Raw genomic sequence first — 72089 nt, forward strand, 5'->3', positions numbered from 1 at the left:
GTTTAAATTCTGTTTAATCCCTTCTAGGGGGATTTCAAAATGATAACAAGTCAGAAGGGAAGATTTGAATGTTAACACATTGTGAGTGTGTAAGGGGGTATTCCAAGTAATCTGAGAATCATTTTTCGGTTGCTATCGACCTCCTCCCTCCAGAGGTGTTTTTATATGCAGCTGTACTAAAGCAGGGGGAGGGGCCCCAAAATTTTTTTCTCATTTCAAAGGAGGGGGTTATCAATTTTTGGTGCAATGGGGGGGCTTCACTTATTTGACAGATGCACAGGAAGGAATTGCCAGCCCACAAATAATAAGTGAATAACAGCCATAATGACTGAATGCCCCCCTAGTCAATCTACGAGATTTTGGCACCCAACCCACCACAAATTGCAACAGATTTTTTCTTCTTCAGTATGCACTTTGGAGAGGTACCAGAACAACATATCAAAAGTTTACTCCAATCTACCTTGGGGAAATATGTCTAATTTGCATAAATCAAATATGGCTACCAGGTGTCCTACAAAATAACATAATTGGCCAAATATCACATGCTAAACAAGCTATTTTAGTGATTTCAAAGTCTGACACTACTTATTGGCATGGAGAATTATTTTGGAGATATACCATTGTATATAGGTAGTAGCGTTAATTTGCATAATTCCAAAATGACGGCTAACATTCCTAAAAAATACATTATTGGTCATATAGCACGTATTAAACAAGCTCTTTCAGTGATTTTAAGTTAAAAGTATATTTTTTGGCACGGACAAACAATTTCGGGGATACAATGGTTTGAGTTGGCACTTTGTTAATTTGCATAAATCCAATATGGCGGCCAACCTACCTACAAAGTATGTTTGAGGTCATACACTACGTATTAAATAAGCTATTCAGTGATTTTAAAGTTTAAATATTTTTCTTGGGCATGAAGGAGCACTTTTGGTGGTTCAATCTTTTAAAGAGGTGCTTGATAAATTTGCATAAATTAAATATGGCTGCCAAATAATGTCCTATTGTTTAATAGGTTTATGCATAATTTTTAGCACTGCGAATCTGTCAAGAAGAAACTGTTAAGTCCTCAGACATTTATTTTTAAAAATGTGAAAAGTACGCTATAAAGTAAGTTATAGTAATAGGTGTTTATGGTACCTAAATGTGTTACAATACTCCATAAATATACTGTATTTTGAAAACAAAAGTTAAAGCGAATTGGCAGACTTACTTTTATTACTTAAAATGGATTTACATAAGTATATGCTGATGCGCTTTTACTATTGAGATGTAAGAAAGTCATGTGATTTTTAATAATTTTTTTAATTTTTCTGTATATGAAACAGTAAATGATTGTTAGTCGTCCGAATATATTCTCTTTCTGAAAGTAACATTGGATTTGTCTGTGTACTGCATATTTGTTATTTGTATGGGCGTTCAATATTGTACTTGGTCAAAACATGTAATCTGTAATGTTTACTGGGTTTTTAATTACAAAGACATTTACAAAATCTTTAGTTTTTTATTTGTACTGAACTCCCTTCTTATGGACGAGTGCATCTTTAGAAGATCCCCTAGATGATAGGCAAAGAAGTCATACACATATAACAGAAAAACTACAATAAACAAAATAGCGCGAATAAAAATTCATATACAAAAATAATTTGATCAAAAATAACAAAGGCCACAATACACACAAATTAAACTTAGCATTGTTGCAAACATTGCCAGACTCATAAAAACCTTATCAATACACGAACTTAAAAAATATGAAAACTGCATGCTTAGCTAAAGCTTAAAATTCATTCAAACACCTAATAAGCCCAACAGAATCGGACTGCAAACATGTACACCTGGAAAAATTGACACTTTGGTATAACATGAGACCTAAACAAATCATGAAACTCCCATTCATATCGAAATCAAAATGGACCTTGCAGGACAACATAAAACATAATGTTTAGAAAACTACTTCAAAGCTAAGTAACTGACACTTGTGCAAATCCCCTTTAAAAACCAAGGATCACATGATGCTTATCAAATAATAAGAAGATAGCAATTAAACATTCGATAAACATAGGGGAACAGCAACTCTTGGTGCTGAGATAATATAAGGAAATGTAAGCAACAAATGAGAGAGCAGCGATACTACACAAAGTTAACAGTAGAAAAGCACAACGAACAACAGAAGTAATAAACAACCTAACAATAAAATGTATGATAAAAAACACATTGATTATCACATAAATATCTTAGTCTATTAAACAGTCAATACAGACACCACTTTCATACCTCCTGCCAAAAATACACAAAACTCGCTCACGAAGCAGTCTTAAGTTTTCACATTTCACATAAATAAGTAAAGGGTAGTTATTATTACATATATGTAAAGGCAATTGCATGAAAATTGCAAACTGTATTCAAATTTGAGTCATTTTATGGATTCAAACATCCTGATGATTCAAATATTCTTTCCCAGCATATTCTTTACCAACTCTGGTCACATGATGAGTCATGTGACCAGTCCCGTGACCTGGAAATACAAACCTTATGTACGAGAAAGTGGGAAATTTCATGCTGATTCAGAAAATATATGGTTTTTTGGTACTACGTAATTTTTACTCTAAGTAGTGTTGATGCAATAACCACACCCCATATTTATCAATATTACATAAGAGGCCTGGTATATAGGAATACATTGGCCTTGGTAGTCAAGGGGTTTAAACGCCCCAAAAAACTTACAAATAATGTCGTATACAGGTGAATTCGATGTTATTCAGAAAAAATATTATCAGGCGGTTTACAATATTAATAGTCGTCATATATATAGAAAAACCACCATTTGAAAACACAAATGTTCAAGGACTTAACAGTTTCCTTTTGATAGGGTTTAGAGCTATAAACTATACCAGAACGTTATTTATATTAAAAGCTATTAAGCAATTGGGCATTAATTTGGCAGCCACATTTGATTTATGTAAATTTTCAAACCATCTTTCAAAACAACGAAATACCAAAAGTGTCTCCTCATGCACAAGAAATATATTTAAACTTTAAAGTCACTGAAATAGCTTATTTAATATGTGGTACATGACCTCAAGTGTACTTTATATAAGTGTTGGCCGCCATTTTGGATTTATGCAAATTATCGAAGTGTCTATGTAAAACATTGTACATTCAAAATGTTTGTCCTTGCCAAAGAAATATACTTTTAACTTTAAAATCACTAAATAGCTTATTTAATACGTGCCATATGATCAAAAATGTATTTTTTTGGAATGTTGGCCGCCATATTGGAATTATGCAAATTAACGAACTACCTATTCACAACATTATATCTCCAAAATGATTCCCCGTGCCAAATAATTAGTATCAGACTTTGAAATCACTGAAATAGCTGTTTAACATGTGATATTTGGCCAATTATGTTATTTTGTAGGACGACTGGCAGCCATATTTGATTTATGCAAATTAGACATATTTCCCCAAGGTAGACTTGTCAACTTTGATATGATGTTCTGGGTACCTCTCCAAAATGCATTCTGAAGAAAAAAATTCTCTTGCAATTTGTGGTGGGTCTAACCCTATTTGACTGGACTATAAAGGTTGTTAAAAGTATGTCAGAATTTGTTCAATCTTTACAATGAATTCTATACAGTTAAACTATCACAAATATACATAAAAAAATTTCCTGGAGAGCATCTTACATACAATTATGCCGACCGTTCACTGTGTCGACTACATCATTTTAAAACAAAATATATTTTACATTTTGTAGAAAACCTGCATTATAATTGTAGATCTGATTACAAATTGGGGTATGATTACATTCTAGGCATCTAATTACAATCTGACCCAACGACAAATTTACATGTACTGACACTGAATAAAGCAGCACGATGACATTGTCCAGTTTTGCATGTCAGAGCAGTAATTTCCATTGCTATGCATTGCAAATGGACATAGGTTATTTTACTCACTTAGTACCTACGTAAGTTTGTGATATCCATCAATATGCCACAGTGCCTGAGGAGATCGTACATTATAAACCTGTCTTGTTGTTTGTCGTATCTCAATGACCACAACACAACACCACAAGCATCAACCCTGCACAAAGCATCTGTTATTAGAGTTTGCTGAATGCGCAGGTTTCTCTCCAAAAGGAACCTTGCAATTCTTCAGTATACTGATATGACCTCAGTGTGCGTTTAATCTCGAGTTCACTAACTCCCAACAGATTTTCAATCTTTGCAGAAGAGAATCCCATCTCAATCACAAACCTAAACTGTTCTTCACTTTTGTAAAAAGCGGTCTTCCAGCCAGAACCGGTCGGTACCACTGGTGCTGGTATGACTCATCAGATATACATTCAATATCTTGCAGTTTACATTGAGCCTCTCATGTGTCATACAAGTTAAGTGATGCATTCATCACACAAACAAATGACATTTTACTGTGACAATGACATTCTTTGCACCTTATTGCTAAGTCGCCAATAATCATACTGTTCAGATTAGAAACAATCTGTGCGTGGAACGAACTCATAATCCATTGCAGACAACATGATTCTAGACAACGGGGAAAACAAGGACGTTCTTGGAACTTTAAAACTTGACTTCCGCAACAGACTTTCAGGTCAATTTTTTATCCCCTAGGTGAATGACAGAAAACACCTAAATATATTAGTGACGTCATGTGACGTCGGTATGACGCGTTGTGACGTCTGTGTTGTATGGCCACGTTGGTCACTTTAATGATGGGATGGTTGCCATGAACCACATTCTGACACAATCAATTTGAAGTAAAATCAGAGTCAATAACATAAAATCAAATTCACATAAGTAAACTAAATGCAGTGGACTCTAAATCTTCATGTGGTCTGTTTCAACCCAAAAGTGCCTTCATTTGAATCTCATGCAGCATGAAGTGGACCAATTTCAAAAATAATTCATCCCAACCAAGGCCCCCCCGAAAAAAAAAACAAAAACAAAACAAAAAAACACAGAATTTCCACTTACACGAATGCGTTCAGCTCAAAAAGCAAGACAAATGCAGAGTCATCAAATGAGTTGAGCTTCAAAGGTAATCTAGGGAGTACCATTCAAATAAGTCGGCGCAAAGCAAATGCATTTCAAGAGAGTTGCATGCAGGTTCGTGAGCTGCATGCAGGTTGGTAAGAGTCGCATGAAGGTCCTTGAGAGTAGCATGGAGGTTCGTCAGAGTTGCATGAAGGTCCTTGAGTTGCATGCAAGTTTATGAGAGTCGCATGCAGGTTTGTGAGAGTTGCATGTAGCTCGGTGAGAGTTGCATGCAGGTTGGCTAAAAATGTTAATAGGTTTCAATGTTGGCATGGATTACGCGCTATAGACGTTATTATGTTCTGAATTAGGCTTACCCGGGGCCAGGCGCGGGTTGCAACTGTAAAATTATTGCAGCTAAACGACCCGGTGGTGTCACTGTCGGGGGAAATGGGTATCCATGCGTGTTCCCTAAATCACGGGAAAGGGGTCGTTTTTATTCCCTATCACGGGTCCGTGAAATCGAGAAAAAGGTGTTACTTTTCAAAAAACCTGGCCTAAAGAAAGGTTTGAAATATCACCGGGAAATACCTATCCAGGGCTCGAAATTAGCGGTAGTCCCGCGTCCACAGACTACCAACTTTTCCCTGGGACTACCAAAGTCCATGAAATGGTAGCCCACACGGACTACCAAAGCCTGGGACATGAAATACTTGGCGTGCGGTGTCCGTCACTTTTGGACGAGCTAAATGCAGTCAACATGCAGTTTCATTTGTTTGAAGCAATTATCCTTTCATTACAATTGTCACTGCTATATTGTTGTTTTCACAAGATGCAGAATTCTATATCAAGAGATTGTGTAATCAATTTGATTTGAAATAGTAATATAACACACTGTGTCAGTTAAGCTTGCCTGGAAATCATGGCTGAGTTTCGCTGTTTTTTATCTATGGTTGTCGATTAGTATCAATGTATTACGTTCTGTACAGAGAAATTCGGGTTGTAACAAGGCAGGCCAGTTCATTAAGATCATGAGAATATTTTTTCTGTTTTTCTTTACTAAAGTTACAATTTCTTTGGATGTATAACCGATTAGAAAGTGATAGAAGTGTTAAAAATGTACAAAAATAAGCATAAATTAAGTTTGTGACACATAACATGGGGTTTCTCGAGTAGAAGCCCTAGTTTTACCGCTTGTTTTGTGTTGCTTGAACCGGGGTTCTTATACTCGGACGAGCACAGTATCCCTAAACCAAAATATTCATGGACTACCAGACATTGTCACTGGGCTACCAACTCAGAAAATGGTAGCCCAAGTGGACTTACGAGGTAAAAAGTTAATTTCGAGCCCCGCTATCAGACACTCAAACTTCACCAAAAGTTTCATTGTGCGTTTCCTATGCTTTCATCTGGTTTAAAACGGTGATTCGAAATCCCGTTCGGGACTCACCCTGCGATACGATCCGTGCTCCCCCTAAATAGGTTGGTTTGTTCCGGCTATTTAATCTGTTGAGTATAACCCCCAGAACTTATAATAAACGGACATCCATACACAGCTATTTGAAAGATCTGTTGAGGAGGTTTGGAAAACAAAAATATAAGCTGCCGGAAAAAAAATCTTATCGGTACTCCAAAGACATGAAAGATGTCGGTCGACGGCAGGGGAATTCGAAGCGGGAGTTGCAAAAAAATGTGCCAGGTGCCAAGAATTTATCACTGAGGTCGATTCATACCGATGGAGATATTGTGGCTGTGTAACAGGAGTACACGATGTCCTCAGCTCAGCAAGTAAGTTCAAACATTGAAAGTCCTGCAATGATGACATGTCGCGGGACGACATGTCATCGAACAGTCGATTCCCGTAGCCGCAGTAATGTAGCTCGAGGTTGTTTTGCCTGGGTATTGAAGCGGACGGCAAAACCAGTACAACCCAAGTACCCGTCTGTACTGCAGCTATCGACTCCGCAGAACCCGGCCCAACTAACAAAGTATGATGATTGAATGGTCAGAATGCCATTTACTCAACTAATGGTCCGATGGGATAGACAATGTACAGTTAAAGTGGTGATAATTTTCATGAGATTTTCGGTCGGCTGTTGCTTTCTGATGATACTTGAAAATAGTAAAGGGATTTGCAAATTTACAGATTTTGGCTTAGCTTCCTGAATTCCTACACTGAAGACGCTTGGTGAGGGCGCTGTAGGCCATACGATATACAAGAGTTTCGAATGTCAGGTGATCCTCAAATGCGCGATGCATTGTGGGTAGGGTCAAGGGTCAAGTGGGCATAAACTGACTTACGTAACCATAGCTGCTCATACAATATAACGTAAACAATAACACGGAAGTCCGCTCGCTCTCGCTTGTCAGGTAAGTTATCGATTGTTTTAGATTCTTTTTTCTTTTTACCATCCTCCCTGGTAGAGTCGGTATGCTTTTCCTTCCTTGTACTCGTTAAAAGTCTCTTCTGTAAAGTTATATCATTTCCAGGATGGTCTGCCATGATAAACATCGTAATGTCACTGAGATACGGTAAATCGGAGGCCATTGTTTCATTCCCTCGGTCTCTCTGATCCAACCATCGTTTAGCTTCATTGGATCGGGTACGACACTATCCGATTCGGGAAGGGACAGAAGAGATTGCACGAATTTGTCGATCTCTGTGGCTATTTCTGAAGCTGTTTTGGCCACGGGAATATTTGCTCGGCTGCCGCAAAACACCCGCGCAACCAGTTCAACTTTCGACCAGAAACTTTCAAGTTCCTTTTCCTAGGGAAATTTTTCAGGGCGTCATCACGCCCATGTGATGGTATCATAAGTCATATCATCATCCATCTTGAGAATAAAGCTGAAGATAAAATGGTTTCGTTCATTCACATTTTGCATTTAAATTAAAAACTGGGCATATAATAGGCTTAGATAGCACCACGTACGTATCACAGCACTGAGTGTGGAGGGACCGTGGTCGTAGGGTATAATCAATCATTGGACTTAATTTCTACATAAGCATACGTAGGAAACAACTTGAAAAACTTATAAAAATACAAATTGACTTCCACGTTCTCTTGTCATTATTCATAAATACGCCTCTATAGATTTTTCGGCTCTGTTTATTTGCCTATGGAGGTATGATTTGCCCATGATGACTGAAGTGAATACATTTTCAATTTTCCCGTCAGTATATGACGATCGCAGCAATTGGTGCCAAGTTTACTGTGGATTTTTGGTGTAATATCTGAAGAATATTTGGAAGCAGCATATATTTTTAAATACAAATGATACATATATATCTTCATTAGATAAAACTATTTGAAAAAAGAATCTAAAACAATCGATAACTTACCTGACAAGCGAGCGAGCGGACTTCCGTGTTATTGTTTACGTTCTATTGTATGAGCAGCTATGGTTACGTAAGTCAGTTTATGCCCACTTGACCCTTGACCCTACCCACAATGCATCGCGCATTTGAGGGTCACCTGACATTCGAAACTCTTGTATACGAAGTGAAAACCACGGCTGTAAATGTGTAAATTGTGCTGTTCACAACACTTCAATAGTAAATACCTGGACTTTACTCAGATTGTATTCATAACACTATAGGTTGTCTATAAATACAACATGGCCAGTGTTCCTCTATTTTATAATTAACTCTATTTAACATCTGTACGAGGCTTTTAAAAACAAACTGAAAGATGATTCTGTCAACTATGAACAGTATGTACTGGCTGTTGAAGGTTTGAATTCTACATCAAATGCAAAATTGGAAAGTGTATCCGTATGTGGAAACTAAGGCCATGATGTATAATTTAAAATAATCACTAATATGTATGAAGATTTGATGTTTGTTTAAATTTGCTATCGTTATTGTATTTATTTCAGACTTGATGATAGCGAACTTTATGAGTTTGACACTCCTGTTCCAAAGTTAATAGTTTCTTTCGGAGTCAGATGTGTTAGTAAATGTGAAAACAATATCATAATTCAGCATTGACCTGACTCTAATGCAACGTCTCCCTCACCTGGGTTTTGTAAGTAAGGGGGTATTTTTTGGTCGTATTTTCTCCCATATTTCTCAAAATAAGGGGTTCTTTTTTGTTGAAAAATCCCAGACTAGGGGTATATTTGAAATTTTGTGGAACGAGCATGGATGTCCATGCTCTCTGAGAGTGTCACCGCTGGGCTAAACGACAGTGTAGACGTCGTGCCATTGCCAAGTTACTCTCCTATTTCCAATCGTTCATCCACAGAACTACTAAAAGCCCTCTCAATTCGACCAGAAAAAATAATTACGGTTTGAAATCGTTGAATTAATCGGAAGTTAACACCGTGGTGCATTCATCTATATCTATATATAAAATAATAAAATGTGACATCACCGATCCAAGTAACGTGGTGTTGAAGAACATATTCTTTTAACAGAAGACTACGGCGACCCATTATCTGTAAGCATAATCTAACTTTAGCAAAATTGCGAACCAAACATCTGAAAAGTAACTTCAACAATTTGGTTTTGTTTTACTATTGTTATAAAATAGTCAAATTTCGGGAAAGTATCTGTACATATTCGGTATCTGTGCAGCACAAATGTGTAAACGACACTAAATCCATCCATCCTAAAGACCATGATCAGTTCGCGATTGCATAAACCACTCCTTCCCTCCCTCTCCCCCTCTATCTCTCTCCAAGTCTAACCATTTGATGTTTTATTTCGCCGACATGTATTTAAAGGTTAACGATCACCACTCAATGTTGATGTTGATTATCGTGACTGAGTGACTCTTTATATTCTCTATGCAACATGTGCATTGACAATACATGTCGAGCTTGATGCAAAACGCGGATCCTGGAGCGGACCAATCACCGATGTGTTAGATGGACCAATCAGTTTACATTACGTAGTCACTTTAGTACCAATCAGAGTGAAGATGTAATCTTTGTATCAATTTCCTCATGTTGTTTTGGCTACAATTTTTCCGCCTAACGGGGCACTGTAGTTAGGGATTCCAGCTCAACTTTGGGGAGTTTTAGTACCAGTTCTGTTTGTCGTTTTTCTCTGCAATAAAACCTCAAGTGTTTTATATGCTTTACTTCTATGCCGGTGTCCGAGACTCGTGACTGCCATCAAAGAACCTGCCCCAACACTCCCCACATTGTTTTTCGTGTCGAGACCAGGATGGCAGACCTTTCCAAGCTAAAGGCAACGAGACGTGGACACCGCGCTCAGATGACACGTCTTCTGAATAAGTCAGAAACCCAGATTACCGCCTACGAACCGAAGAAGACAAACAGGCACGTTTCGACGATTTGCTGATACACGGGACTTACTAAATGCGAAATATGCTACTCTACTTGAGATCGATGCCAAGATTGTGGAGAATACAGACGAAGCTGATCTCGACGCTGTGATGGAAGAGTCGGACACTTACATTCAACAAGCTTACGCCAAAAAGAGCCATGTTTGCCGATACATCGAACGCCACCCAGTACTTTCTACGCTACCGATCGCGAGTGCCGACACCGTTTCTCAAGCTTCTACGGGACCCTCCGCGTCCACATCTACAACAAGTTCAGATCCAAAGACGATTGCACTGCCCAAGCTACAACTTCCTACATTTTCCGGAGACATTCTCACGTGGGTAAGCTTTTACGATGCTTTCCGTTCCGCTGTTCATGACAACAAGTGCTTACAAGACATTCAGAAGTTTCAATACTTGCGAGGGCTTCTCACCGATGAAGCCGCTCATACGATCGAAGGACTTTCTCTGACTGGTGCTAATTATTCTCACGCCCTACAACTATTACGAGATAGATACGGACAAGAACATAAGATCATAGATGCTTACATGCGGGCTCTGTGGCAGATTCAAAAGCCGAATGGTGATTTATCCAGTCTGCATCGATTTTACGACACGCTGGAGAGCTATATCCGGGGACTTAAATCACTCGGAAAGGAGGAATCTTCATATGGAGAATTACTCGTGCCGATAATCATGGACAAATTATCCGTCAATACGCGAAAGCAAATTGCCAGAGACCACGGAGACGTACCATGGACTTTACCCGATCTGCGCAAGGCTCTGCTCAAGGAAATAAACGCAATCCAAGCTGGTTTAACCGTCGATACCGACACTATGGGTGAAAGTACATCTCAACCCGCGCTCACCGTCTACTTTTCACGCCAACTCGAAATCTACACGTCCGTTCAAACCAAGGCCGTGTGCATATTGCAAAGGTACACACCGGTCTGGAGAATGTACTGTTGTCGTCGATCCCAAGAAACGAATGGAAATTGTGAAGCGTGAGAAATTATGCTTCAACTGCCTGTTCAATCATCGCGTGAGCGGGTGCCTGTCGAAATTCCCCTGTAGACATTGCCAAAAAAAACAAAACATCATTCTTTGCTACATAATCACAAAGCAAACCGCGACGACGTCACTTCAACAAGTCGCCTGGAAAACATGCTACCGCCGATACTTCGAACCCCTCCGGCAAAGGGGAAAATACAGAGACTCGAGTTCAATTTGCTAAAGCGGACGAGTTCAAGACTACGGGACCGGTTTTGTTGAAAACTGCGATTATTCCCATTTCCGTGAACAATGGACCTACACATAACGCTACTGTGTTATTCGATGAGGGTGCAAACCGATCGTTTGTGACCGAAGAATTCGCCAAGAAAGTTCATGCGGACATTTCTACTACCGAGAATATAAATCTTGCTTCATTTGGGGACAAGCTCACACGGTCCCGCACCTTACAGAAAGGAACATTCGATTTACACTCACTGTCTACAAGGAAAAAAACGATAAACGTGCTACTCACTCCGGAAATCTCTACTAAGATGACGAGTCACATCAACTCTACGATACTTTCCTTGCCTTACTTACGAGGTCTACGATTGGCTCATCCGGCAACAGGTGCCATGTCATTTGATATTGACGTTCTCATTGGCGCCGACTACTATTGGGATTTTGTTGGTGACGAAATCATCAGAGGCAACCGTCATACTGCGATGTCCTCAGCCTTTGGCTATTTGCTGTCAGGACCAACGCGACGCGGTAAAACAAATGATACAAATGTACTTCATGTTCTTACGGACACTTGCATGGAAGAAGCCGCCATTTTAAATTACTGGGACCTCGAAACGATTGGGGTAAAAGACGAGTCGCAATCAGATGTCAAGACTACAGAGGAAGCCGCCTACAAAGCGTATCGCGAATCGCACCCCCGAATTGAAAATGATCGCTACATCGCACGGTTACCTTGGAAACCTGAACATGCTCCACTACCTACGAATTTCAACGTTGCCAAATCTCGCACCCGTGCCATGATTCGACGTTTACCTTCCGACTTGGTAAACATATACGACCGCATCATCCAAGATCAGAAATCACGTGACTTTATCGAGGAAGTCGTCCAGTGACGACAGTTCTGAAGGTCATTATCTTCCACACCGATCTGTGAAAAAGGACTCCGTCACCACACCTATTCGAGTTGTTTACGACTGCAGTTGTAAACAATCGGTGGATTCTCCCAGCCTCAATGACTGTCTACAAACTGGGCCACCGCTGTTGAATGACCTGACTTCAATATTACTACGATTTCGTGTAAATCCAATCGGACTTTGCAGCGATATTGAGAAAGCCTTTTTGCAAGTACGGCTAGAACCTGATGAGCGCAAGTACACAAAGTTTCTGTGGTTGTCCGATGCCAACGATCCGGAGAGTGAGTTCAAGACTTATCAATTCAAATCTGTGCTCTTCGGAGCAGTGTGCTCACCGTTTATTCTCAACGCAGTGGTAAAGACGCATTTAGAGGAAAATGCTGACGCGACGCCAACCTCATATGACCTTGAGAAGAACATTTACGTTGACAATGTAATTTCCGGTTGTGACACAGAGACAGAAGCTGTAGAATACTACAATGACTCTAATCAGCTGATGGAATCATGTGGTTTCAATTTACGGGCATGGTTTTCTAATAGTCACGAAATCTGTACAATTGCATGCAGTAAAAACTAGTTTGACCCGTCCCCTGAGGTAAACTCAGTTAGGTTTACCCTGGGGTACCGATCATGATAAATTGTCTTATAAACAGATTGACCGGCCATCTCCTAATCGCGTTGCTACGAAACGTGAAGTTGTCAGCACCGCTGCTTCGATATACGATCCTCTCGGTTTGCTGTCACCAGTGCATATCAAAACCAAGCTTTTCATACAAGAACTGTGGAAACACAAATTGCACTGGGATGAACCGCTCGACGATGAGACTACTACCGAGTGGGAAAACATAGCAGCTGATCTACACGCGAGTACGGACACTACCATTTCACGTCGCTACTTTCCCTTCAACACGTGTAAAGATTACGAATTGCATGTGTTTGCAGATGCAAGTCCAAAAGCCTATGGTGTTGCCGTATACTTACGTAATGATGACAAGACTACGGTTGTCATGGCAAAGACGAGAGTAGCTCCTATTTCGAACTTGACTCTACCACGCATGGAGTTACTTGCTGCATTGATAGCTACACGCCTGAGCAAATTTGTCTATAAACGCGCTGGCAGACAAGATCAACATTTTGCAACGAGTGTTGTGAGTGACTCGCAGATAGTACTACACTGGATCAAAAGTACAAAGAAACTTCCAGTTTTCGTAGCCAACTGTGTTCGGGAAAGTAAAGAATTTCCACTTCTTTTCAAGTAATGCCCTAGTGCGGACAATCCCGCCGATCTACTCACACGGGGTATAAATTCTCAAGTACTTTCACAATCCAAACTTTATCGGAATGGACCATCTTGGCTTTGTCAACAAGGACAGTTGCCACATTGCCATTAATTTGAGAGCCCAATTCTACATATTGTGGCCGCCCGTAATGACGACGACCTACTGTCTGCAGAAGAGGGGTTGCCTTCAGCTGTCCCCGTTGCCAAGGCTACAGCGACTTCCACGCGTCCTGAATCATCGCTCAACGCTACCTTTACTGAGCAGCAGAATACACTACGCGCGTTGGAATTGACCAGGCTATCGATACCAGTCGCTTTAATTCGTTGGGAAATTGTTGCGAGTTACCAGTCTACGTTGAACGATTCATTTCGTACTTGAAATGCGACCCTGTTCAAGTTCATGGAACTATTACTGCAGAAGAAATTCAGCACGCTGAATATACTTGGATGAGAGATGTGCAACCGAACAATATGGAAATGAGATACACGCCATACAAATAACAACAAAAAATATGGTCAATTGATTAAGCAGTTTCAACTGTTTCTCCATGAAGATGGCTTTCTGAGAGTTGTTCACGTTTGCACAATGCACTACTGAACTACGCTACAAAATTTCTGCTGTTACTTCCCGCCAAGACCAAACTGACTGAACTGATCATTAGAAGTACACACGTACATACACTGCATGGGGAGTAGTGGTCACGGTGACAGCACTACGGCAACATTCCTGGATACCACAAATTCGCTGCATCGTAGGGAGTATTGTATCAAAGTGTGTTACATTTCGCAAAGTTAATGGGAAGCCGGACTGCATCCCGGTTTTCACCTCCCCACATTGATTTCGATTTTCGAAGTTTACCAGTTTAACTTCGTAACCGGAGACATGTCACGGCTTGAAGGTAATTATCACCATCGAAATTCTGCAAACTTTTGTGCTTCCGAATGGACGTATTTAAATGCATAGATTACTTTGTGCGTAAAATATTGAATGGCAATATGAGTTTCTATCGTTTAGAAAGTCTACGACTTTCAAGCTAGTCGTACAAACAACAATAAACATGGCGGAGCAATGATACCGACGTATTTTTTCCCCTCACGACCGCCGGTGAGAGCGACTTGCAAAAATTTTCCAACCTGGTAAGTATTTGGCTTTGGCCAGTGTGCTGGGTTATGTACATGTAAACTAATAACAACTTGAATAGTTTAGTATTCTCTGTAAATCAATAAGCCTGTCGAACACGAAAGATTCGGGTATCTGAACCTCAACATTAGCTACGCAGCTCGAGAGTTATCCTTCGAAACAGGACGGGAACATTGGTCAATGCCGGATTTCGCATGGTAGCAATGGAAACACGCGTTCATTCTCAGAAAGCATGCGATGTCCTGCATACTGCTGATGCTCCCTTGGTCCGTGGACTTTGCCGTCCGTCTCGCCCCTACCAACGTTTAATTGCCTAACAATCACAGGATTCAGTCACGTATATCTTCAAATTTTGATACATTTATTCTACCAGTCATCAGCCATGGAACACATCAAAAACACATCGGGTTCAAGGACGTTCATGACGAGACACCATCATTGTCGCAGAATTGTTTTGACAAGTTTTAAGGAGAATACTGTTACACAGCAAAAGTCACAGCCAATGTGCCCTTTATCATAATGTAACAATTAAGGATCTCAGATTCAATACACAAAGTCTTACATGTAAAAAGCTGTTGAATTAAAATCTTCAAAAACTTTCCCCATTTTCTGGTATGTGAATTCAGATTTGTTGTACAGCTGTGTAAAATTCTATTTTTTGAATATTTTGAATATTTTTTTGTAAATATAGTTTTCTTGTCGAACAACATGATATATATATGTATGTCGTTTTGCCACATGTATAGTAATGTTGACAGTACTAAAAGCGTGCCTCATCGAGAAGAATTTGTCTCGCATCTTGAATATTTGTTATGCTTAATTTTCGTAACCAAAGCATGTATAACCAATCCCAAAATTCCAACACAGTTTCACTATCATGGAAAAGATTAAAGTTTTATCAGCTTTCTCACAGAATGTATATTCTCAGAATCAACTCTTGACGATGTCATTTTTAGGTAGTATAAAATTATGCAGTATTTAAAACTAAAAAGCTCCGTAATGATACACTCGTACAATTCCCAAAGTGCATGGTGATAAGCTCTGGTGTTTATCTCCCCAGTGGTTTTTTTTCTGGATCTTCCCATTTTATTTGCCCCAACCCTTTTCCCGAATCACCATAAATATCTTAAATATATTTGAAACTCTATTGTCTCACCCTTCTCTTTTTTCTGGATCCTCAAAAATATCTAACCAACCATTTTTTATTTACATCAGCGCTAACCTCCCCCTCGTTTTTTTAATGACATAACGATTTTCTTTAATTTGGATCTACCACTACAATAGTACCCCCCTGTTTTTTAACCCAGCAATTATTGTCTGGATGTTTCCCCCCCCCCCTGTTTTTTCATTATCCCAGATTGTTTCTGGATGTACCCCTTTTTTAGCTCTCATATATGCATATGTATATATGCAAATGGAAGGTATTCTTATAAGGTGGCAAATGGCGTCTGTGTGTATATATGTATGTATGTGTGTATGTCTGTTAGCTGTCCAGATCAAAAACTCCTAAAGCGCAACAGCTGCCGTCATAATATTTGACGTACAGGTGCACCTAGGGTTGGAGATGTGAATTTGTTCAAATAAACATGTCAGTGCCAAAAATATGCAAACGAGGGGAAAAAAAGGAAAAATCCTGCAAATGGCTAAACTCAGTAAGCATTGGTCAGATTGGGTTGAAACTTAGTATGCAGATTTCTTTAGGTATTCTAAATTATATGTGCACAAATTGGAGTGGAATTTGCATGCTTGTATTAAGGGTATTTTTCCGTTTTTTAGTCAAAATATCTTGTTCTCTGAAATCGCTCATCTGATCGCTCTGAAAGTGATATTCATGTTCTTCAGGATGACCTCAGTCAAGTTCATACAAATTGTATTGATATTATCATATTTGTAATTTTGGAGCAATTTTCCCAATTTTTGGTCAATTTTCTTTTAATCAACAAAACTGCTGATCTGATAGCTTTGATATTTGGTATACAGGAGATTTATCTCGTATAATATATTAAAGTTCCATTAGCTGTATCTTCTGGCGATTTTTCCGTTAGTTTGGATTGAAATGATCACTGGCTCATGTTGAATAGCCTGTCAAATAACAGAGAATCGCATATTATTCGGAAACATTACGTGCCCTACAACTAAATAACATGTGATTTTACAACGAAAATTTCAATTTTTGTCGCGGACAGAAATACAAACTCTGTTGACACGCGGATTGCAACGTAGGCATTCTTCTGCACCTGCGCGAGCCATTTACAGCAAATTCAAAATAAATATTCATTACTTATGCCGGTACTTACGTCGTAGTCCATTTCCGAGACATTGCGTAGCCAGATGTCTGGCAATCCACGACGCAATGTTGTTTTGATCCCGCAATAAACGTGAACTTGTACATCTCGCGTGATCGCGGCGTCACCATATCTGCGTTCTCCCGAGCACGCTGAGCATGCCAGACATCAACAAACGAGCTCGAAGGGCAACACGTTTGAACAAATATTAGCAGTTTTATGTGGCTATAACATCACTAATCATGCTTGTTTCTTCGTTAAAAACAACATATTGCAACAAATATGAGCCTCCAACATGGAAGTTTCCGAGGTAAAAATGGTCAAAAGTTACAAATAATGGCCCTTTAAAGTTCGATTGAAAGTGGCATTTTTTTTGATTTTTGGGCAATTTTGCCCTTTTTTGGTCAAAAAATGTTTCTTCTAAAATTACTGGTCTGGTAGCTTTGATATTTGGTGTACAGGTTCCTAGAGTTTATGTTAATAAGATATATTGAAATTAGGATGAAAATCTGCAATTTGACCCGATGGGACAAATCGCTACAGTTTATTAGTGACGTGATATACAACTGCTACCCATTTCAACAGGCATCTGACATACCTTGGGATCGCCTATGTCAAATGATAGAATTTACAACATCTCTTGGTCTGAGAGAATACTCTACTTGCTTGATAAATCACATCGACAACAACGACTTTTCGACGTACAATTACCACCAACTAATTAGCGTGGCAAATGCCTATCATGACATACTCCATCAGTTCAGGGAAGAGTTACCGGTCACCTCTCAACTCAGGTGTAAAATCGGGCGCAACGCCATCCTGTCGCAGAACACGTGGGATGTCAATTGCACGTGCAATCATAGAGTCGAACACCCCAATATGAAAGAATTCCAGTCATTATTCAACACGGCCGACGACCAAACGATCAATGATTACTGGGAAGACGTCAGAAAATGCAAACTGACTTCCATGATGTACCATACTCGCTGGACTTTCGAAACGATTTCAGCTTTGATTAACGACGGGACCCATCAACGAACCGGCGGGCATAAACTCCAGTGCCCTGCATATGGCATTAAATTTCGGCTGTTGATTCATTACTGGATGGCGAGGTCGGGCGAAGATGGGTTGTCTGTCCGATTAGCGGAAAGTTCGTGTCTCGGTAGACGGGACGATTTGATGAGGAGAATAGAAATATTAGGGAGTCTGTTTAAATTTTCGGGCCTGGAAGAGGATGAGATATCGTTGGCCCTAAAGCCGCTAACAGTTCGCTCGATATCAATTCACGAAGCAGCGGCGTCGGCCGACAAGACTGGTTGCGTAATCTGTTATAACTGTTTGAACACTCCGTCTGCATCACGAACAGTCCACTGGAAAGACTTCCCCTCTCAACTTTGCGAGTCTTGCCAGAAATCGTTCTGTGAGAAATGTTGGTCAACTTGCTTTGTCTGCTGCAAAAGTTTGTGTTTTGCGTGCGCAAAGTTCACGACTGACGAACCTGGTACAGAGTGGCTGTTCACCAACCTATCCAGGCGGCCAGCTAATCGCGAGAACATCGTTTGTAACGCGTGTGTTATCTCGTCGAAAATAACATTAGTCACTGGTGTTTAAGCGAACTAACGGGTAATGCATTCGGTTTTTACGCCTATTTAACAAATGTAAGAAGTATGGCAAATAAAAACAAATGTTATTAAACGGCTTCGCATTGCCTTGTCTGTTTTAAAATTGTTACTTGTTTTACATATTTTCTATGTTGGCAGATTTTTGATGTAATATTCAATGAATCGAGATAATGACATTACTTAAGGTGCAGGCATCCCTTTTCCTTTAAAAATGGGACAAGTGGCGAGTATGCAGACACTGTCACTCATAGCGCACATGTGGTTTTCTTACTATTTAATTCTTGTAATGCTTTATGTGGTTGTGGAACCCGTTGAAAAAGCATTACACGACGGGGACCGTCGTGATGCTCATGTACTTGCCCAAATAAATCCGTTGAATTTTCGTTGCCTCTCCTGGATGGCAAACCTGTGATGTAATAACTAGGTATTTCAACACCCGTCGAAACATCAATATTTAAGAGCCCAAGCAATAGCAATAGTATACAGTCGCACTCAGCCATGGACCCTTACAAGTGTCGGATGAGAGGTTGCGATGATAGAGGATATAAGTGTATGAATGGATATTGCAGCGATTCAGTGCGTTAAGATGTCGCTAACATCTGATTTCAGAAGTGCTAGGGACTCTTTTAAATGCTGTTTCTAACCGATTGTCACACAGCAGGCTACTATACGCGCGATGGCTATTGCCATTCGTGTAGCGTTAAAAGCCCCCGGGGAGCCGTCTGTGCAATGTTCCTATCCCTCGTGTATGGCGATTGCAGTGGCGCCTGAAATCCGGCTGTGTACCGAATGTCTTAAACTACAGGACAAGGCCAGGGGCGAAGCTTCGGCCCGTCCAAGAAAAAAAGTTACTTGGTGAAACTCGACCCGATCAAAAGGTCAAGTCAAAAATGAAGACAGGGAGGGCATATCATGCGCTAATGTTTTTGTAAAAACGATAGAAAACATGGAAAGGTTGGACTTTGCGACTCATGTTACACAGTTGCCATTTATGGTGAAGATACACTGGCAGGCAAAACATGGTCCGAGACATTCGTGTATATACCATGTGCCTTCAAGATCTGCATGAATGCTGGGATCGCTCGGTTACACGAGTTATTATAGCACTCGCTACGAAAAACGGGCTTATAAGAAACACAATGGTCATGAGCTGGCCTCAGAATGTAGTGTTGCGCACCGACATGCTAGTCGAATGCTCGAGGTATTCAGACCAACGATTTTCTCTGCAATAAGCAGTGCGCCGAAGAGGGCTTACCCAGATTAGGGGAAGAACCATTTGATTTCGGGGGGTATGGAGGATTTGAGAAAAAAAAATTGTCACCAGGTGAGATAGAAGAAAAAAATTGATCCTGTCATGGCCTGAGAAAAAAAAATCGTCATAACAGACAGAAAGAAAAAAAAATTGTCACAATGCACCAGAAATTAGCACAATTTGGAAACCTTATTCTCATTGTATTCTTTGTCGGCGCGCCGCCCTACGCGGTGCAAATGTTTTTACCACAAGCAATTCTTATGTTTTTACTAGCACTTATGATATAAGCATGCACTACATAGGTCTACCTTCACACCTCAGTACACTCAATGTTTTCCTTCCCTTTTCTGACCCAAGAAATCATATTTAAGGATTTCTGTTCCAATATCGCAATGGCATAGGCACTATCTCAAAATTTTCAATGCCAGAGGGGGGCACCCCCCTCTCGTGCTCTCCCCCTTGGGTCTTCTAACAGTTTTACTGGTAAAAGACAAATTGAAAATACCTCTCGGATTGCACTACACTGCATCGTGGCGCATATCGATTTCAAAATTTTCACAGGATCAAGGGCGAAACTGAACTGTTGTGAATTCATCCTTTATTATCACAGAAACATGTTTTAATTTACCTCAGTTCAATGACCATTTTGAAAGTTAAACATACCATATTCAGGCTTTTCATTAGAAGCTGGCAGCTGGAGAAATGACACAAGAAGGTCACAGATTTTCCGTTCCTGTATAATTTGTCTTCAGTCTCTGGCAAACAGAACTGTTTTTCACAAATTGTATTGTCATTGTTTGGTTGTTGAATATTGTGACTCAAACACTGATCATGCAAAAAATGTAAAAAATATCAGTGTTCAATGTCATTTTCAAACAGTTTTACCGAGTGCAAAATAAACTGAAACTCCTCTCAGATTGCATCATTTAACACATCAATTTCTCAAAATTTCCAATACGAGAGGGGGAACCCCCCTCTCGTGCTCTCCCCCTTTGGGTATTCTAACAGTTTCACTTAGTAAAAAAATTAAAAAACACCTCTCAGATTGCACCAGACTGCACCATTGCACACATCAATATCTTATATAATTACCATGCAAGATAGGGGAAAGCCCCTGCGACACTTCCCCTAAGCCTCTCGCATGGCCCCCCCCCCCTGTACTTTCAAATTCTGCCAGGTCAGATATCCTAGTGAAAACCCTGTCATAATATCCATCCAAATTAAACAATATACTATATGGTTAGATACTGTGTGATCTTTTATATCTTTATTTTATTGTGACTTTGAATTTCATTTTGATGGGTTCACCTTTTTGAAGCATCATGAGATACTGATGATAGTCTAGCAGGGTACATCAGGATTTGAAAGGTCTTTACTGTTGCTATATTTTGTAAATTTCACAATTACATGTATTGGTATTTAACTTTTCTAAGTGGGGGGATCAGTCAAAATTTCAGAGTTAGAGAGGGAGGTTACTCAAATTCATCATGGTTGGCGAAGGGGGGGGGGTCACTCGAAATTTCAGAGTTTCAGGTCGTAAATAATGACGGCTCCCTTATATATAACGCATTACAACTTGATTACCAATAAAAAAAAATTTGCACTGCTACTCCATTTGAAAAAAAAATGATGCAGGTCTAACTGTAGAAAAAAAAATGCTGTCACTCTGACAGGAAAAAAAATTGCTCCATAGAATTCCTCCATGGAGTATGCACCACATCAAGGATGGTTGAGGATTATATCGGATTGAACCACACATACACGTGACTGCAATTCAACTGTCAGCCATACTTTTATTCAAGAACTCCCAGCATGCAATGCAGTATTCCATGGCAACTGCTAACACATATTCATACAGCTGAGGGGTCATGAGTCCAAATGCTGCTCATACATGACATCCCTTCTTTTCTCAGAATACAGCTGATAGGAATGCTTTGGTTGTTGTTTTTTTTTCAAAACAGCAACAAGAACGAACTAGTAACACAACCCGTTTTGATGCTCTAAACATGTACTTTTGTGTTCATCTCTGTACACAGAACTCAAGCAGTAGTTTTTTGTTAAGCCACTGTCCGCATGTTAGTAAAGAGATCACAGGGTTCTTTAACTGTTTGTGAAATGTTTGTAACGTTAACAAAAGTCAGTGTTCAACTCAACTCAGTAAATAAAGATAAACTTTGTTTGGGTAAACTTTTAACTTTGAATGAATAAGGGCAGCGATCCGCCTACACCCTTTTCTTCTGAGAATTGTTTCATGTCATTATGAAATCATCATATTTCTTAGGCAATGTCGTCACACGTGTTGGTCGTTGAGACCTTTCAATATCAATGGATTTCACAGGAGTTTTAGGTATTTCAGTTGGTGTTTCAACTGCCTCACAAGATGATTCTTCATTTTCCACATATTTCTTAACATGAGTTGAATCCCTCTTGTACTGTCCCTCAGGCGATTCTACCACCACACTATTCCCTGTTTTCTCCACAACTTCATATGGCTTGTTGGCAAATGGTGTCGATAATTTGTTTTCTCTCTTCTGCCGTACTAATACTTTGTCACCTGGCAGTAAGTCGGATGGTGCTGCATGTCGTCTTCTGTCTGCATATATTTTGGCCTTGGCCTTCATCTCAGCATCACGATCTCTCACCCCATCGACTTCATGGCTTTCTCTCAAGTCTGGTAGTTTGGTACGCATCTTTCTTCCATACAGTAGCTCTGCAGGACTAACTCCTGTTGTTGGATGTGGAGTTGATCGGTATGCACGGAGATATGCTCTAATCTCATTCTTCCAGTCTCTTTGCTCAGCTTGTGCTATCTGCATGCGTTTCAGGAGGGACTGGTTCTGACGCTCAACTTCACCGTTGGCTTGAGGCCACAGCGGTGTAACTTTGCGATGTTCAATTCCACTCTTTGCTAAATATGCTGTGAAGCTTTCAGCGATGAATTGCGGTCCATTATCACTTGTAACTGCCAATGGTTGTGAAGATTTCCTCCAGACTTTCTATCATCCGCTCTGCAGTTGTAGACTTAGTTATGCGCACCTCATAGAAACGGCTGTAATAGTCAATCACAACCAGCAAAAAGTCACCTGATGGCATTTGCCCTAAAGGTCAATTGCAAGGTCCTGCCATGGTCCTTGTGGTAACATGGTACTCTTGATTGGTTCAGGTGGGTCAGGTCGGCTCACTAGCTGACATCCATGACAGCTTTTACAGAATTTCTCGGCCTGTCTATCAATTCCTGGCCACCAGACCTTTGTTCTCAATGTCTGTTTTGTTCCAACAATCCCTAAATGTCCATCATGTGCTAACGTCAGTACACGCTGTCGAAGTTTTTGCGGTATGACGATTCTTGTACCTCGGAGCACAAGTTTTCCAATGACACACAACTCACTGGATACTATTAGATATGGTTTACATCGAGGGTCCTCCCACTGACCAGATTTAACACAATGTCTTAGTGCAGAGAGTTCCTCATCATCGGCTGATGCCACTTCAACTTCCTTCGTAGTCAATGCACTAGGTGTTGCAGATACGGCGACAAAGTGAACATAGTCCTCTGCTGACAAATGTGGTTGAGAATGCTCATGGTAGTCCCCTGAGATGAGCCGTGACAGTGGGTCCGCGATGTTTGCCTTTCCAGGTATGTACTTCACCTTGAATGTGTAGGGTTGTAGTCTCAACACCCATCTTTCTATTCTGGCACACGGTTTAGATTTCACTGAGTAGATTACTTCAAGTGGTTTGTGGTCAGTACATATTGTGAAGTGGATCCCATAAAGGTAAGTATGGAATCGTTCACAATACAATACCCAATGCCTCTTTCTCGGTTTGTGAGTAGCGGTGTTCGCATCAGTCAGGCTTCTACTTGCATAGCTGATTATCCTGTAGTTTCCTTGCTGTTTCTGGATCAGGACTGCCCCTAGTCCTACCGGGCTAGCATCTGTTACAATTTGTGTCTTTGCATCCTTATAAAAAAATCAAGAGTTGCAGCACTTGCAAGTCGGCGCTTCAGCTCATTGAATGCAGCTCTCTGCTGTTTGCCGAAGACAAACGGTACCCCTTTCTTTGTCAGCTGTCTCAGCGGATCAGCTACTGTAGCGAAGTCAGGGATGAATCGCGCATTATAGTTGGCAAGTCCGAGGAAACTACGAACTTCAGTTGCATTTTCCGGTTCACGGGCTTCGTTTATCGCCTTCACTTTACTCTCAGTTGGCCCTATACCACGCTTGGATAGGAGTAGTCCCATGAATTCCAACTGTGACATGTAGAATGCACACTTTGACTTGTTCAATGTCAAGTTTTTCTCTCTGAGTCTTTCTAGTACTTTCACTAACCGTTGATTATGTTCCGCTTCATCTTTGGCGTGTAGGAACAAATCATCTGATATGTTGGCAACGCCCTCACAACCTTGTAATACCTGTTGTATAACGTGTTGGTAAATCTCTGGTGCAGCATTAATTCCAAACATGAGGCGCTTATACCTGTACAACCCACAGTGCGTGACGAACGTTGTGATACTTCGTGTTTCAGGGTCAAGTTCAATCTGATGGAATCCCCATTTCAGGTCAAGCTTGCTAAACACAGTGCTTTGGTTCACATCTTGGAGTATTTCGTCGACTGTTGGTATTGGGTGGCGCTCACGAATGATTGCTCGGTTTGCTTGGCGCATGTCTACACACAGTCGGATTTCCCCATTTGATTTGGGTACAACGACCACTGGACTGACCCATGGCGTCGGGCCATCCACAGCTTCTATAATGTCCAGGTCGATTAGTTCATCAATTTTCGCTTTCACTTTCTGACGTAAGCTAAATGGTGTGCGTCGAACTGGCTGCGCCACTGGTTTCACATCTGTGTCAACATGTAACTTGAGTTGGTAGTCTCTCAGCTTTCCAACGCCTTTGAAAACATCTCCATATTTTTCAAAGATTGCTGCTTCACTCCGGATAGCATTGATGTTTGGCCCAAGCTGTAGCACTCCAAGTTGAATGGCGGTTTCTTGGCCCAGAAGTGGTTCCCCTTTTCCATCGATGACAAAAAATTGGGCTTCAACCTCTCTGTCTGCACATTTTGTCAGTGTGGTAAAACTTCCCATTATCTTTAGTGGTTCGCTGGCCCCATATGCATACAATTTTTTCGTCGAGCCTTTCGTACAGTCATTGCATTTTATTTTCTTCTTTTTCAACTCACGCCACAGGTATTTGTCAATAACATTACTGCTAGCTCCAGAGTCAATCACCATTTTAATTGGGACCCCACCAACTATGGTCTTAAGTTTCTGTATACCTCGCTGCTGTTGGACGGTGAACGCATACTCGTCCTCAGACAGTGTGTCCACATGGCTTACAGACTGTCTAGGTTTTCCTTTTCCTCCCGTTTTCCTTTTCCTCCCCGGTTTCCTTTTGGTTTGGATGCTTTTGGATTGGTTGACTTTGATTTACACTGGGCTGCGAAGTGATCTGGTTTACCACATTTTGCACAAATTTTACCCCTGGCGGGACATTCGGGATCTCTACCAAAATGTCCTGTTCTGCTGCACCGATAACAGTTACCAGATGGTTTCTTATTTTGAGTACTTGCTCCTCTATAAAATTGCTTTTTCTCTGTGCTGTTTCCTTGTACACGGTTAATTGATGAAAAAGGACTTTTGGCTGCCATACCTTCAAGTTGTATCTGGACTGCTTCGTATGCCGAGGAAATTTCTAGCACCTGTGTCAGTGTCAGTGCTTTTCCCTTTTCCAACAGTTTCCTGCGTAGCTCGGTTGATCTACAATTTTCAACAACTTGGTCACGTATTTGTTTATCTGACTGGTCACCGTAGTCACAATCTTTCACAGCTTGTTTCAGTCTGGTCACAAATTGGGCGACACTTTCGTTTTCATGCTGTTGCATCGCTCTGAAAAGATGGTTCTCATAAGTAGTGTTTACTTGCGTTTGAAAGTATTTGTTCAGAGCTTCCTCTGCTTTCTTGTAGTCTTTGGCGTCGCCTGTGTTATCTAATGTCTCAAATATAGCCTGTACCTCCTCACCTGCCGAATGGAGAAGCAGTGCTCTTCTCTGTTGCTTGTTATCATCCTTCCCTTCTTCGATTATCAGTCCTTTGCTGTCTGCATACATCGTGAAACTTTTGAGCCATCGCTTCCAACGTGTGCCAACACTGTTTGGGTCTCCGGTCGGGTCAAATGGTTTTATGCCCGCTACGTCGCCAATATTGATTCCAGCCATCTCAGAATTATACCACAGCTCTGTAGATGTCTAAACTTTATCCTCGTTGCCAGTTGTAGTATCCACCATCAAGGATGGTTGAGGATTATATCGGATTGAACCACACATACACGTGACTGCAATTCAACTGTCAGCCATACTTTTATTCAACAACTCCAAGCAGGCAATGCAGTATTCCATGACAACTTCTAACACATATTCAAACAGCTGGGGGTCATGAGTCCAAATACTGCTCATATGTGACACTCCATACCCCCCCCCCCCCCGAAATCAAATGGTTCTCCCCTTATTCGAATTAGGTCTATGGTATGCCAGTATCAAACCTCCCTCTGGTTCAAGACATATGAAAGGCTGAATCTGTGCAGGGTTGACGTTTTTGGGGGGGTTTTCTTTGGGGATGGGAAAAGGAGTGGGAATAGGGGTAGGTGTAGGGGTGGTTTTATTTGGGCTATTTTTACCGAGGCGCTTGCTCCCGATAAATCGAGGAAAAATCAAAGACTGCTCACCACAATCATTAGTTTAGTGTTGCGCATCGATTGCACGGAAATTATTGCCTGACAAATATCAGTGGCGTGATAAATATTTTACACGTTTCTTTTCGAAAGAGGAGTCTCGGACAAAATATAAATATATACTCGGGAGGGAAGAAACACAGTCATGGACTGGCATCAGAATACAACAGCATTGAGAACCTATATGCCGATAGAATGTTCGAAAAATATCAAAATGAACGAATTCCTCTGTAATGGCAAAGTCTCTCGCAAATTAAAGAGTTACTTGGAACATGCTAGTTTTATTTATTTTATTTTTATTTATTTATTTATTTATTTATTTCGAGAACCAGCTCATACACCAAAAACATACAGAAAAAAAGAGGGACTGATAAACTAAAAAAAAAACTATAAAAAAAATAAATTATGATGGAAATTAAAACTGTCAGACAGAGAAAACTTTAAAAGCAGTCGGATAACAGTCTTTTCCAGAACAGCTACCACAAATAATATATGTATTAATAGCAGCACTAATAAGAGAATTTTCACTATTCATCAGCCTCATATAAAATTTTGAGCGTAAAGTGCGCTGTTTACTTTCGAAAGTCAAAATGTTGCTCTGAACAAAAGTGTTCGAGATACTTAATCTTCTGTCAATACCAAACAAGATTCTAAAACCGTTGTTATAAGCAACGCGAACATTATTGATACACTGATTTGTGAACTTACTCCAAAGATGTAGCAATACATAGAAGTACAATATGTTATAAAAAGTGTCATTTAGACAGAGTACGAACAGTTCCAAAACTCACGGATTAACATGTTAGCTCTGGCGTACACATGCGGAATCTTACAAATATTAAGCATATTAGGCAAAATGGCAAGACACTTAGATTTCAAAGCATTAAAGACAATATCATGGTCATTAGCATATTGAGTACAAATATTCAAGAGGTTGTTGATACCCTTTACACTAGGACAAATCAGTACTATATCATCAGCATATAACAGGTGATTCATGCACTTTCCACCGAGGAAGCAGCCGATATTTTTCTTTACAAGTAAATGGCTAAGTTTATCAACATAAACTGAAAAAAGGCGTGGAGAAAGTATACCTCCTTGTCTCACACCATTACATGTTTTAAACTGATTAGATAAAACTGACCCCATTTTACAGCAAATTCTTGATGCCTCTACCAATAAACCATCATACGAACTATAAAATTCAAAATACCTCTGTCAATCAATTTGCAAAATAATGTCCAATGGTTCACTTTATTGAAGGCTTTTGTCGCATCAAGAAACAAAGAAAACAGGGGTATTATGACGCTTATAAAAATCAATTATTTCTTTTACTAAAAATACACACATATCAGTTGAGTGACTTTCTTTAAAACCAATTGATGATCACTTGTGTAGAGTAGACTATCACACTTATCAAGAATAATAATTCATACATCTTAGAAATGGCAGTGGCAATAGCAATAGGGCGATAATTCCCAGAATTAGTAACGTCACCATTTTTATTCTTTACAAGTGGAACCAAAGTGGTGTCCATCTTGCGAGATGGCAAGTAACCATGAATATGCGCTACAGTAAACATCACTGGGAGAAGAACGTGCAGGCGTGCATGCGCAAACTTTAAATGCTCAGCTGTAATGCCATCTGGACCAGCAGATTTACCACTGTCCAATTTTGTAATGGAATTTCTAATGGCAGTTGGAGTGACAATCATATTCTCATCGAATGAAACACTCGAAATAGTATCTTTCAAAAAACCTCATTACTGTTGTTGGTGACAGAGGAAACAGCCTTGCATAATGGTCACGCCATAAATTAGCAATGTCATGTTGCCCATTACAGCCATCAATGTTGATGAAAGAGGTGACTTCTTTTTACTATTAACACGCTTCCAAAACTCCTTGTTATTATTGTTAGCTCTCATTTGAGACTCACTCTTTTACATATCTTAAAAACATACTTAAACTTAGCACGTGATGTCCTCATGAGATCAAAAATCGGACCTTGTCTGGGACTGCCAGAGTCCCGCCACAACAGGAAAGCATCACGAGCAATGGCATGATATTCTTTAACATGTTGATTCCAACCTGGAATTAATTTAGCCCCATTATTACACTCAATATTAGAAGGAATGCTTTGCAAACCAGCATCCTTTAAAGCTTCAATAATATCATCATACAGTTTTGAAATTGATTGCAAATGAGAAGATTGCAATTGATTGCAATGATATATGATTCACCTTGGACCACTTAATGTAAAACAACTAGAGTTAACAACGGGAGTTGAGTCATACTTTTGAAGATCATCAAGGTTACAGATGACACGAAGAGGGAAGTGATCGGATCCAATATACTCGTGTAAAATACTAATATCTGTAATACAGTTATGTGCAGGAGATGTGGATATACAGTGATCAAGCCACGAAGTTGAATGGTGTGCTTCACTATAATATGTAAAAATACGTCGTTTGTCAGTACCAAGAAGAAATGTAATTATTATCTTCACAAAATCTAGACAGTTCGTTACCAAAGTCAGAATTGCTAGTGATATCGGCATTCCAGTCACCAATAACCATAACACTATTAGTCGGTGCTTCCTCGATGCAATAACGGATTTTCTGTAAATATTCTAGAAATTCATGATAATTGTCTCTGATTTGTGTTCGCATATAAACATTTAGAATAAGTAAAATACCTCCGCTGTGTCTGATCGCAATACCAATTCAACTACTGTCATTGTAACGTTTTACATTTACAGTACCAAGAGATTTCCTCCACATTACCGCAACACCACCAAACGGGCGACCAAGGCGAATACCGACCTCATCGTCCATAGCTGATTCACCAACGGCGTAGAAATCTTCATTGATACGGGACAGTAAACTGAGCTCAGGCTTTGAGAGCCAGTGTTCCTGTAGGAAACGTGTCAGAAGAACCACATATGTCCTTTATGGTTTCAATCGACGATTTAATTCCACGACAGTTGTACGATGTTATAGTAAGATTCATAAAGATTACTGCTAGTTTCTTGCAGGATAGAACTTCCTCACCAAAGTGCCAGTAGGCCAAACACTAGGATTGCGGATGCGTTTACAGATTTCCGAGGTCGAAATTAGCTTGAAAGATGAATACGATTCATATTTGGTCTGCAATGTCATTATTTTTACTTCACAAAAGCCAAGGTTTTCTAAATGTGCTGATATGTCATCTGCTTTAGTACCTGGAGAAAGACGGCTAATAAACAATGCACTGGGCTGGGTAGTATTCACAGCTTTAAGTGACGTCAATTCTGCATTGTTCCCAGTGATGACCGATTTAGGTTTGGGGGCAGATCGTTTCGATGGTCGATGCCGACGATTAACAGTGACGAAGCCATGGTTGCTGGAGGATGAAGGCAGGCGGGTGGGCGCATCATACGTTACACCTTGGCAAATGCTGACTACTCGATCTGGTACAGAACGATCGACGGCTGGGATGCCAGAAGTTGCTACTTCGCTATACGAACGCGAAACTATTTCTTTGACAGCTGTAATGTCATCATTATCAGCATCGCCAGCAGAGGTTGAATCATCAGTATTTCTCAAGTTTGATTGGTCACACTGTACATCAGGTTGCTCATTCATCCGTTGACCATCTGTGGACACGTCTGCTTTGGAATGCAATTTATTGTTCAACACTTGTTGCATGAACGATTTCTTCATGACATTCAACTCCCGTCTCAGGGATGCAAATTCTTCTCTTAAACTTTCACGTTCATCGAAGGTACCATTGCCCTTCAACTGAGAAACCTCCCGTTGCAGTCCTCTGATTTCTTTTATCAGGATGGACACATCAATGTGAGAAACATCAACAGGTGGCAATCGTGTCAGATCTTGTGCGACAAAACATGGCACATTACTCTGATCAAGTTCATGCAATAATTCACCATATTGGGAAGGTTATTATTACGTTGTGTTGGCCCTGGCGTCGTATAAAACGAATTTTATCAATATTACATGAATCAAAGAGAAGCCTTTTCGCATTTTCGACATCTTTGTCATCATACGTATCATTACAGAGTTTTACAATCATGTCTGTTGGTAGAATGTCAATTTTGTTCCACAGAAAGCATAACAGCTCATTTACAATGACGCTTCTTTCAGTTACACTGCGAGAAACTTCGAGTTTCTTACTTTTCTTTAGCGAGGCTCCCAACTTTGTCGGATTTTCTCTCCTTGCTGTAGCAATATCGGGGAAACGCCTTTCTTCACAGACTGGGCACAAGTCCAAGTCACCCTGGCATAAGGATACATTTTCCAAACTTCCACAGTCCACACACTGCATTTTGACAGTGGCCTCACCAACGACGTATTACGTAACAGCTGTACCGGTACATCAACTGAAGATCTGGTGAATTTATACAACTGGTTTTTCTAGCGAACAGTCCACAAAGCGCTCAGAAAAGACAAGTCAGCCGACCAGATAATGTTCATGAAGGGATTTAACCTTCAAGAATACCAAAATTACGTCAAATTCACACCAGAAAGACTTACGAAGCAGGACAGCAAAATGATGATACCGTATTCAATATGGCGTCAGTGCATCGGCTTCTAATGATGATTTTAATGATGAATGCGCCGAAGAGGGCTTAACCAGATTATCTGAATTAGCTCTACGGAATGACAGTATGAAACCTTCTTCGGGATCTCGAAATATAGGAGACTGGATTTGTTTAGGGTAGATGGAACCACAGTAAGTCACGATATTTCCTTCCAAGGTGACAGACACTACAGTGAGACAGTACACAGTGTTCAGTGCGATTGCTTGAATTCGGTTGTACATGCAAAAGAATCACATTCGCAAAAACAACTGGATTATAGCGAGATGTTTAATGGCGAATTGTACCTGACCTGCATTCCAATAGACATCGACGGCGAATTCCACGGTAATGACGCTGAAATTAATAAAATGCTGCGGTTCATCCGGCAGTACATGGAAGAAGAGATGGCTTTGTTAAGTCATGGGGTTTTTCCAAACTTGCGCGACTGGCCAATGTACATTTTTAAAAGCGACACGGACGAAAAACTATCGCTTCACGTCTACCAGCACTTGCCGCGCAATGTCGTGTTTAAAAATATACTGCAGATGAAGAGGTTTATGGACAACGTCAAGAAAAGAATAACTGACAACCCTTCATCCCGCAACATCTTAGCTTCAACCGTCGCACAGACCGATGGCTGCAAATACGTTTTTAACCCAGATTCGAAGCGATTCGAATGCCGAGACCCTACTACAAAAATGATGAAGTATTTACCAGCGGATCGTACGGTCAGTGTGGCGACTAGTTCTCAATGTTTCGTCGACACGTCTATCTACCACCCCAATAAAAGTCTTCGCCTTCCATTCTGTTACAAACGCACATCGAGTCGTCTAGTTCCCAACAGGAGACTGCTTCCGCACTCGGTCTTGTTAGTCTAGTCGGAAGGCAGGGTTCCCATGCACCCAATGGATATATTTTTTAACCTACATTTTTGTAATCCTTAGGGTCTATAGTTAATGAATTTTGATGTTCCAAAAATCAGGCGCCATCTTGGCCGCCATCTTGGATTTCAACAATGGAGTAGGGGTAACATATTTACCGCTCGACGGAAACAGAAACAATGAAATACTATAAACGTTACATATTTAGAAAGCCCTGATTATGGCCTTTTATTAATATATAACTTAATGGGAATAAATTAATATTTGAATGTCGATTAGACTTTAAATCGGCCATTGACCGTTAATCGTAACATTTGCTAAATTTCAAACCCAATAATTAAGTTCCCGTTCCTCCAAACAATTTTGCATAAGATATTTATATATTTTTTGAAAGAACTTAGTGCAATAAACAAAAAACAACATTAAAAGTATCAGTCTTGAGATTTAGTGGGTGCATGAGCTTGTTTTCTTAATACATGGTATGCCACATATCCGTGTGTAATGTGAGGGGTAGAGGTAATGTTTCCCTTTCCTTTTCGAAGTATGAATGATGAAACCAAAAAATATTACATTTTTTGAAAGTGCTGGATCAGGCCTTTTTAAAAATATACAGTTTTATGGCAAAATGTCGCTTATTTGAAAGTTACAAAGCTTAAACCTTTCAGTTTGTGTCGATTTTAAGTGATTTTTTAAAAACAAATTATACTATATGGGTAGGAGTAATTTTTCCCTTTCTGCCTCGAATCATGAATTATGAAACCATATAAATGATGTATTCATTGAAAGCTCTGAAAAGGGCCTTTCTGAAATGTATGGTTTTATGGGGGAAAGTCGCATATTTAAAAGTTACAAAGCTTGAGCTTTTCGGTTTGTGTCAATTTTAAGTGATTTTTTAAAACCAAATTATATTACAAGGTTATGGTTAACGTTTCCCTTTTTGCCTCGAATCCTGAATCTTGAAACCATATAAATGTTATTCTGATTGCATGACCGGTAAAAGGCCTTTCTAAACATATATAGTTTTATTGGGAAAAAAATCGCCTATTTAAAAGTTACAAAACTTAAACCTTTAAGTTTGTGTCAATTTTAAGTTATGTTTTAATTAATATTGCACAAAACAGTTAGTCCGTTGGCCAGGTATCGAAATCATCCCCTCTAAGGCAGTTTTCAAACTATGATTTTCTGTTAGCTAGTTTCTCAGCTGTCATAACCTCTTTATTTGCCATTTAACTGATGATGGGTACCATAAAGTACCATGAACAATACATTCTTAGAAAGCCAAGATAATGCCCTTACCATTGGTATATAACGTAATGGGGATTAATCAATATTGGAACATCGATAAGATTTTATATGGGCCATTCAATGTAAATTGTAAAAATGTGCTTAATTTCAAACCCAATAATTAAGTTCCTGTTGCTCCAAACAATTTTTACATGGTATTTATATATTGTTTTTAAAGAACTTAATGCAATAATGAAGAAAAAACATTAAAAGTGTGAAATTTGAGATTTATGGGGTGCGTCTATTGTTTTCCTTATATGTAGTATGCCGTATATCCCTATATATTTAACGGATAGGGGTATGGGTAATGTTTCCTCTCCTACCAAATGCAGCGAATAAGGAAGCCACATAAATATCATATCTCTGAAACACTAAGGCAGTTGATTTTCCAACAAGATATGGCTTGATGCGGGAAACTCAAACTTATTCGGTGACAATGCCTAAACTCAAAAGTTTATGTCTTTACTGACATTAACTTGTTAAAATAAACATGAAAAATACCCTTCAGGGCATTAAATAGCACTAAAAAGATAAATGTGGTAAATAAAAGACGTTTATTTATTTCAATAACTCAAACAAGGGAAAGAAAGCAAACAGTTATACAACAGCTTGGATTTCAACAAAATCTCTTATTATATAACTTTTGGATGAGGCATAACTGGAAGAATTTATGCCTAATTTCGGGCAATTTTGGCATAAGGCTTCAATATGAAAGTACTTTTTAAAGATGTTAACAAGTTCAATACGCATAATTTTTAAAACTATGTCAAAAATTATATATTTCACACCCACAAACTCTAAATTGGATTTCATAGTCTTCTTGCTAAGTTGATATGACAGGAGCAGTAATTAATCCTTTTCTTTAATTGTCGCGAGTGATATATAAGCAATAAAGCACCATTTGGAAGGGATACCACACAGTTTTGACCGGTAAACAACATATACGAATGAGCTATACTTGTGTGTATAAGGAGTGAAATGGCAAAACCGAGTGGTATACCAAACCTATTGGGGCTGCTTATTGCTATATTATTTCAGTATATTGAAACTTGCAATGAAATTAAAACAATGTGAAAGAAACACACTTATGAGATAGGAAAGGCCAACTGTGCAGTATGTCATAAAATATATGCAAGGTCACGTGACCGTCTGGGCGAATCAGAGCTCACTATAAATAGTAATACTTGTAATACCACAAAGGAACACGAGAGAATCTTTTATCAAACAAAATCAATCACCATTAATCCACAGTATAGCGTCTTTATATTAAGATAGATGGATCGACAACACTTTACCTTCCTTACCAGAAAACAAGAGATCATAACAATTTGTCGAAATTATGTTACAACGCACTATATACTCCCAATGAGGATTACATTTTCGACTGGGTACTAAAATTCAATGGCAAAATAATTCAAGAACTAAAACCCGAAAAGCCAAATGTCACAGAACACATTCAAATTACGCCATTGTGTTCTCTGTACGACGCAGGGGGGGGGGGGGGGGGGGGGGGGGGGGGGGGGGGGGGGGGGGGGCAATGGCGCTTCTGAATACTAACCACTTTACACTATATACTGTTGATATTGACAGGTCATTTTTGTCTAAGGAAATACCGTTTTACGAGCGCTGACACCTCCAATTTGGCGATAATTCGACTCTTTAACCTCTACACAGCTTTAGCTGATGAACTGTGGAATTTTATAGAGGTTGATCAACGACAAAATGCCAACCCAAATACCAGCTACTGTTGGATTTTTATTACCGCGTCTATAATTATTAATTGTCTCATTGCAAAAATGGTTATAAAAAAGTAATAAACCCTGCATTTGCAATTTAAAACTCTACTTTTAATTTTTCATTTGATATCACAGAGGGCTGAGCACTTCTTGTGGCGCCAGTGGTTTCAGATTAGAATTTTATTTCCATGGATTCATGATTAGTTATAGAAAACTATGAAATTTCATTATTTTCTCCGTAACATCTTTTCCTTTCCCTCTTTCCTTTTCCCTCTCAAAAAACACTTTTTAGGATTGACCCTTTGAGTACTGTAATTTTTACAACCAAGATTTTAGTCCGCAATTTTACCAATTTTCCTAAATTTTTCTGTGATTTGTTTTGATGATTTTAGGCCCCATGAAGATCGTGTTTCGTTGGCTACATTTTTTTCACCAAAATTGTAATAAAAATCTGAAAAAATGCCCGGGATATAGTTTATAAAGGTGACAAAAATTGATTTCGGGGCTCAAAGGGTCAATTGTTATTTGCATATACCACACCATGTTATATATCAGTGGCACGCAACTATCAGTCGATAATCGCGTATCTGGATTGAACGAGTCCGCTCCGGGGCACTACGTTAACGTCAGCTACCTGCCATCTACCGGCAGTTAAATTGAATCTTAGGCCAGTAAATTTCGGTTCGAAGTGAATGCAGACGGGGGCTGGCCTGTGTATGCAATAATGAACGAACTTCATCAACGTTTTGGCACACCCCATAAGACAATGTAATGCGATACTCGTAGGGCGCAGTGAACTGCTGACCGATAAATATTGGTTTCCGCGGTTTCTTTTCATTTTGTAAACCGTACCCAAAACGACTATGGGTTGATTCTGTAACATGGGCATTTCGATCAAATTTAGGTCATTTGGCATCAACATTACTTGAAGCGTACCATTGACAACAGATAATGCAGTTGGCGCAGCTTGTTCTCGCTCGCATTGGACAGTCTCACTAAACACTGTACGTAATACTGCAATTTGTTTTGTGAAATGTATCCAAACCCATGAATTGTCGAGGGTCTGTCGCATACAACGACATTTTGTTTGAGGTCACAGTGACACATCGATGCGTAACAGCTCAGTAATTTTTCGTTGGAATGTGAAGTGCAACGGTCGAACCTCAAGCAATATTTATCGTGGGTGCAAGGACGTGCGCCCTGCGTTTCGCATCGGGGTAATTTCTCCATCAGGTCGTTCGACCAGTAAACACATCCACTGTCTGGAATATCCTGTATTTCACTACAGGTCTGCGATTCAAAGTCGTATATCAGGCAGTCCCCGGTCGCTTCACCGAAGAAATCGCAAGATGACGTGATCTTCTCAGTGCCTAATTCAATCTCAATCAAGGGTTGAGAGGTTGTTGCCACATTGACACACACACTCTGAAGTTAGGCAAAAAGTTTGCCATGGATCGTATCTAGTTCCGTAATTTTGACATTGTCGTCTGAGTAAACACCGTTTAGATTCTCTGCATGGACACGTACCGCGCGTTCCTGCTGAACATATTGGTAAAGATGAATTTGCCACGAGTTCGCTGTACTGACATCTTGATTGAGGTAGCGGTTGGTTGCATTTCATCCCCGCAAATCGCTCGTCGGAACACAGACACTGTGGTGGCGTGGATGAATTGAAAGATAGCAGGGTAGATGCGTGGGGATCAGTCCATCCACGGCTGACATGACAAAACTTTTTATCGACTACGCCGTATTTCACGACCTTACGTTCCACATGCGTGGAATTTTCATGACATTGCTTAGTTACTAAGCCAAATTCGTGGATTAATGTGTCGTCGCCACACTTTAAAATATTTGTGCCACAGTCACAAGTGCACCAAGCTTGAATGCAATCGATAAGTCGCCCATCCCAGAACGATTTGCAATTAAAACTGCGAACACAGTTCTCGCGGATTGAGCACTGGCACTGACAGTATATCAAGTCTTGGCACATCAGCGTGTCTATTGGTGCATTGGCAAAGTTTTCCTCATTTTTGGTCAAAAAAAATTGTCTATCAAATTTACCAGTCTGATTGCTTTGATATTTAGTAATCAGGTTCTTAGGGTTTATGTTATTTTGATATATTTAAATCATTAGGTCTTTAATTTTGAATTCTGGGGTCAATTTTTGCCATTTTGGTCAAAAATGTATTTCTCAAAAACCATTTGTCTGATAGCTTTGATATTTAGTAGACATGTTCTTATAAAAAATTTTAATATGTTCAAATTATATTAAATTTTTAATTACCATAGGTATTTTTGCTGCTATTTTTGTCCTTTTGGTCAGGCCGACCATAAGTGGGCTTGCAAAGATTCCTCCTTCGTCAATGAATGTGACAAAAGTTATTCTCTAAATACATAAAATAACATAACATAACATAACGTAACGTAACGTAACATAACATAACATAACATAACGCACATTTTGTGCGTATAGGGAGGTAGCATGCATCAATATATCCTTTGCACAAATGCCAATTTTTCCGGGATATCTTTCATTTTGTATTTGTAAGATTTTTGTGGGGGGGATGGGGATATTTTATACCTATTGGAGCTAAGAGTATACAATGTGGTTATTTAGTAAGCATTTGATATGGTAAACTTATTTGGTGTTGCAATGCGGTAAAAATCATTAGAAAACATATCTGAGGTGATTTTAGCAGGTTTGGTTTCCAACAAATATATTCCAAAGTTTGTTCAATGTTTAAGAGTATCAAGGTTGTAAATAGTTACACACTTCCTGCCATCTGGTCATTGTATATCTCATGCAAAGATGGTCAACAAAGGGATGGACCATTTGATATTCTGGGGGGGCTGGGAGATTTAGAAAAAAAACACAAATGTCAATAAAAAATCAGTCAGAGAGGTTGGACAAAAAGAAAAGGTGGGAGAGTAGGGAAAAAAGAATTTACAATGGATGGGATTTAAAAGATAATGTACCTCATCAATCCTGCACACACCATTGTTTTCGTGGAGTACAGGTTGTAGATATTGCTTCACTTGCTGAAGGTGCCGAGTTCAAACCCCGACAGTGTTATTGCTTGTTGTAAAATATAGTATAACTACTAATTTAAAATAACACTTTCCCTCCGTGTAATTTAATGACTGCTCCTTCCACACAGGTCTCAAGGTGGCTAAAATGTGGATAAAGTTAGGATACTACCATAAGAGGGAGTGGAGTGAAGATAGTGAAAATTGGGAACCCTGATTTTCAATTATACCTCCCTAAGTTTCAAAACCTCATTCCTAATTCTTGCCCCGAAATAATTTCACCCCAACATCAATTCCCCACACAAAAACTGAAAACGTTGGACCATTTACAACTCTTTTAACCCCACTGTTTTTAATTTTATCACATCAATGTATCTAAGGCACGCTTTTAGCACCTCTTATCCCAGATTCTTGAACCTAATTGGTCAAAATTGGCTGTTTCTGGCCATCTAGATCACCCCTTTAAAATGTTTGGGAAGGTGACTTGGAAAAAAACATTGATTGTGATTAAAAGTCTCATTCGCTGTTAAGCGAAATACAGGAAAACATGACACATCACAAGTAAAGTAAGGGAATGCGGCTCCACATAACACGATCGGGACTAATTTGGGATAATTAGATGGTGAAGTGAGGTCATTGTAATCTTCAAATGTGATGCTCATTGTTTTTTCATTTTTAGTACTTTGTGCCCTGTGGGCACAAGGTACTAATGTGATGGCGCGGCCCAATACGGCCAACATAGTGGGCCGTATGCTGTGGACGCAGGTACTCAGAAACGCTTCAGTAACTTTTTCTGAAATTTGGTCTGGTGGTCACTTGGGCATGTATCTCAAACGGTCTTTTTTCTTTTTTTGATTGAATCATTTTAAAGTCACTTTTTTAGCTTTTTTCTGAAAACCACTATTTTCACTTTTTCCTCAAAACTACTGATTTGATTATTGTGATGTTTGGCATGGGTGTTCGTATAGTTGAAATACCGTCAGAAATGTTCAAAATTTGGTGATACATGCCTTACATTATTTTTAAACAATATTTTTATCCATTTTATTTTATATTTACTTGATTTTGCCTCACTTTCGCTAAAGCTACCGTCTGCGCATGCGCACAACTGTAGGACAAAATCTGAGTTGAAGAATCGAAACGGACGCCATCTTGTTTCTCGGTATGGGCACATTTTTACATTGTGAACGTTTCACTGTGTATTTCAACATGTTCTATAGTTATGAAGTTGACAGTGATGCACTTTTGCAGCTGTCGTGTATTTTTTGGTACGAAAGGCGCCTTTGATCGACTGAAGAATGATGGCCTCCGTAGGCGATAAACACCGGTACTGGCAGGCATATCAGTTCTACTGAGGAAGTAATCCACTGGCCCGTATAGGTCAGGGGCTCACTTAGGGGAGAACCACTTGATTTCTGGGGGGTATGGAGGATTTCGAGGAAAAAAAATTGTCACCAGGTGAAATAAAAGAAAAAAATAAAGCCTGTAATGGCTTGAGAAAAAATATTCTCATAACAGACAGAAATAAAAAAGGAATTGTCACAATGCTGTTGAAATGAGCAAAATTTTGGAAACTTCATTCTCATGTATTCTTTGCTGGCATGCTGCCAAAGGCATGCAAATGTTTTTACCACAAGTAATTCTTATGTGTTTTTTTTCCAGCACTTATGATATAAGCATTCACTACTGTACACCTCGGTGCACTTGATGTTTTCCTTCCCTTTTCTGACCCAAGAAATCATGTTTCAGGATTTCTGTTGCAATATCTCAATGGTATAGGCAATATCTAGATGGGACTATTTGACTTCTCTAAATCGTGAAAATTTAAAACACAAGATAGGAGTCAATAAACTAGTGTTAAAACCAATACATTATTCTCTCAATATATATGTTAGAAAGATTACAAGTTGACAATGAAAATTGAGGAACAACAAATATAATGAAATACAATGTGTGATCACGTGAGCCTTTTTTCTCTGACTACAAAGATAACATCTCCCCTGAGAACTTAAAAGGAATTGACTGTTTTAAAGAAAAGCAGGTATAGTACTGATCACAGTTGATTTGCCAAAAAAGTGTTCTATAATTTAAGTTGTATATATAATAGACTTTCCATTTTGTTTGTCATTTGTTGGAATGTAAAATGAATAAATAAAAACATCCTGTGATATGTGAAACACTGGCTTAAATTTGAAAAATTGCACTGCTACTCCATTTGAAAAAAAAATTGATGCAGGTCTGACTGTAGAAATAAAAAAATGCTGTCTCTCTAACAAAAAAAAGTTCCCATACCCACTTCCTGCATACCCCCCCCCCCCCCCCCCCCGAAATCAAACGGGTCTCCCCTTAATATGCGCATGCGCACATAACAAGTTAGCGTCGTTTTTCAAGGACTGCCATCATGTTTCTCGGTCAGTTGCGGATTTTGACGTTTTAAAGGTTTTAGCGTATATTTGATTGCTGTCATGTATTTTTTGGCACGAACCGCTCCTTCGATAGACTGAAGAATGATGGCCTCCGTACTCCCCAGTACCGGCGAATCCATTGCTTTTAATAGCGAGGCAATCCCACCGGCGGCCCGTACTAATAGCTGGGTGAGAGCGAGGGAATGCTCTGTCCTTCTACCTCCGGCCTCCATGTCATAACAAACTAGCGTCTTTTTATGTTGATATACTGTCCTTTCGACACAGCGATAACTTTTAGTTTTCTGTTGCTTATTTTGGGTAATTTCGACAGTTGTGCATTGATTTTGACATCATCTTTTACTTAATAACCGTCGATGTCGGCAACTCTCTCGCTAGCCCTGCGTACGATGCTGTGTGTTAGGAACGCACACAGGGAATGCACTGCGTACGTACGCAGGGCTAGCGAGAGAGTTGCCGACATCGACGGTTATTTACGAAAAGTGAATAAAAGACTGGCATTTTTGGAAGCGATCGAGTAGCTGAGGTGGGCAGGGATACGACTTGGGCCCAAGAACGCTGAATTTCGGCAGTAATTTGGCTTTTTACGTCAAGTCCCAAAGTGGATTTGAAGTCACCGACCCTACGTACGGTCTTTGCTGCAGGGCTGTGGTGAGCGGGGCGAATAGCTGTAGCGGAACACACAGCATCGTACGCAGGGCTAAATCCGACATGGTAATTTGGCATGATCATCAGATCATACATGATCCGAGATTGCACTTTAGCAAGGTCACGATAACTAATGTTGTTTGTTTCACTGTCGTTTAATACCTATATTTCCACTAAAAGACCATTAGAATTTCCTCCTGGCTACTTTGAAATCATGCACTGGCATGCATATACGGCCTAGTTGTCAACATCACTATGCTTTAATGTACAGTAGACTCTCATACTATGAATATATCGACTGTCACTGCATGTGTGCAAATCACTCCATATCATATCAAAAATGTAGTATTGCGACGTTTGAGCTGCCAGAAGCCAGAATTTACAGTTTACGAGAAAGTTATCTTACATGTAAAACTCAGTTCTACTATGAACAAAATGCAAGCTATGTTGTATAACTATCGTGAATAGCATAATATTTTGTACCTATCACCGTGTCAGAAAATCAGAAGGAAACAACCAGTCAGACAAACTGTGGTCAGGATGATACTGTCCAATTTTAATATTTGTCTCTCGGCACACACCAGATACTCATGACTGTAAAACAACATTTCCATATAATTGTATATTCAGTTTTTATATTTAGTTTGCTTTTCACCATATTGTATGTCCTTCCCTGCACTACATAATTCAAAATTAAATATTGTTTTTGGCCTATACATACTTGAGGGGTAAGCTTATTTAGTCTCATACATTAAAGATGCACTGTTGACCTACAGAGTCCAAACTTTTTATCATTGTATTGTAGATAGGTGTACACTCCAAATACTAAGTACAAGTGTGGTGAGTGTAACAAGCAAATGTTTTTTAGTCAATGTTCATATCAAGGTTGTTGATACTTAGAATCCACACTTGAACTTATGCTGGACCGGTAACCAACCAGTTCAAATAACTTTCATTTATGTCAAAACAATTTGACTTTTTGCCAAATTTCACATTTATGGCAATTAATAAACAGTAAGGAGGTACAAAGGACGTCGGTGCCCCCGGGCCCCATGTTAAGTTATGCAATTGTTTTTATGAGTAATTTGTAATATCGCAACATTTAGCAATAGGGCACCTAGGACTTTTGATATTTGAAAAGTATAGAAGATCCAATTATCCTAAATTAGTTCCAATCGTGTTACATATCGGCTATAAATTATGTCGGGAGTTATGAGGTTTTAATGTTTATGCTATGGTATGATTGTGTACTCGTTTAGTGACTATTTAAGAGGCACTGTCCTGTAAAAACCAGCAGAGCGCCTATATGAGGTGGCCAAGGGTAAATTTCAAAAACATATAAATTATATACCAAAAGATAGGATGTGACCTAACTAAAGTACCAGTATAATAATTTTGTTGTGCTACCTTCTGTTACCATAGTAACAGCGTTTGAAAAATAAGACGTCAATAGCGCAAATTTTACGTCAAACGGTCAAAAACAACATTTCTATATAACAAATATACCAATATTTCACCAATCATTACTTGTCTTGTCTAATTTTCCAATTGTACTTGTACAGTAAAATAGTTACGCAAATGGTCAAGTGAATTAAGACAATGGTATAATTTGACCTTTGACCCCATCTTATGTGCGTGATAGCGCCCTCAAGAGGCCATGTATACATTTCCATGGATTCATGATTAGTTATAGAAAACTATGAAATTTCATTATTTTCTCCGTAACATCTTTTCCTTTCCCTCTTTCCTTTTCCCTCTCAAAAACACTTTTTAGGATTGACCCCTTTGAGTACTGTAATTTTTACAACCAAGATTTTAGTCCGCAATTTTACCAATTTTCCTAAATTTTCTGTGATTTGTTTTGATGATTTTAGGCCCCATGAAGATCGTGTTTCGTTGGCTACATTTTTTTCACCAAAATTGTAATAAAAATCTGAAAAAAATGCCGGGATATAGTTTATAAAGGTGACAAAAATTGATTTCGGGGCTCAAAGGGTCAATTGTTATTTGCATATACCACACCATGTTATATATCAGTGGCACGACTGTCATTTGATAATCGCATATCTAGATTGAACACGCCCGTTCCGGGGCATGATGTCCACGTCAGCGATTTCTACTGGCTGTTAAATTGAACCTTAGGCCAGCAAATATCGGTTCGAAGTGAATGCAGACGGGGGCTGGCCTGTGTATGCAATAATGAACGAACTTCATCAACGTTTTGGCACACCCCATAAGACAATGTAATGCGATACTCGTAGGGCGCAGTGAACTGCTGACCGATAAATATTGGTTTCCGCGGTTTCTTTTCATTTTGTAAACCGTACCCAAAACGACTATGGGTTGATTCTGTAACATGGGCATTTCGATCAAATTTAGGTCATTTGGCATCAACATTACTTGAAGCGTACCATTGACAACAGATAATGCAGTTGGCGCCATTTGTTCTCGCTCACATGTGACATTACTGAAAACTGTGCGTATGACCGAACATTGATTTTGTGAAATGTATCCAAACCCATGAATTGTCGAGGGTCTGTCGCATACAACGACATTTTGTTTGAGGTCACAGTGACACATCGATGCGTAACAGCTCAGTAATTTTTCGTTGGAATGTGAAGTGCAACGGTCGAACCTCAAGCAATATTTATCGTGGGTGCAAGGACGTGCGCCCTGCGTTTCGCATCGGGGTAATTTCTCCATCAGGTCGTTCGACCAGTAAACACATCCACTGTCTGGAATATCCTGTATTTCACTACAGGTCTGCGATTCAAAGTCGTATATCAGGCAGTCCCCGGTCGCTTCACCGAAGAAATCGCAAGATGACGTGATCTTCTCAGTGCCTAATTCAACGCACGTGATTGAGTGTTGAGAGTTGTTGGCACATTCACATGTACACTCTGAAGTTAGGCAAAAAGTTTGCCATGGATCGTATCTAGTTCCGTAATTTTGACATTGTCGTCTGAGTAAACACCGTTTAGATTCTCTGCATGGACACGTACCGCGCGTTCCTGCTGAACATATTGGTAAAGATGAATTTGCCACGAGTTCGCTGTACTGACATCTTGATTGAGGTAGCGGTTGGTTGCATTTCATCCCCGCAAATCGCTCGTCGGAACACAGACACTGTGGTGGCGTGGATGAATTGAAAGATAGCAGGGTAGATGCGTGGGGATCAGTCCATCCACGGCTGACATGACAAAACTTTTTATCACGTACCCGGTATTTAACGCCTTACGTTCGACGTACGTGGAATTTTCATGACATTGCTTAGATACCAAATCAAATACATGGATTAATGTGTCGTCGCCACACTTTAAAATATTTGTGCCACAGTCACAAGTGCACCAAGCTTGAATGCAATCGATAAGTCGCCCATCCCAGAACGATTTGCAATTAAAACTGCGAACACAGTTCTCGCGGATTGAGCACTGCACTGACAGTATATCAAGTCTTGGCACATCAGCGTGTCTATTGGTGCATTGGCAAAGTTTTCTCATTTTTGGTCAAAAAAATTGTCTATCAAAATTTACCAGTCTGATTGCTTTGATATTTAGTAATCAGGTTCTTAGGGTTTATGTTATTTTGATATATTTAAATCATTAGGTCTTTAATTTTGAATTCTGGGGTCAATTTTTGCCATTTTGGTCAAAATGTATTTCTCAAAAACCATTTGTCTGATAGCTTGATATTTAGTAGACATGTTCTTATAAAAAATTTTATATGGTCAATTATATTAATTTTTAATTACCATAGGTAATTTTTGCTGCTATTTTTGTCCTTTTGGTCAGGCCGACCATAAGTGGGCTTGCAAAGATTCCTCCTTCGTCAATGAATGTGACAAAAGTTATTCTCTAAATAACATAAAATAACATAACATAACGTAACGTAACGTAACATAACATAACGCACATTTTGTGCGTATAGGAGGTAGCATGCATCAATATATCCTTTGCACAAATGCCAATTTTTCCGGGATATCTTTCATTTTGTATTTGTAAGATTTTTTTGGGGGGGATGGGGATATTTTATACCTATTGGAGCTAAGAGTATACAATGTGGTTATTTAGTAAGCATTTGATATGGTAAACTTATTTGGTGTTGCAATGCGGTAAAATCATTAGAAAACATAGCTGAGGTGATTTTAGCAGGTTTGGTTTCCAACAAATATATTCCAAAATTTTTTCAATGTTTAAGAGTATCAAGGTTGTAAATAGTTACACACTTCCTGCCATCTGGTCATTGTATCTCTTATGCAAACATGGTCAATACCAAGGGATGGACCATTTGTTATCCTGGAGGGGCTGGGAGATTTAGAAAAAAAACACAAATGTCAATAAAAATCAGTCAGAGAAGGTTGGACAAAAAGAAAAGGTGGGAGAGTAGGGAAAAAAGAATTTACAATGGATGGGATTTAAAAGATAATGTACCTCATCAATCCTGCACACACCATTGTTTTCGTGGAGTACAGGTTGTAGATATTGCTTCACTTGCTGAAGGTGCCGAGTTCAAACCCCGACAGTGTTATTGCTTGTTGTAAAATATAGTATAACTACTAATTTAAAATAACACTTTCCCTCCGTGTAATTTAATGACTGCTCCTTCCACACAGGTCTCAAGGTGGCTAAAATGTGGATAAAGTTAGGATACTACCATAAGAGGGAGTGGAGTGAAGATAGTGAAAATTGGGAACCTGATTTTCAATTATACCTCCCTAAGTTTCAAAACCTCATTCCTAATTCTTGCCCCGAAATAATTTCACCCCAACATCAATTCCCCACACAAAAACTGAAAACGTTGGACCATTTACAACTCTTTTAACCCCACTGTTTTTAATTTTATCACATCAATGTATCTAAGGCACGCTTTTAGCACCTCTTATCCCAGATTCTTGAACCTAATTGGTCAAAATTGGCTGTTCTGGCCATCTAGATCACCCCTTTAAAATGTTTGGGAAGGTGACTTGGAAAAAAACATTGATTGTGATTAAAAGTCTCATTCGCTGTTAAGCGAAATACAGGAAAACATGACACATCACAAGTAAAGTAAGGGAATGCGGCTCCACATAACACGATCGGGACTAATTTGGGATAATTAGATGGTGAAGTAAGGTCATTGTAATCTTCAAATGTATGCTCATCTGTTTTTCATTTTTAAGTTATGCAATTGTTTTATGAGTAATTGTAATATCGCAACATTTAGCAATAGGGCACCTAGGACTTTTGATATTTGAAAAGTATGAAGATCCAATTATCCTAAATTAGTTCCAATCGTGTTACATATCGGCTATTAAATTATGTCGGGAGTTATGAGGTTTAATGTTTTATGCTATGGTATGATTGTGTACTCGTTTTAGTGACTATTTAAGAGGCACTGTCTGTAAAAACCAGCAGAGCGCCTATATGAGGTGGCCAAGGGTAAATTTCAAAAACATATAAATTATATACCAAAAGATAGGACGTGACCTAACTAAAGTACCAGTATAATATTTTTGTTGTGCTACCTTCTGTTACCATAGTAACGCAAATTTTACGTCAAACGGTCAAAAACAACATTTCTATATAACAAATATACCAATTTCACCAATCATTACTTGTCTTGTCTAATTTTCCAATTGTACTAGTACAGTAAAATAGTTACGTAAATGGTCAAGTGAATTAAGACAATGGGTATAATTTGACTTTTGACCCCATTTTATGTGCGTGATAGCGCCCTCAAGTGGCCATGTTTTTCGGATTTGTGTAAAGAGAGAAAACTTCTCAAATTCAAACGTGTTTAACTCAAAAAGGAAGCGAAACCGTATAAGTTGATATAATATTTACTTTAACCCATGACCGATGCTTAATAATCCAATAAAAAACGTGCGGGCACTCATTGTGTTTTTGCTTTAATTTTATTTTAAAATTATGGAAAATAAGAAATATTTGCTAAGCCTTCCCCTTTTTAAAAAAACTGTTCATGGAGAAAAACTAAATAGAATTGTGATATCTTGTATACTTATGAAACATCATTTTCAGTTCTATTAAAAATATTAAAAATCATATAAATTTGGCAAAGTTTGTTGCCATGGCAACACTTCTAAAATGGCGTTTTCTCTTCATTTTCAATGATTTTCACTGATTTCTAGCACAATCCCGCGTGTCCCCTGTCGCAATGGATAGTGCTCATAGTGTGGTTTGGGAAATACCAGTAAGAACAACATGACAGGGTGTATAAAATGCAAAAAAGAGCATTGAGGATTCTACTTAACGCAGATTTTGATACGCCGAGTTATGATCTTTTCAAAGCCACTGATGTCCTTTCCGTTAAGCAACTTATTTTCTATTTCACTTGTATCTTAGTCTTTAAATATTTTGAGAACTCTGTTCCGACGTACATTGCAGACATGTTATGCCTTTAATGAATGTTCATGATTATCCCACACGCGCAGCAATCTCGCGTAACCTCCTTCCTCAGTTTCGAACGGAATCAGGTCAGAGAACTTTTGTAATGCGTGCATCCAGAATTTTGAATTCCCTCCCAGAAAATCTTCGACAATTGAAACTTTTTATAAAATATAACACTGACTTATAATTTTTTTCTGAATACGGTCACTTTGTTTATTTTTTAATTACTTTAACTACTCCTGTGTTTATTTTGCTGTACTTTTATTTGTATTTTTTATTGTATTTAGTGTTTTAGGACCCATGGAAGATTACGGCCCTGTTGGGAACTTTTACCAAAAAGGTGTCTGTAAATGGGTTATCCTTTAAGGTGAATAAATAAAAAATAAGTAAATATAAAACATTCATATAGTCTATCTTTGACTTCTTCTACCTTAAAAATTCACGTTGTGACCCCCTAATTTTTTAGCCTTATTTTCTTTCAAATATCCCCTATAATTTATTCTGAAAGTTTCAACAAAAGTTTAAATCTGGAAATGGCAAAAATAGTCAACGGTTTAAAACGTGCCAATTTTACAAAATTCGAAGTACGTAATTCAGCATTGAAAAAGACACAAAATGATGATATAATGCAAAAAAAATATCGACTTTGGTAAAAGTGATTCGTTCATGATGAGTTCATTCTATAATGACCTGTAAACATCAAAATCATTATATTTGAAGTCGTTCTGGATCTGAAAGCGTATTTGGAAATTTGAGATATGCAGTGATGTCTCGAGTACACAATATATTCAAGGGCTGTTAGCGATCCATGGCATTCACTTGCTTTTCGCACTTTTACGTCCGGCAGCAATGCCGACATCACAACCCACAGCTGTGACAGAGATATCCATTTCATGACAACAGGTAGATCTGAAATTATTGTGAATTGAGAATAAAACAAAATTACGTTCCTAATGATTATTTGCTTGTACCTCTCTCAGACACTTGTACACACTCGCCTATTTCGAATCATGAACGGCTAAGCTCTCATACGCAGCATTTGATAATGTGATGCGACGGTAGGTCTAATCATTCGACACTCAGGGCATTGCTAGCCAGGGTTTCTCCTACTGCCTCCATGTTTCCAGGTAAAGCGATTGCTGATAATGTCACAGCAATTCAAGATAGCAGTACATTGCTAGGATTCATCAAGTCACCAAGCTGAAATATGACATTGACTGACATTGACTCATATTTTGATAAATAAACGTCAAGTCAACACACCGGGATCGCTATCACCAATTTGAAATTCCCGCTGTTTCGACCGATGCAGGTTGCCTGGATTTTATCACTGAATTTCACTTCCGATGTTTGTAAAACTAAAGAAACAAAACTGTTTGGTGTGTCGAATTTATTTTCGTTGATAATATCATGGATAAAAATGCCAATACTCACCAATTTTCTCGGAGTGCACCGGCGGCTGCTTCCGGATTGCGGCAAGCGGGTCTATTGTTTACGTTGGACTGCGTGTTGCAGCTATGGTTACGTAATGTCATTAACCTTTGACCCCATAGTGACAGAAACCTTTGGATTATTTGCTTTTTATGTCTTCACTTACAAACGTCAAGGAATCCTACGAGCAGTTCCAATGACGGTAAATATTTTTATAATTGTAGTAGAAGCAGTGCTTACTTGTTTGCTGTATCTAAACACTTCCTAATGTCAAATATTTTCCAAGGCGACAGACTTTCAGTAAATACATACAAGAAGTCTAACCATTATTTGTAGTACTCACAGCTACTTCAAGCTTACAAGGAAATGTGTCATCGTATTTTGTTTAGTTTGGACTTTGAAATTGTTCAAACTATTTTTTTTGGTGTGTGTTAAATGTCATATTCCATTTTTTCGAAAGTAAACTGTTAGCAATAAACCGATGATGAAGATAATAACAAAGAAATTAATTTATGAATTCGTCACCCTTACACCCGGAGTATATGTATTCGTATGGTACAAAAAAAACGTGTCACGAAGTTGCTACTTGTGTTGCTGTTGTTATTGTTGTTGTTTGTAAATTTGAAAATATGTTTTTTGGGTTTATTTTTTGTCAATGGTATAAAAAACGAACTTGTTGATAATGATTAAGACAGGCTTTAGCAAAAATCAAAATAAGAAAGTAGCAATATTTCATCACTTTTCATGACAGCATAACATAAAAAATAACTGTTTGCCCGCAAGTTTTAAAAGTGATTCACAAAACATTAGTCATGTTACGTAACATGATGTACATGTCACTACGGGATCTCGCACAAGGGTTACCATTTTTAATTTATAAAATTGGAAGTTTTTAATGCTGAAATTTGCTCAGATTTCACTTCTCCGGCATTAGAGCGCCCTCTACGGCAGAGAAGGGTCAAAGGTCAATATAAGGTTACGGACGTACTGAGGGGACCTTACTCATGACAAATATATATACTGATACCGTCACTTTTTGTTAGATAATAATCTACAATATAGTGAATATGTTGCATTTTTACAGAATTTTCAACCTTTTAAAGGGGAAATCGTAAGGAAATATTAGGTCCTCACCATATCACGTGACATGGCCTGTAACATCAAAATGGGTCTGTTTAAACAAACATTAAAATTCATTCCTTCTTACTTAAACTATGCCCTATCATATGTGATATGTTTCGTCTTAATTGAAAATTTGACCTTGGCCACCTTTTGCAGGTTTTTACAGAGAGTGCCTCTTAACTGTAGTGTATTTATGTTGTGCACTGTGTTGCTTGTCCGCTTTTTGATGTTAGAAATTAGCATGGTAAGACAAAGCCGGGTTGTTTATGTTTAAGACATCGTGATCCTTTGACGCTTTCGTTTAGTAAAGGTGAGTAGTTCCTCATCAGTCGCTTGAATTTATGGGTTTTGTTTGGTTCTTGTTTGATTGCTTTTCTCTTCTAACAATGTTGTTAGAATATTTGTTTTGATTTGTTAAAGCTTGTTTGAAGACGCTGTTACCGCGTCGTTGCTGTTCGTTTGTTTGTTTAGTCTTGCCTTCACCAATTTGTCTTTTATTCGGTTTTTGTTTCGTTTGTATGCGATTATTATTTGTTTCGGAAAGATTAATTTCAGTATTTCATGGGTATCTTGGCATGTTCTCCTGACCCACATAGCTTTATTGAGTTAGTGAGTGGCTGATGGAGTGATTGAGAGAGTGAGTGAGTGAGCGAGAATATATTTCCTAAAAGGGGATTCGCAGCTCAGTTGAAAAAAGAAAGACATTGACATAGGAAAGTTCAGGTTAGGCTACTTTTGGTCTTTTTCAATCAACTGAGGTCGTGAACGTAACCTTCAGTGTACATGTTCCGTTCATAAATTAACCACCTCAATTATAGAGGGAAACTAGGTGGATGGACATAGATCAACGTTCACAGACAAGAGTTGCTGCGAATCTTGCAAGGACCAAAGACTACATTTACAATTAAAGAAGGGCCTCGCGGATACTCTTGCATCTGCACGCAGGCTAGTCCGCTCTGTGAGACAGGGCTATATAATACGGCTACAGCATAGTCATAGCCAAGCACTCTTGACTTATACCGGCCGAAAGACTAATAGCTGACCATCGAGCATCGGTTGTTACCGTGACAGAAAATTACTTAATGGTAGAAACCTCCGTAGTTTTAGTATGTAACACTTGACCTCATTTTAATAAGTAAACACATCTAAGACGTCATCAGTTTGTGGCTATAGCTCTTGTAAAATGGTGTCCCACAAATCTGTTTGGAGGCATGATCGCGAATATAGAGGAAAGAAAATTTAATGTCTTGAAATTTAACCAACCAACAACAGATTTTGAACTAATGTGCCGATGTGATAATTTGTCCTAAGAAATACTGCAAATGAACCCACACAACAATTTTGGCCGTCATATTGATTACTGTTTGCATTTGAATATACCCTAATTTCTGTTACGTAACAGTATGCTGTCATTAGCAACTGATATATTTAAAATCGGCCAATATGGCTGTGCTATCGTAGTCAGTTTGTACATGATAACAAATTTCATGAATAAAATGGGAGATAGGTGATATTATATCCAAAATGACAAGGAATTATTGCCGCGATGACATGAACTAACCCCTAAAATATGTGTGTTGGCCTTCATTTGCTTGTTTTTGTGTTTGATGAAGCACAGTGGGCCAGGAATCGGGATTAGCTGACAAAATTGTATTCGCAACTTTGCTTGTTTACGCTCGGACTGTTCGGATAATTTGGTCAGCTATCGCCAATCCCTGCCCCCCCCCCTCCCCGCCACTGTGTTTCACCGGCACAAAAATAAGCAGTCTAAAATTGTGAAAGTGATTGAAAGAAGGTGGAAATTTCTTTTATTGTAACGTTTTAGTTAGAAAGTGCCGTAATTGTAAGGCGGCTGTGTTTTGTGTACGGCGATTTGACGTCATCAGATTGTAGCTATACCACTTGTAAAATAGTGCCATCAACTGTAGGTTTCAAGCACCCGTTTACGTCGAGTTTTCCCATTCGCCGAAATACTATTATTATACTATCATATTTCGCCTAAATTTTAATTATTAATGGAAATTTAAACATTTGAAGGCCATTGTTGAATTTTGTTGATACAGCTTGTAATTCAATGTTGTACTATAAGCGACATATACTGATTGCATCGATCCACTGATACTATGCATGTCAATGCATGAATGCTCCGTTTTCTTTATGCCTGGTATTTCACTTGTTTCAGCTCTTTGAATGAAACGATCTTGAGAGTTGATGTTTCAAGTTAGATATAGACGGTAGGGATGCGATTACTTTTCATTTCCCTCAAAATTATTTTTTTCTATTTCCAAATCGAGCCATGAATGTACTGCAAAATTTTTGTGTTATACGCGTGCATTAGCTGCAACTATTGTTGCCCAGGGCTGTGCACCGCCTTTTTCAGTCGTGTTGGCTATGTAGCCGGCCTGTATGGCTACAATCCCTTCCAATAGGAAAGTGGAAATTTTTGCACAGCAGATTTGCTCTGCATAGGGGTGGTGAATTTTGACTTCTCCCATGGACATTTTATCATACTCTAGCTTCTTAGTCATCTGCGATGCCATCTATGCTGACAAAATGGTGAATAATAATACCTATTTTCACAGCTATTTTTCCCTTTTATATAAGGCTATCCTGAAGTGAGCTATTAGAGATTTCCACCTTTATCTGAACATGTGTCAAAGACAGTTTACATAATACATTGTGGCTCTTTCAGCCACTTGGTCGCTTGTTCATTAAAACACCATTAACAAAAAAACATGACCTCTGGCAGCCATATTGGATAATAATAACTAAAATGATTTACGTCAAATTGTAAGTTAAAATGAGTTGTCTTGGTGCCAAGTATGAAATGCATTGGTCAAAACCTGTCTGAGTATTTGCTGTAGACATTAATACAGGAAACAAACTAACCGTCACATGCCCATATTGGATTGTATCACAAAGCAAATCAACTTTCATATGATATGAATGACGTAAGTGGTAATCCTTGTAAAAGTTTGAAAAAAAATTCGTCTGAGCTTTTCTTTGAAATTGCATTATTGGACGAATGGATATGGAAATGGGGACGGATGCACAGACATGAAAAACCCTATAAGCCCTCCGGAGTTGCCTGTTGGATTAAAAATCTTCTCTAAAACCAGCACACCATTTCAAGTGATATTTTATTCATATATTTCTCATATGTGTACATTTTGGTTTGTGAAAGGCATCTGGATCGGTCAGATAGTTTGGCGGCCATATTGTAATTTGCAAAAAAACTACGATAACAATGCAAAAATATTTAAAAATCTTCTCCTAAACCAACACACCATTTCAACTAAAATTTTGCTCGTTCAATCATAGTGTGTGTTCTTTCTAGATTGTGAACAGCATGTAGACTGGTCACGTGGCTGCAGCCAAATTTCTATTGCGAAAAACCTACAACAACCATGAAATATTATTCACAAATCTTCTTCTTCAAAACGAACACACTATTTAAACTGATATTTACTCATACCATCAGTAAAATTGCGTATTTTTCAATTGTGAAAGGCATATGGACTGCTCATGTGATTTGGCAGCCAGATTGCAATTTGTGAACATCCTATGATAACCATGGAATATTATTCCAGCAGGACTTCACCCATAGCTATGGCAGAACAGATTTACTTGAGAAATTTCAACATGATAACGGTTTTCTTACATAACAAAATGCTTATTCATTAAACTATCTTCCCTTTTTTATTCTCAACAAACATGGCAACCACTCAGGCCCGATCAAGGTACTTGCAACTTTAATTATATTTTTTGCTGCTATAGACTACAGTCTATAAAAGCTATTGGGATGGGTATCCGTCCCGCATCTGGCGTCAGTCTGTATGTACAGTATGTATGTCCATTTGTGAGGATGTCCGTCCACTCAAATATCTTGAGAACCACAGTACTTACAGATTTGATATTTGTTGTGTAGATGCAAAATGTAATCATGAGAAACTGGTTTTTTTTTGTTTTTTGATATTATTGAAAATATGCAAATTAGCTCGAAAAAGGCATTTTTGGTAAAAACCTTCTTCATAACTGCTGGTCAGACAGCTTTGATATTTGGTATACAGGTCCTCAGGGATAACCTAACTTAGATTTGTTCACACTGTGATGAAGTATACAAATTTGTATTTTAGGAATTTTTGTCATTTTTGGTCAAAAGTTATTTCATCGAAACCGCTTGTCTGACAGCTTTGATATTTGGTATACAGGTTTGTAGTGATGAACTGAAGTTGATATATCAAAATTATGATGAAATATGCAATTTTGTAATTTGGGGCATTTTGATCGAAAAATTTGTCTCTCAATAACTGCTCATTTGATAGCTTTGACATTTGGTATATAGGTTTGTTGGGGTTCTCTATTTATATTGCATCAAAATAATGATGAAATCTGCGATTTTGCATTTTTCGGGCAATGTTTGCCATTTTTAAAGGCATAGATTGAAGTTTTCTATGCTGGCTATTGATGAATGTCAGTGGTTATAGGGGGTAAGTATGAGCCATACTGAAACAGTTCTCCGGCCATAAGAATACACTATATTGCCAAAGGACCTCTGCTCTCACTTTATCAGGTATTATGCTATGTCCTCTGCACCATCTATAGTAGCTTCAGGGACATTGGTCCTATGTTATCGTAAACTTTTGGTGAAAAGTTTTTTTCAGGAATCACATGTCAGATGACAATCAAATTTGGATTTTAAGTTTTGTTTAGCTCATATTTGGTTTGTATATAAATACCAAAAAGAGCTTATATGGTGAGTCGGTGGCGTCTGTATGTCTGTATGTCTGTCTGTCTGTATGTCTGTCTGTATGTCTGTCTGTCTGTATGTATGTATGTATGTATGTATGTATGTATGTCCGTCACACACAAGGGCTCCCATACCGCCAAAGCTACCATCTCAGTATTTGGTGTACAGGTAGATGCAGGGTTGAGATGTGGCGTTGTTCAAATGAACATGTCAGTGTCAAAAATATGCAAATGAGGTAAGAAAAAGGGAATCCTGCAAATGTGCAGGAGTGGTGGCATGCCAATGACAGAAACAGGCTACTCCACTGACCTTGAGTCATTCCTGTCATTGTTTATAAACTGTTACATATTAACAGACCTGCTCAAACTAAGAGGGACTAGCTGTGTTGAAACATTCTCTGCTATGCATGTGGCAAAAGTTGACCTCCAGTACCTTAGGATCTCCTGATTATCGTCATATGATGATAAAATTTGGGTTAGTAAATATTTTAGCCACTTGGAAAACAAACGTTTGTGCAAAAGCTTGGCAATTGCCTCATATTTTTCCTCTTTTAAATCATAATAAATTAGACTATTTGCAATGAAATGCACATCCATTCGTAAATATGCTAAATTGAAGTGTGACCACAGAACTTGTGTTATTAACTAGTCATGGGTTAAAATACACGACATAGATTTAAAAATTGAGTGTTTGAGTTGCAACTAAAATATGGTAGCAAAATTGTAAGCACCTGTATTTAATGACTAAGTCCTCCACAAGTGATTGCAATAGCCCATTCTCAAAGAAATTATGGCTAAAGAATGCATATCTTGAATAAGACTCAAATGATTGGACGTTATATGTTGTTGATTAAAGTGCCAAAAGGTGCTACTAATGAGGCTCTAATATATAATTGCAGAAACAGATCATGGCTACTATATTAGGCCTATTAGGCCAATAGATGAGCTGTACTTCGAGTTGGCACGGAATTTGACTATTGATGATATTGATGTCATGAAAGCCTTGTTAAGGGGAAAACAACTAAGACCAGAAGACAGCAAGAAGATGGAATCACCAGTGGATCTATTTCACTACTTGGATACAGGGGTTACATTTCAGAGGACAATATGCAACTGCTAATGAACCTATTCCAAGTGATTGGGAAGTCGGATTTGAATGAAAAAGTAGTCACTCTTTTTGATAGAAAATCTGAAGGAAAAAGACAAAAAACACGTAAGTACTTCAGGAATAAAGGTCTCTGTGACCAATAATCAATGTTTTATAGGTGTAATCAATTTACAGTTATCATTCTGAACAAAATGAAACTGAATAAAGCCATGATCCCGATATTTAAAGCCTTACTACCTTAAGCTCATTTACTTTATTCAACCAGTTTGTTTCTTACTACCTTTAAGTTCATGTATTTTATTCAATCAGATTGCTTGCAGTGAAAAGCAATTCGCATATAAATATGCTAGTTTGAAGTGTGGCTACATTTACCAATCGTTGGCAAAAAGTACACAGCCTTGGTTTAATAACACTGAGTGGGGGAGTTTCAACTAAAATATTGCAGCCACAAATTGTATGCATTGTATTGAATTTACCAATTACATCATAAATGATTAGAATACCGTCCTTTCTAAAGAAAATATGGCGTGATAATGAATATACAAATCATGACTCGAAGGATTTAATCTTTTTGTTGTTGAGCAACTTGAAAAATAGATTCAACTAGTGAGGCCTGTACTATATGATTGCAGAAGATCAGATCATGGTGACCATATCAGTCAAGTAAATAAACTCTACTACATTGTTAGGACAGCAATTGTCAGCTGGAGATATTGATGTCATGAAAGCCTTGTTAAGGGGATATCAACTACAACGGGCAGATAGCGAGAAGATCGAAACAAAAATGGATCTATTTCACTACTTGGAAGACAAGGGTTACATTTCAGAAAACGATATGCAACTGCTAATGAACTTTTTCAAATGATTGGCAAGACATATCTGAATGAAATAGTAATGACTTGTGTAAATAAAGAGGAAGGGAAAAAACAAGAAACAAGTAAGTATTTATAGGCCAGGGACTTGTTCCCGGATCAAGTTTGTTCTAGTCTTGAAGAGGATTAGCAATTGTCAGATCCTTTTGTTTTCCTTTGAAATTGTTATCTCGGAAGAAGATTTCCTAGCAAGAACATCTGACGCCAACACTGGCCTTTAAGGATTAACAATTTTCATGATTAATAATCAATGCACTATATGTGTTATCAATTTTACAATTGTAGTTCTGAATAAAAAATGATCAAGTCTTGATTGCAATCTTTAAAGTCTAACTGGCGTTATGCTCATGTATTTTATTCAATCAGATTGTTTGCAGTGAAATGTAAGTCGCATATAAATATGCTAGTTGAAGTGTTGCTACATTTACCAATCGTTAGTAAAAAGTACACAACCTTGATTTAATAACACTGAGTGGTAGAGTTTCGACTACAATATTGCAGAAACAAATTGTAAGCACGTGTGTTGAATTGATTAAGTCCATCATAAGGATTAGAATGCCGCCCTTTTAAAATAAAAAGTGGCGTCATTATGAATATGCTAAACATGGCTCATAAGATTGGACGGGGTATTTTGTTGAGCAACTTCAAAAGAAAAGATTCAACTAGTGAGGCTGTACTATTTGATTGCAGAAGCATCAGACATGGTGACCATATCAGTCAAGTAAATAAACTCTACTACATGTTAGGACAGCAATTGTCAGCTGGAGATATTGATGTCATGAAAGCCTTGTTAAGGGGAAATCAACTACATGGGGTAGATAGCGAGAAGATGGAAACAGCAATGGATCTATTTCACTACTTGGAAGACAAAGGTTACATTTCAGAGAACAATATGCAACTGCTAATCGAACTGTTTCAAGTTATGGGCAAGACATATCTTAAGAAAATATTAATAACTTGTTTTGATAAAAAGCTGAGGGGACAAAACAAGAAGTGCGTAAGTACTTAATGAATAACAATTTTCGTGATTAATAATCAATGTTCTAATAGTGAAATCAATTTAACAATTATAGTCCGAATAAAAAAAAGATTAAACCTTGATCCATATATTTAAAGCCAAAGTAGCTGTAAGCTCACGTATTTTATTCAATCAGATTGTTTGCAGTGAAAAACAAATTAGCATGAAAATATGTTTGTTCAAGTGTGCCCACAGAACATTAGCCAATCATTGGCAAAAAATATACAGTGTAGGTTTTTGTAACTGAGAGTTTGATTTGCAACTAAAATATGACAGCCACAAATTGTAAGCACTTGATTGAATTAACCAAGGCCATCACCACAAAGGATTGAAATACCTTGTCTTTCAAAGAAAATATGCATAATAATGATTATCACATACATAAACCCAGTTATCTCAACAGTTATAACGTCATACTATAGGTCCAAAAGTGGTGGATATGGGGACCTGGACAACTTTTAAAACGTTAAAACAAAGAAATCATCTATTCAGGACTTATTTTCCAATCCTGAAACGCAAAACTGGGAGGGAAATGGAGCATAAGGAAATATGGAGTATTAACATATATTTATACGTAAAAAAATACCGTCGATACTAGAATTTTTATGAATTTGTTTGGGTTTTTTTTTGGGGGGGTCGCTGGTTTGCGATGAATCATTTGATTTCTACACCACTGACATTTAAAACGCTACGTCGCCGACATTTTGTGTTATCTACCTCGTCATAAAAGCCTCCGTGGATGTCCATCAAACAACATGATAAGCATCGACTATAATACCCAAGACGAGTACCAATCATCCCTGCAGCAGTAAGAATGTTTTGTGAAGAAAGAATGACGGGTTTCAAGTACAACATCACAATTAATGCTGCCACTCGTTGCTTGTATTCTTGATTTTTGATTCGTTCATATTTATAATTAAACAAGTTCATTTTATTCGTAAAATATGAGAGATACAATTGATAATTTCGTCGAACATAATAATTTGTAGTTTTGAATATTTTAACAAAGTTTGCAAAGCAGAGTGTTTTGTATAATGTCCGAACATTGACAAAAATAAACCGTTCTTGGTAGCCGCATCTGAGTAGCGATCTTTCAATAAACGAACGTGAAAAACGGGCGAGAACGTCGTGTTTCCAAGCATACCATTGGTCCGCTTTCGTCACATTTGCATGTCTCGTCGCAAATTCTGCAACCCTGTTGGAAAGTAGCCCAATTAATTAGAAGTCGACGATGACTCGTCTATTCCTTTCGTCGCCTCGCGTCTAATGATAATATTCGGGCACTGCTTTGTGTCACGGACAAGAAAATTGACAGAAATAGTTGCAAAAAGGGACAGTTCATCGATGCGATCGACGGGAGGGGATAAATTGTCATGTTAGGGTTATATATTTGGAACCTTAGATTGGCGGTGAGATTTTAGATGATAGGGTATACATCGTGAGTAGCACGACTTCCACAGGCCAGGAGGTAAACCATTCATTTTTGCTACGATAAAAATGCCTATTATACGCACAATATACGGTGATAGTAGCGATGGCTTTAATTCACTTATATATTAGTGACCAGACAAATGAGAACAAAATAGGCATTGCGGGATTTTCCCTAGCGAAGTCTTCGCACTAAGTTAATTTGGAGTGGGCGAGAAAGGCACACACATCGGCAACGACAGGCATGAACCAACGAGGTTGGCGGACAGTTCTTTTGTGGTTTATAGGTCTTGAAATATGATATCACGTGCTCCACTTAATGCGACACCGATTAAATTCACGATTTAATATTATACGATCCATTCGATTCTCGCAAACCAGCTGACGCGCTGGAAACTTTGTTTGAAGCGGATACTTGTTCACGTATCCATGATCAGCTAATAAATATGTATCATTCGGAATATCCAATTCCAGTCCACAGCCTATACCTGGCAGCAACTGAAATTGTCCGTGGTCATTTAAATGGCCCAAAAATCCAGATTGTAGATATTTCCCCCTGTTGTCACAAATTAATTGGGTGCTCATCGCATGATATCGAGAATGTCCGCTGTAAAAGTTGTGTTGTGGTTCCGTTGTTGGACGATATATTTCGTGCAACGTACCGTCAATGGTGCCTATTGCGTTCGGAAAAAGCCTCCCAGTGTCCTCGGAGAGTTTCAATATCCTCCCTGAAGGCCATCTCACCATTCCTCTGAAATAGTGCCACAACAAGGGTACCAAATGGGTACTTTCTCGGAAACGGTTGATATGCTAACTTGAAACCATGATACCGGTGTATCTTCATTTAGGTACTTTCTTAACCAGATCAGTACTAGCAAGATTCGATTTCTTGGTGTCATTGCTCGACGCTCAGAATAGTTTAACCTTGATACAGATCGGTGACAATCTGATCCATCGACTCTTCAGTTTCGCCAGTTTGATCCAGAACAAGGCCAGGTTACCGTACTCAGTCACTCCATACATAGCGGTTTCCCCGATGCTCACCGAACATACTTAATGGGAACATTAAAGTGTAAAATGTCGGGTTTGGTGGGGGCAGCTGCAGTGTGGTTACAGTTAACAGCGGGATAGCTGTCTTCAATAACATCAGCATAACGCGTATCATGGAACGTACATAAATGCTAGTAAGTGTTACCGGTGGTACTTGTATCAGGATAAAGTGCATTAAGGCTGCGTTCACAAAAAATGGTTGGGGGGGGGGGCTGGAGGAATTCAGGGGGGATTCGAAAATTTTGGGGATAGTAGAGGGGGGGGGGGACTTGAAAATTTTGCTCTGCCTGTAGGGGGGGACTTGAAAATTTTTGGTTCCCTTTTATATTTTACATTTTCCAATTCCAAGTTTTTGTAGGTAATTCAATGAAAATGAATACCATTTTTATGTCATCCAATTGTTGTAATGTAGTAATCATTTAACAAAATCTAGAACCATTTTGTCACATTTCATGACTTTTATCTCGAAAAATCATGTGTGATTTGTCATAAAAAACCAAACGAGCCTAGTAACAGGGCAGAAGCTGCAACTGTTGATGATTTTGCAATATTTCTATGTAATATGTCAACTACAGTTTCTTGCTGTCTCCCTACAGCATAATCAAACACACAATATTAGTTTGTCGACAAAGCCTGTACATATAAATATGTATTAGGTGATAATTTAATCAGTGACAGTCAGTTGTCAGTGATACAAATGCATGGTACACATACACAGGCTGTGATAGCAAGCTGAATACTGGACAGTTCAACATGCTGTAGGGAGTAGAACAAGAACGCAGTTGTATAAACTGAACAAAAATATTGTCAAAATTATCAAAGTTAATACAGCTACTCCCTGCGGGCACTGTCACTATCAGGTACTGCCCTGCTACTGCAGTGTCACTGTCACTGCATACCTGAGCAGTGATAGAGATAGCTCTGACTCTGATGTACATGGTAGTTGAAGAAGAGTTTTGTGTCAAATGACGCTCATGACAGTGAAACATACTTGTACACAAGATAGGCCAGAGAGCAACACATGGAAGACCAGGAGACTTTCTGGCATATGAGAATAATATTAAAGAAAAAAGATGGGGTCACCATGTTCAATTTTCTAAATTTTCATTGTCACGTCATAAAATAATACAAAAGTAAAACTTTGAACAGAAAAGACTAAATGTAAAAATATGTAACTAAATGGAATTATTTTTTAACCAAATTTGTCATTATTACACCCAAATTTCAGAGATTAAACATGTATTTGATGGAATATTTTAACCTTCCAATATTGTCAATTTTGAGTAGCATCTAATTCATATATGTCTTGTACTTTTGAAACAAATTTTTGGTGGGTCACTGTGCTCAGTTTTTTACAATATGGCAATTAACCAGAATTCACAATTTGCATACTCTCTCATGATCATCATTTTGTGTGCTCTTCGGCAGGAGCAATTGGCCTGGCCAGATTTGGATTAACTCAAGTTGGCTTAGACTGATAAATCCAAAACGTTCACTGATGCATTTAAAAATGAATCAATTTAAGAACTTGCCTTAGAAATATGACTTTACAAAGTACTTATAACAGGCAATGTTGAACATCTCGAGCGGAATGGCGCAATACGTGTTTATTTGTCTGCGCGCACATCCTATACAGATATGCGTGCTGTGATAGTTGGGGGGGGGGGAATTAAAATATTTTGATCATATAGAGGGGGGCATTTGAAATTTTTAAGGGTTTTGACGGGGGATCTGAAAAAAAAAAGATTTAAATCGCGATTCCGTCAGCCCCCCCCCCCCCCCCCCGAAATCGTTATTTGTGAACGCAGCCTAAACTCACGGCGATGCACAACAAACGGAAAAAAATTTGCAGCAAGGTAGGAACGTCAGGCATTTTAGCTCTACAATTATTTGTCTGTGGCTTTGTCAAAAGTTTTTAATCAATTTACATCTTTCAAATTGTTTGGTTATTCAGAGTTCCATTTTCATTAACACTAAGGCGATGGGTTCCCACAATGGCCATCTCAGTTTTCCGTGTTTGTCAGTCGGCAGCTGTCAACTTGAGCAGTTATAGTCTGAACTGCCCTGAACTGACATGTGATCTTTACTGAGTTGATGTATTCGAGGTTCGTACAGCCTAGGAGCTGTGTGTAAATGTCGAATACTATTTGTATAATAAAAATAATTATATTACGCATTTGAGAGATGACAGACCAGGGAAATCGACCGTTAGGTACTCAGACGCATTTTTCATCGCACATCGACTCGCTCTAGCGACTGATGCAATCATCGTATAACTCGATCATTCCCCAAACGCAAACGTGTTAGACTCAATCATTCACTTCACACAACCATACACAAAAGTACATCGTACTCACCGATAGTTTGCGAGTGATTTTTTTAATTTCCATATCAACTGTGTAATAAAGGGTTGTAATACCAACAAATGTTCAGTCCGTGCATAGTCAAGTTCAGCGGTCCTCTGCCAAAGATATTCACACATTGTGCTCTCGCCAGCATTCTTGTCTTTACCGTGCATGACACAGTGGTAACTGGCAAGTGAGGCAACAGTTGCTTGTCTCATGAACACGATTAGGACAAGTTCCATGGCCTACTCTCCGTCCTGCACGTCGACATATCACGCAACTACATCTTCCGTCCGGATTGCGACCCATTCGATGACCAACTCTTTCTACATTGGTACACTGCAAATTTTTCTGGTTTGCCGGCCAGCTAAATTCAAGCCAAAATAAACCGGCTTGTTTGTCAGTAAACGGATTGTTTCGAGTTGTGAATTTTGGCTTATATTTGGCTTTCTGGCATGCCAAGTCTGGTTTCTGTGCATGCCAGTTTGGGTTTTGATACGGCATATATACATGCCAAGTAGAGATCACTTCAACTTGCCAGTAAGCCAGTTAGCACTGAACAATGGTTTCCACAGGCAATCCACTCTATCTGAACTAGGCTTGCTAGCAAGCCATGTTTAATATATTTTGGCTTGCCCATATACCAGATAATGCTGAACAGTGGCTTATTTGTAAACCAATACCACACTTCTCTGGCTCAACAGTAAGCCAATTCTGGTTCCATCTGGTTTGAAGATAAGCCAATATTACTGCAATGTGGCTTACCAACAAACCAATTTCTGACTAATTATGGTTTACATGCAAGCCACTATAAGGATTCCTCTGGTTTACCAACAAGCCATTAAAAGCTGGCTTGCAGACATGCCACTCTAGGGCTTTCGTATGGCTTGCTGACAAACCAGTTCAATATTAGCCATATTGCCGGGGGGAAGGGATAATTATTTCTGACCATCCTTCAAATTCAAATTGGATTTCTTCAAATTTTGCAGACACAGGGGAGGATTATCATACCATGGAATGGCCTATTGGGTCCTGTATGTGATGGAGCTACACAAAACAGGACTGTAAAATATCTGAAACACAAACAACACCTGAAATAGTTAGAAATCCTGCATGCAAGCTACATTAAAAAACAACAACAACAATCATCAAAATTAATTTCAGATAAACATTTATTGCAATTTACAAGAAATGAAACATTAATTGTTGCAACATAATTAAATCTAATACTTACAAGGGTATACTCCCTGAAAATGACATTCTTATGAATGCTACTTGTAAGATCATACTGATAACATAATTTGATGTTATAAAGTTTACCTCATGCATCTGATGCAAAATGCTAGCTGTTTCACCGGGAAATCCCTGCGCATTACAGACCACTCATAATTGTCAGCACATTTAGTTCACATCCCAGCTTTGTCAAGCCTGAAGTACTCTACAAATTGACAAGTTCCTTTCAGACATCTGATGTAATTAAACTTTGAAACCCTAGATAACTAAGCAAACCCAGCATAACATTGTCTCTTTCCATGCTGCAGAATATTACACCTTCAAGAAACAACACAAACTGCTTGCTCCTTCATAGACGAGCATACCTAAACAGGGCTGCTGCTTTGCATCTCTTCCTCGGAGTTTTCCAGTATCCTGGAATATAAAAGATGTAAACATTTAAAATTTGAGGCACAAGATTAGATCATGGTAAAACACTCAGTGCCAAGCTACTAGTACAATGAGGGCAAGGCCTATCTACTGGTATGTTTAGGGAATTTGTGCAAGTATATTGGAATGTTCATTGGCAGCATTCTAAATTACAGTCATGTTCTTAAACACATATTTGACTGAAGGTACACTATTATCAAGTCTTTCTTGGTGCACCAATAATCTGACATGACTACTCAGGGTAAAGTCTCTTAGCATGAAAAAGATAGCTCTTACAAGTTATTGTCAATGTCATAGGCCTTGCTGCATCACTGCACTGGCAAAAATGTGTAAAACTATGGTTTGAATGTCATGATAATGAATTTCAAATCCAGAATATCAAAATGAATATATTACAAGGCAAGATATATTAGAGTCACAGTGCAATGAGACTTGCAAATAAGTTGGAAAGACTTTGAGAAAGCATTTTATCACTCTGGCTATGTAACAGCAATCATTGATGATATACTTCACATGTATATAGTTTGAAATAAGTAAATGAGGCTCCATTAACTGTAACTTTTGGCTACTTCTTCAGTATTTCACTACTGTTTATCATCTACAGTTTCTTGGCCTACTTTCCTCAGCATAATAAAATGTCAAGTATTATGTTTGTAAACACAGCCTGTATTTTTATCATTTTTACCTTCTCGTGTCTATTTATAGACAGAGAAGGTATTAGAGTTGAAAACCAGTATGCTGGTGTCAACTTCTACTTCCGTCTGTCAAGACTTCCGTCTGTCAAGATCCGTTGACGTCATGCCATTGTGATGGATCATATCATAAACTGGTGGGGGTGTTCATGGCTCAGGTTGAGGTGTAGGAGAACGATTTGAGCTGTGACAAAAATCAAAAGGGACTTAGCGGCATAGCCACAGTGTTAAGCCTTTCCCCAAGGTTCTTAGTTGACTACGATCTATTACAGACTACTGAGCTGACGTTAGGGATACTCACTTTGTGTTTGCTCACTGTGTATGTGCTAGTGTTGGTACTGAGTTGTGTGGATATCCCCTCATGGCCTCATGTGATATGGGCCTGTTGCATAATCTGCAGCACAGATGATCATATGCCTCTAGCTCTGAGTCTGAAAACGGTCATTGTGTAAGCCTGTCGGCATTTTCCTTGCATTTTTTCTCATTTAATTTTGCAAAATATCGGCGAGTACCTCAATATTTCAAGATAACTCTTTCTTCCCAATCGTTTCCTGGAGTTTCAGAGTCATATGAACGAAAATGAGTGAAAGTTTTAGACAGGAAAATCGGACGTCGGCCATGTTCAATGTTTACAGTACAATAACTAACAAACACTGTTCATGATGCCCGCCCTCTAGAGGCAGACCTTCCTATATGAAGTACCACATTTGATGCTTGTGGAAAGCTTGACCACACAATGGAGCATTTAAACTTTTAGAAAATGTCAAATTGAATAAGACGGTATTCTGAAAATGTCAAATACTGAGGAAAAATGCGCAAATATTCAAAATAAACAGGTTAACTGACTGGTCAGCTATAAAAAACAATGAAAATGTTTATGATCAAAAGTTTTTGAGATGCGCACATTTTAACAAATACAGAAATTATTAACATTATAAATATAAGGCCAAACTATTTTTTCAGGGATGGGACAGGTTGGAAATGAGGGGTGAGAGACAAAGGCACTCCTATTGCTGCATGTGGATGCAGCCACACCATTTCATTTACAGCATACTTATTCACTGTGTTGTGTTCAAGTTCCATATTGTACTGACTGTCATACAAGGATAACATAAGCAAATCAAATCAAATTAGAAAAGGATCAATGCTGTTGTGTGGATTTTGCTGAACATGGCTGATTTTAATATTTCGCCCTATATATTTGGTATCCGGCAAAGGTATATTTTGATGTAAAGTCAAAATTAACACTACATTGCTGACAATATATGTTACCGTTTCTGCATGAACTTTCTTTTTTAAATTATAGTATATTAGTACTTCAAACAGATTAACAGATATCGTGATGTCAACCCATCATTTCACTCACAAAGACTGTAATTCTGCCAATTTTTTTTGTTTTTCAGTCATTTTTTAAATTTTGCACTGCACAAGATGATTGAACAAATTGCAATGTTTGAAGTTGTAAACTCAAAGAATAAAAATCCTTTCGTCACAGATTAAATTATTTTTTGAAAAGAAATTTACTCTTAAACTCTTTTAGCATATATTCTTTAGACGGTCATGTATTTCAAGGAAAATATGCCTATTAAAAACAGTAATTTCTTCACTTTCAATTTTTTTTCAATACTATGACAATTATCAGCCATGAGGTTTTACAAACACAAGACCAGATAAGCGTTTTTCATCATTTCCACAGGACTCTTTGGAAAATCCATTAAAAACAGTTAAAAGTGACTTAAAATGATCACTTGGTATACATTTAATTTACAGATGCCAGGTTGTGTATTTCACATGCACTCAGGTCAGTAGGGAAGTGCGTCATTACTATTTTGGACTGTTAATTCTTATTTCTGAATTATTTAACTTTTTTCCACATTGAACTATCTTTAGGCAGTTTATACTGTAGCTTAAAATTTTTTTGATTGATGTATTTAATCATCTTTTGGGTTCTTTGGGTCCATATCCCACCTCATGCCCCTACATCATCAACTATTTACCAACAACTCCATGCCAACAACCAATTACCTGACCTGGCCACACATTAGAGAAGGTACAGCGTCATTGACGTATTTTTATCAATTGACAAATGAATTCTTGTCCACCCCTAAATGAAATTTCAACAATAACAATGCTACATGTACATACTGTACTGAGTAGCTAAACATTGAGGATTTCATCATGCTTCAATGACTTGAATTGGAAACTGCAGTTGATAAGCAGAACAAAAATGCTGGCAGAAAGCCCCCAAGTTGTAGCTAATTGAGATCAGAACAACAGAACTAAGCCATAATCTACCAAGTAAACATATGATTCATGTGAATGAGGGTATGGTTGATGGTCATATCAGCCTTTTATCTTGAAATAAATTGACAAATGCATATTTGGCATGGCCATGTCCTTGTACAACATCCTAGCACAGCTTTGACACTCTGTGCACCACCCATGTACCTGACAACACTGTAGCAGGGTAATTTTATACACATCCCTGATATATGAATGTGTGCTGTAGGTATGTGACATGCCTAGCACTATATGCATGTACCAGAAGTGCTGATCACCTCCCTGTACCAGAACCTGTGTTCAGCATTTGAGGCACAGTGATGAACACATCCACATACCAGCTGTGAAATTTTCAGCCCCTTTTTACCCTTGTCACATAAAAGCTTACCTCCCTGTACCAGCCTTATTGTAAACACACAGTGCAACTTGTGCCTATGCAGACATTCATGTACAAGTTATGTTGCAATTTGCCTATTACAGAACTGTACACATTGCTTCCACAAGGTTGATTTGGAAGAAAATTTTCAAGCTCATGTTTTTCAAACCCATGTTACATGTACTATTTGCAAAACTATTGTACAGGACTGTTGACACACTAGATACATGGATGTGAAATGCAGCTGTGCTACTTATTTTTCGGACTATACTATACTGAGGATATTATTCTAATAGCTGGTAGTCTCTGTAGCTTCTCAGAGCTGGTACAGGTATGTGCACATCCTGAACCAGCCCTCAGAATGTAACAGGGCTGTGAGAGATTTCCAGTGTAGGGTTACACGGACATCGTTCTACTGAATCTGACAGAAATTATAAATCCAGCATGATGAAATTCCATCAGCTGTAGCCTTTGGCAATTTCCAAGCAGTTTTGTTGTGTGTATATACTGCAGTTTCTTGTTCTACTTCTTAAGGCATAATGAACATCTAACATACATTATCAACCCAGTCATATGTGTACAGCATGGTTATAGTTAAAAATATAATTTCAGTCTGGAATAGAATTCATTTGTCAACAATAACAATGGTTGTTAAGCATGTACACAGTACATTGTCAAGCAGAACACTGGTATTCAAGAGACTGTTATATAGCTATCAAAACTGCAGTTTGTACACACAACAATGAAGATTGAAAATTGCTAAAACTTACAGCAAATGTCAGAGCAAACTAGTCAAGGCACATTATGTGCCTTGAGTAGTTTGTACTGAATCACAGTTACAATTTTTTCAACAAGAAATACTTACGTCACAACTGTTACCATTTTTCCAACTGCAGTTTTTCCACCAAAGACACTCTTGAGAACCAAAAATGTTTGATGCCTGTTTAAAAATAAGGGAAATGGCTAATTATGTTTTGATACACCAGACTAAGATTCAATATCATAAACAAGTGCAAGCAAGTGGCTCCCCTCATATGATTGATTATATCAATAAAATGTTTAAACATGTCTGTCTGTTGTGTGACCATGACAAAGATAATATGTCACAGATATGTAATAACAGCTGAAATTTAAACAAAACCCAAAGTATTAGTGTAATATGTGGAAAGATGAGGAACATTCATGCCTGATGTAATTATTATCAATGCACATAACGATACTTGATCACCTTTTATATCCGCTCTTTGAATTCCATATCTGAGGGCAGAGTCTTCATTCTGCTTACACATTGTACTCAGAGAATCCATTGTTAATTTGTTGAGCTGAAGGCATTTTCTGTATCAAGTATGTTATGTCCTGGACAATCTGTTGAAAAAGAAACAAATAATTATCTATTACCAGTAAGTGGAAGTCAATAGTCACATTTGTACAGGAAGTTATTTGCTGAAAATGAATCAGTTTAACATTTACCCGTCTTGAGTGACAAGATGGCTCACAAAATTTGTGTAAGCAATGTTAAAGGACCCAAGTTCAAATCATGCTGTGGAAACATAAATTTGCCTTGAATAACAGAATCAACCATTACATCTTTTGGCCAAAGGATTTGTGAGGTATGTGTCTGTATTAAATTATCTAAGTTGCCAGTTTGAGGTTATATTATCAACATAAACAAGAAATATCATCCATGAAACAGTATGTTTGTTATTGAAAGAATGGCATGAGGATACCTGCAAATAAGCTGTGGCAAGTCAGTTTGCCTGAAAATCACACAGAAAGGTAGCGTGAAACAAATGTGCAGTTTTACTCACTTTTTCTGGTAAAATGAGGCATCTCTTTACTGTGGCAATTGCTCTTGTTGCAGCTATTTGTTGGTGTCTCCGTCCTATACAGTCTCCGTCCTATACAATAATGACAAAGGGTTATTAAATGCAATTTTCCTGTGAACTGATGGATGACAAAATTTAAATGATTGCCATCTTTCCGTTCGGGATGGACAATGGCAAGGAGTTATTAAATGCACAGCGGACTACGGACGACGTGCAACGGACGACGCATCCATGATCCACCTCTCAGAATAGCCCTGCGTACAGGTCTGTGTGTTCCCAGCGTTATAACTTATCCGTCACAGCCCTGCAACGGTCTATGGACATACATGTAACTGGAGTCTCTGCAGTCCGGATGAGGACTGCAACGAAAACGCTGTCTTTTTATACATATATACGTCCGTGCGTTCACACGGAAATGGCCACTCGCGTTAAATTCAGTCCGCTACGGGATCAGGTATTAGTTGAGTACTAAGTTTACAAAATCATAGAGTTTCATGTCTTTTCAGACTCCCAAAAATTCCTAGTCAAACAAAATCGAATCGTAAACAAGAGTACCCTGAAACAATCTACATGCATAAGCGATCGGTACCCCGGGATTGGTACGCAGTAATGAACGTGTGCTTGTCGGAATGCAGTGCACAGGTCAAGCAGGTCGCAGTTGACCTCGCTGTGTTTTTTTGGTACGTCATTGTCGGCATGTGTTCGGCTAGCTAGGAGTGACTCGGTACAGTCACGCAGTTGTATTTGCATGACAAGCCTATGTCAACTTTGCGGAGATTGCACGCAGATTGTAAATGTTTGAGCGATAAACAGCGAAGTATCAAGAAATTCTTCAGTGGTTTCTCTGATAAACGGGCCGAACAAACTCTCGGTGAAAAATCTGCTGAGGAACCTGCCGGCACTTTAGCAGAGTGTCAGTGCAAGTCCTACATGTACTCCGGAAATCGCAACCAAAACAACCGAGTCGAGTTCCCAAGCGGCCGTGCAATGCCACCGTGTTCCAGTATTATCGAAACAACTGAATGCGAACCGCGTTCAAGTGAAACTGTTGAAACAACCAAAAGTTTTGCTACTAGTGATGTCAATTCATCGGGTCGTGAATCAAACAACAATGTACAGTACGTGTTATCTCAGAGTGACGGTGAGAAAGAAATCCTAGCTGTGTTTAGCAATGTATTCGATGGCAACGGTGAGCGAAAAATCGGACTTCATTATTTCTATATGTGCAGCAAAGGCTGCTGTTCTTCGATTCCGACGTACGACAAATATGGGGACAATTCTACAAGTAAATTTAAAGTTCTCACGCGTGGCTATTGAACAGAAAATTGAGCTTTGACGAAGTTACCGGTTTATGATGGCCAGTGTACATCGAAAAACGAGACTATACAAATAATAAATGTTACATGTTTAGAAATAAAAACTGAAGAGAGATCACCTGACTGTCCCTACCTTGTTACATCGTACATGATGTAAAAGTGTGCAAGATTTGACTAAAAATTCATAATATGGGTCCAGGAGAGCCATTCTGGAGACTTCAAAATCAAAAAAGTCCTCACACCCACCCCCAACGACCGCTTCCTGGTCGCATTACGGACATGGCCGGCTGTCAACCATAATTTTCCTGCTGTGACAAAAATTTTCTACATCCCTGAACACACATACCTGTACTCAGGGCTACTCTTAGAAAAGCTCCTCGTCGCCGACCCCTGACACAGTGGAGCTAAGAAAACACATTTGATTATTCACCAGCACGGACGATTTCGGGGAAACACATTTATTCGCGGTCGTGAAAAGCCATACAAACACGATAAACATACGAAAGGAACAAGCACACATCAGTTCAGCCTGATAAAATGAAATTGAAGGCTAATTTGTTACGTCCTTGGCAATGATCATTGATAATGTCAATGAGTAGCAAGCAGTGCTATCAATATTTTCGCTGGTGCACCCGTCCATGGTTGTAGCGGTATGTCAAAGGACAATTGCGAATAGTTGTGACAAGGAAATTTCACTTTTTCCGACAATATTCAAACGCATGTATGTTACTAAAAATGGTTCAAGCTAATCGATATGCTTTGAGGAAAAAAACAAGCCCGGTTTAAATCAATAACTTTGCAAATCTTCCGCGGAATATGCAAAAACAAACTTACGTTTGATTTGTGGATGTTCATTCCAAGACGTCGGTGGCAACTTGCATCTGATCTTGACCCATGAATAGCTATTGTTGAGGTACATAACCAGTTCTTGCTTGCGAAGTAATTCTTCATCGGTGACAGAAGCCATTACTGTCGACTTGTGCCGGAGTACGGAATCGTGAGCGCTGATACGATCGTCAATAACGCCTCGGCTACAATGCGAAGGCCAGTGGAATTCTGAATTTTTGGCGTGCAGTGCAGTGTCTGTGCCATGC

At 38.7% G+C, this 72089-nt stretch overlaps 3 protein-coding genes and 1 long non-coding RNA gene across 4 annotated transcripts; 2 read left to right on the forward strand and 2 right to left on the reverse strand.

Annotated features, from left to right (window-relative positions):
• The first annotated feature begins 10408 nt into the window (after window positions 1–10408).
• LOC139128133 (uncharacterized) lies at window positions 10409–11305 on the forward strand. The gene has a single exon (XM_070693970.1). The coding sequence runs from the start codon at window positions 10409–10411 to the stop codon at window positions 11303–11305; it is 897 nt and encodes a 298-aa protein (XP_070550071.1).
• Window positions 11306–11841: 536 nt separating this feature from the next.
• On the forward strand, window positions 11842–12423 carry LOC139128134 (uncharacterized). The gene has a single exon (XM_070693971.1). The coding sequence runs from the start codon at window positions 11842–11844 to the stop codon at window positions 12421–12423; it is 582 nt and encodes a 193-aa protein (XP_070550072.1).
• A 12940-nt stretch (window positions 12424–25363) lies between these two features.
• LOC139128136 (uncharacterized) lies at window positions 25364–26245 on the reverse strand. Its single transcript, XM_070693972.1, has one exon. It carries the CDS (start codon window positions 26243–26245, stop codon window positions 25364–25366), a length of 882 nt encoding a protein of 293 aa, XP_070550073.1.
• A 37967-nt stretch (window positions 26246–64212) lies between these two features.
• Window positions 64213–71958, reverse strand: LOC139128120 (uncharacterized). Its single transcript, XR_011551200.1, has 5 exons — window positions 71830–71958; window positions 69662–69735; window positions 69082–69218; window positions 68719–68793; window positions 64213–64490 (listed from the first exon to the last, which is right to left on the reverse strand). It is a non-coding gene; the product is annotated as an uncharacterized lncRNA (long non-coding RNA).
• Between the last annotated feature and the right edge of the window lie 131 nt (window positions 71959–72089).

The sequence above is a fragment of the Ptychodera flava genome, unplaced genomic scaffold (genome assembly GCF_041260155.1).
Source record: "Ptychodera flava strain L36383 unplaced genomic scaffold, AS_Pfla_20210202 Scaffold_44__1_contigs__length_1314385_pilon, whole genome shotgun sequence".
NCBI classification, from domain to species: Eukaryota; Metazoa; Hemichordata; class Enteropneusta; family Ptychoderidae; genus Ptychodera; species Ptychodera flava.

Excerpts from the sequence above, each read along its gene's own strand:
- LOC139128133 (XM_070693970.1), top strand. The coding sequence starts at position 10,409 with ATGGAAGAGTCGGACACTTACATTCAACAAGCTTACGCCAAAAAGAGC.
- LOC139128134 (XM_070693971.1), top strand. The coding sequence starts at position 11,842 with ATGACGAGTCACATCAACTCTACGATACTTTCCTTGCCTTACTTACGA.
- LOC139128136 (XM_070693972.1), bottom strand. The coding sequence starts at position 26,245 with ATGGCTGGAATCAATATTGGCGACGTAGCGGGCATAAAACCATTTGAC.